Here is a 72,089-nt window from a genome sequence, read left to right on the forward strand (position 1 = left end):
GCCTCCCCCAGAGTCCTGGGTTACTCCCGCCTCCCCAGAGTACTGGATTACTCCCGCCTCCCCAGAGTACTGGGTTACTCCCGCCTCCCCCAGAGTCCTGGGTTACTCCCGCCTCCCCCATCACTACAGTTTAGAATAATTCAGAGTAGAATTCCGACAGATAGAACTAAAAGTATGTAGGAACTTCTTATACTGGTTTATTTTCCATAAGAAAGAAATACCCAGAGCTGTTGAGACCAGAGCACTGCTCAGCTCTGGCATAAAGGAATCAAACCTGGGGCCTTTAGGGTGTCAGACTTGAGCGTTGGAGGTCTGCAGCTGTGCATTTTCACGTCCCCACTCTAGGGACTTTATGTCGTGTAGAAGGAGAATGTGACTACCCGTGAAACCCTATAAAGTTCGTCAGACAGTGAGATACAACTTCACTCCTGTGAGAATACCAGACATCAGAAACGACAGCATCTACAAATGTTGGAGAGGTTGTGGGGACAACAGAACCCTCCTGCCCTGCTGCTGGGAATGGAAACTGGTCCCACCCCTGTGGAGAGCAGTCTGGAGAACTCTCAGAAGGCTAAAAGTGAACCTGTCCTTCTTCTTCTAGCATTTGCCCTTCTTCCATAGCCAGTCAACAGCGTCAACCTGCCCTATGACCCTGTAATTCCTCTCCTGGGGATAGATCCTAAGGAACTAAACACACCCATCCAAAAAGATCTGTGTATATCTATGTTCATAGCAGCACAATTTGTAATCGCCAAAACCTGGCAGCAACCCAGGTGTCCAAGAACAGATGAGTGGCTGAGTAAGTTGTGGTCTAGATACACAATGGAATACTACTCACCTATTAAAAATGATGACTTCACCTTCTTCACCCCATCTTGGATGAAGCTTGAAGGAATCATGCTAAGTGAGATAAGTCAGAAGTGAACGGATGAATATGGGACAGTCTCACTAATGGACCGAAGTGGAGAAATAAGAACAGAAAGGGAAGCACAAAGCAGAACTAGGACTGGGTTTGCTGCATTGCAGGGACAGCACATCTGGGGTGGGGGAGCAGGAAGGGGTATTCACAGGTCCACTGTAAAGAAGAAGGGTGGGGACATAGACCTCTGGCAGTGAGAGCAGTGTGAAACTATACCCCTATTAACTCATCATTTTTTAAATCACTATGTAATAAGTCGGGGAAATAAACTGAATATTTCAAGTTCTTAAAAAAAAAAAATCCAAATCAGTGAAATCCCAACAAAGAAGCAAACAAAATGCAAGGTATGTATTTCCAAGAAGTGCTTAATTCTTTCGCTACTCTTCAGTGTTTAATTATAAGGATAGGAGCTAATTTATTCCTAGGTTTCCAATTAGGTTGCTACGTACATCCATGTGTCTATTCCTCTCACGTCCTCTGCTTTTTATTTCCTCTTTTTATTATTTTAATTTCCTTTTTGAGGGACTTAGGGTTTACAGTCAGCATTAAAATACAGTAGTCTGTGCATGTGTCACATTTCTCAGTTTTCCACATAACAATTCAACCCCCGCTAGGTCCTCCTCTGCTGTCATGTCCCAGGACCTGAACCCTCTCCCCACCCACCTCAGAGCCTTTTACTTTGGTGCAATACACCAGTGTATTTTTCTATTGGACTTTTATGTCTATAAATCTGCAACATCACATTAAACTTGTTCTTTCTTACACAAATTGCAAATATTTCTCCTGTTATTTACTTTAAACTTGCTTTTTATTTTTATGTATCCAAATGTATTGGCTGGCTTTCTGTTTTTCACCTTCAATACTCCATATTTAGAATGAATTTTCCATGTTCAAAATTATAAAATTTCCCATCTTCTCTTTCACATTTTAAAAACTTTAAAATATTTTTTAATGAGAAAAATAGAGTTAAAGAGAGGGATGAGAGAGATACAGAGAGATAGATAAACACACCAGAGCACTGCCACTGCTCAGCTCTGGCATGTGGTCATGCTGGGGACTGAACCTGGGACCCCAGAGCCTGAGGCATGAGAATCTTTGGCATAACCATTATGCTGTCTTCCCAGTACTCTTTCATAATGTTTATGATTCTTGTTTTTCACTCGAGTACTAATGCAGTTGAAAGTTACATAAAATGTGAGGTAGAGATTCAGTATTCTGCCAAAACTATCCAGTTGTCTAATATTTATAAATAGTTGGTTGTCAGCAAAATTATGACACATTTTTGCACAGAAAAATGTTTCAAAACTTCTCAACAACTCAATGATTACTTTCCACTTTTACTGATCTACAATGTAGCCTCTACTATGTAATACTTTTTGTCTTTGACATCTGCAAACCTATTGAATTTCATTTTTTCTTCAATTTTGCAGCTACGATTAATAATGTGATTACTGTTTTACCATTGAAATGTTTCAAACTAGCACATTTTTCTAATAAGTTGTAACACTTGCCAGCTCACTATATTCATTTTTTCCCCAGAGATACTTCGACATTTTTTTCTTGCAGTTTCTTGAATTACTGGACCTTCTTCCTGCTAATTTTGTTCTATTGCCATTTTATTGTAATACTACATCAACTAATACATAGAAATTATATATCTGGGAACCGTCAGAAAGCACTCCAGACTGCTTTCCATAGGACTTGGACAATGGCCATTCCCATAGCAGTGCAGCAGGGTCCCCCACAACCTCTCCAGGATTTGATGTTGGCTGTCATTTCTGATGTATGACATTCTCACAGAGGTGAAGTGATAGCTCGTTGTTGTCGTCTGTATTTGCATTTCTCAGTGACTTGGAGCATTTTCTCATGTGTCTGGTGACCTTGTGGATCTCTGCTTTGATGAGTATTATTCTGCTCTTACCCTCTTCCTAATTCTCCACTTAAGGCTAGGTCATTTTTGTTGCTGTTGCTGCTGCTGGTGAGTGTGGTGAGAATTTACTCTATTTTAGTTATTAGCCTCTTGTCCGATGTAAGGCATGTGAAGACCTCCCATTTGGCAAGGAGTCTGTGTTTGAATGGTGGTTTCTTTTGCTGTACAGACACTTGTCATTTAGATAAAGCCCTATTGGTTTAAAAAAGAATTCTGCTAATATTTTCCCCTAATTGTTTGATAGTATCTGGCCTAACATCCAAGTCCTTGATCCATTTGGAGTTGACTTTTGTGTGTGGTGAAATATAGTGGTCTGAAACTGATTCATTCTTCTGCATGTTTCATTTCAGTCTTCCCAACACCATTTGTTGAAGAGACTCCCCTTTCTCTATTTAATAATTTGGGTCCCTTGTCAAAAATCTGATGACTGTAAGTGTCGGGGATATTTCTGGGCTCTCAGTTCTGTTCCACTGGTCAGTGTGTCTATTCTTGATCCACTATCAAGTGGTTTTTAATTACACTGGCCCCATAACACAGTTGTTCACCCCTCTACGTATATATGTATATATTTAAAGTGGACAAGGAGAAGTTTGTTAGAGTGAATATATGATTTGGATAAAATCATGGTGACAAACTTTCTGAAACATACCCTAATTAATTAATTGATTGATTGATTTTAAAAGTCAAGAAAGTAGCTAAAAAAATCATAGCCTGTTCAACAAAACTAAGCAAGAAATGACAGGTGCATGGGAATTAATCTGCAGACAACCTTTTTTTTTTCTTTTTTGTGAAACTTGGCAGATTTTGAGATGGCAGATGTGAGAAGATAGCAAGATAAAAAAAAAAAAAGGGACCATCTGTGTCCTAGGGTTGAAAATTAGAATTTTTTTTCAAGTGTTTTTAAAAGTAACCAAGACTGCACTCTCTTCAAATTGTAGGTGAGTACAAAAGCAAATGAACATAAAGTCCAGAAATATCAGAATATTGAGGCAGCCTAAGGAAATTTAATAAAGAATACTCAAAGCTAAGTGGTACTGAGAAAGAATCCCATTGGTATGGACCAGACTTAAAACTAATGTTCATACCTGATAGGCCTGATATCCTTACCCCAGTGCATGGTCACCTTTGCACATGAACACAGGTCCCTTTAAGGAGGAAAGCTGTGACTTAGAAGTATGGATACTGGATACTTCTGCCTCCTCAAAGGGAATCAACTTTCCCCCTTCAAGTTGCAAACTAACTTGAGTCTTGAATCTCGGATCTGGTTTAAGGGCTGCGGTGTCATTTGCACACCCAGCAGTCGCAGAGGACTGTGACCATAAACATTGCCCCAAACCAAACCATTGCCAGTTACTGTGGTTATGCATGCGGGTCACTAGCTTAGTGACACTAAGTGCTTCCTGCCCTTTCTGGAATCTTACAGTTTTCATTGAATTCAAGGAATCTTAAGTGAGGAACAAATTCCTCCTTATCATTTCCGGTGCACTGTGAATAGCTACACAAGATCTTCTTGAAGGATTTCAGAGCATTTCTCAAGAATCTGAAATGCCGTGTCGTCTGGACTTTGCAATGAGTCAGTAGGTCTTGTGCAAAAAAATATGCTCGGATCAGGGGCCAGGTGGGAGTCCCCAGGTAAGTGCGCATAGAAAAAAAAAAAAAAAAAAGAAAAGATACACTCTGGCATTTCAGTATTCCCCCAAGTTTGGTAACTCCCTGTATAGTAGACCAAGTAAGTCTGGGCATCTCCCTCATTCATTGTTGTTCTCTTGTCAGCCTAACTTTCAGTCCACAAAGGGAAAAAAAAATCTGTTAAAGAGCTATCTACCCATTCAGATCAAGAATTGAAGTCACGGTCTCTCCTTAGTGAGTTCATATGAATGGATGCAGTCCTTATCAAACACCCATTCTTGCCTGTTCTAAGGCCTCTCTCAATATATACTGACAGACTTGGCCTTCCTTCTTGGGTGTGCACTCTCTTCTCTGGGGTCACACTTGACACTTTAACCCTGGAACCTGCGGTGACTTGAGTGTGACTACAGGCCTAAATTATGCAGTGAGGAATAGGAAGCTGAAATACTGAAGAGCATTCCGGTCCTGCACACAGCTACCCCATATAAGAGCATCACACATGCTTCAGGCTAGAAAATCTGACTATGCAGGAGAGGGGAAAACAAGGTTCAGTGGGAAGTGGAACCTCAAGATGTCTTCCACTGGAACTTATGTTTTCATTCCCATTTTTAGGGTCTCTGCATATGGAAACCTATAATACTCTGGTTCCTTTTTTTTTTTTCCTCCCTGATAAGACCATAGAATAAGAGGGATACAGTTCCACACAATTCCCACCACCAGAGTTCCACATCCCATCCCCTCCATTGGAAGCTTTCTTATTCTTTTTCCCTCTGGGAGCATGCACCGAGGATCATTATGGGGAGCAGGAGGTGGGAGTTCTGGCTTCTGTCATTGCTTCTCTGCTGGACATGGGCGTTGGCAGGAGGATCCACATCCCCAGCTTGTCTCTCTCTTTCCCTAGTGGGGTAGGGCTCTGGGGAGGTGGGGCTCCAGGACATTGGGGAGGTCGTCTGCCCAGGGAAGTCAAGTTGGCATCATGGTAGCATATGCAACTTAGCCAGAAGCAGCATTAGACTGAGTCTGCTTTTGTAGAAGTAAACTTTGTCTGTAGGAGACATGAGTTTTGTTTGGGATAGATGAACTTTGAGATAGAAATTGAAGGCTCTGTACTGAGCATACCCTTCCTATTAGGCAGAGCACTCGGCTGCAGCCAGTCCGGACCTTTATTTTCACTAAAATATCACTGCAGTTTCTTAACACTCAAAGTCTTGAATCTTACAGGCACTTATCACATGCAATACAGGTGATAACTTAAGTCATGATTGCTGAAGTAACTGTAATTCATGGTTAACAAGAAACAATCATTTCAGTCTGTTGACAGAGCTGAAATACAGATGACCACAGCTGAGATTTTGTTACTACAAGGTTAGCAAAGAAATAGTGAACACTACAAGGCATTGATGATGGGGCCGGGTGGTGGCGCACCTGGTCGAGCGCACATGTTAACAGTGCTCAAAGACCCAGGTTCAAGCCCTTGGTTCCACCTGCAAGGGAAAAGCTTCACACGTGGTGAAGCAGGTCTGCAGATGTCTCTGTCTCTTTCCCTTTCTGCTACTCCCTCCCAATTTCTGGCTGCATCCAATAAATAGGTTTTTTTTTTTAATTCTAAATTTGAGAAAGTTATTTATTTTTGTCATTTCTAGAGTTTCACTTCTCCGGGTTAACCTTTCTAAAGAGACAGGGAGAGAGACAGGGAAAGACACCACAGCACGGAAGCTGCTTCTGCATGCAGGGTGTCTGGCCTTGTTCTTGGGCTGTGTATAACTATATAATGGCAGTAACCCTATATAAGTGAGTTACTTTGCCAATAGAAAAATGATATTTTGTCAAAAATAGGAAATCAAGATTTCATATGACACTGAGTTTGGCCTGAAAGAAAAAGAAGAGTACCATTCTGGAACTTGCTATACTAGGGATCAAACCTAAACCTCAGAGATGCAAGTTCGACATTTTTTTTTTAAATTTCATACAGAGAGTTTTACATGAGCAAGAACAAGTGAGAAAGGAGAGAAAGAATCCCACGGCGAGAAGGGCGGCACACCAGTCCCGTGCACGAATAAGCAAGGGCACAAATGGGGATTCGAGCCCCATCTGCAGGGAGGTGAAGCAGGTCTGCAGATAGATGTCTCTCTTTTCTCTCTCCCGTTTTCCTTACCCCCCTCTTCATTTCTCTTTGTCCTGGATGATCAAAGAAGAGATGAAAGGCCACCAGGTGTGGCGGATTCATCCTGTGGGCACTAAACTCCAAGAATAACCCTAATGCCAATAAAAAACAAAAAACAAAGAAAGCAGAACCCTACTCCTATGCTTGTGAGTCCTAAGCTTTACCAGGCTAGCTATTTCTAAGTAAAAGACTGGTTGTAAAAACTCAGTGTCCATCAGTAATAAACTAATGTTATGTTCATATAATGGGATACTATGACTGAAAGAGGCAAATGAGTTTATACAGTAGATTCATTTGCTTTGAGGGACCTCATAAAGGTACAAATGGGCAAAAGAAGCAAGACAAAAGTAATACACTTATAATTCCACTTGATGCTCAAAGTAAGATCCTAGGGAGTCGGTCAGTAGCACAGCAGATTAAGCGAATGTGGGGCAAAGCGCAGGGACCGGCGTAAGGATCCCAGTTCGAGCCCCCGGCTCCCCACCTGTAGGGGGAGTCGCTTCACAGGCGGTGAAGCAGGTCTGCAGGTGTCTGTCTTTCTCTCCCCCTCTCTGTCTTCCCCTCCTCTCTCCATTTCTCTGTCCAACAATGATGACATCAGTAACAACAACAACAGTAAAAAACGGGTAACAAAAGGGAAAGTAAATTTTTAAAAAATTAAAAAAAATACTAAAACCTCACTAATGCATCTCTCAGGTGCAGTTGGAAGCACACTCACTTAAGTGCACATAGTACAAGGACTCGGGTTTGAGCCCTTGCTCCCCACCTGCAGGGGGGACGCTTCATGAGCAGTGAAGCAGGTCTGTCTCTCTCCCTCTGTATCTTCCCCACCCCCATCTCAATTTCTCTCTGTCCTGTCCAATAATATGGAAAAAATGTGCTCTAGGAGCAGTGGATTCATAGTGCTGACACAGCCCCAGCGATAGCACTGGAGTTAAAAAGAAAAAGAAAAGAAAAATGTCCTTTTTAAAAAATCCTTTTTCTCTAGTTCAAGGGAGTAATTCTCAACCATAAGCAGCTACTTGAGGGACTTGAGTTTGAGGCTAACACTGACATTACTATATAATACATAAATGATCTGTAAAATCCTAAGATGAGAACTTTTCCCATTTGAAATGGCTTTGGTTAGATATGATCGCAAAAAAAAAAAAAAATTGACAGCAACAAATTTGAAACATCTGTGGTGAAGCACCTTACACCCAGAATAATTTAGTATAAAAAATTGTTGGGGGGGCGGGTGGGTGGCCCACCTGGTTGAGCGCGCATGTTACAGCCTCGGTTCCCACCTGCAGGGGGAAAGCTTCACAAGCGGTGAAGCAGGTCTGCAGGTGTCTCCCTCTCTGTCTCCCCTACCTTCTTGATTTCTGGCTGTCTCTATCCAATAAATAAAGATAATTTTAAAAAAGAAAGGAAAGTTTTTTAAAAAACTGTAGGCACCAAGGGTCATGGCTTTTAAATTGATTTTTATAAGCCATAACCAAGAGGTAAATATAGTCATTTTCAGAAATTAACATTAGAAAGTACTTTCAGGGGGAGTTGGGCAGTAGCGCACGAGGCAGGAAGCACAAAAACTGGAGTAAAGGTCCCGGTTTGAACCCCCGACCCCCCACCTGCAGGGGAGTCACTTCACAGGCAGTGAAGCAGGTCTGCAGGTGTCTGTCTTTCTCTCCCCCTCTCTGTCTTCCCCTCCTCTCTCCATTTCTCTCTGTCCTATCCGACATCAGTAACAAGAACAATAACTACAGCAATAAAAAAGCAAGGGCAACAAAAGGGAATAAATATTAAAAAAGTACTTTCAGATGTTGATACTAGAAAATATTTTGCCTCAGTTTCAAAGCCAACTTTGCACAGGTGAAAAAAAAACAGGAATGTATAAAGATAGAAAGGTAGAATTAGCATGATAGATATGATCACCTATTTATAAGTCTTCCAACAGATTTGGGCTTTAAATAGCATTACAGCTTAATCACACTATTTAATTCTTATTGGGATAACATGGGTTTACATCACTGTAAGTTTCAGAGAAAATTTTCTTTTTGTTATTAGTGATTTAATAGTGATTGACAAGATTGTGGGATAAGAGGGGTAAAATCTCATACAATTTAACTCCCAACACCAGAGTTCCATATCTCATCCCATCCATTTGAAACTTCCCTATGCTCTATCCCACTCAGAGCATGGAGCAAAAATTTTTTACAGGGAGCAGAAAGCGGGAGTTCTGGCTTCTGTCATTGCTTCTCCACTGGACATGGGTGTGGGCAGGTGGATCCACACCCCCAGCCTGTTTCTATCTTTCCTAGTGGGGCAGGGCTCTGGGGAGGGGGGGTTCCAGGATACATGGGTGAGGTCATCTGCCCAAGGAAGTCAGGTTGGCATCACGGTAGCATCTGCAACTAGGTGGCTGAAGCATTAAGATATAAAGCAAAATGGGAGTCGGGCAGTAGCACAGCAGGTTAAGCACAGGTAGCGCAAAGCACAAGGACCGGCATAAGGATCCTGGTTGGAGCCCCCCCCCCCCCCCCCCGTCTCCCCGCCTACAGGGAAGTCACTTCACAGGCGTTGAAGCAGGTCTGCAGGTGTCTATCTTTCTCTCCCCCCTCTCTGTCTTCTCTCTCCATTTCTCTCTGCCCTATCCAGCAACGATGATACCAATAACAACAATAAAAAAAGAGCAACAAAAGGGAATATATAAATTTTAAAATGATATAAAGCAAAACAAATTGTTTAATCATCAGGAACCTAAATGTAAGAATATAGCAGGTGAGATTTATTTAGGGTCTTCATGTTGGAAGAAGCTAGTCAGTCTATTTTAGGTATATTCCACAAGGCCCATGACTTTACTGATTTTTGCCTGAGCCTGAAAGCTACCATGCATGTAGGCTAGAAGTATTGTCTGGGGAGGTGGTGTCAGAGTTGAGAAGAGGACTAGAAAGTTGGGTCAGAGTGGAGAGTAGCCCCCAAATATTGGGAAAGTGTATGAATACCGTTAACTATAAACCCATCTATCTAATCACATATTAAATTAGATGAAAAGAGGAGCCTCCCAAGTATCTTTTCTCTTTCCTTTTTCCTTTCTTTTTCTTGTCCTTTTACTATGGAAATAATGCTTTAAAAACCAGTACAGGGCCAGGAGGTAGAGCACCTGGTTAAGCACACACATTACAGTGCACAAGGTTGCAGGTTCAAGCCCCTGGTCCCTCCCTGCAGGGGAAAAGCTTCATGTGTCTCCCTGTCTTTCTCTCTGTCTTCTCATCCTCTCAATTTCTCTCTGTCTCTACCCAAGAATCATGAAATAAATTAAAACACAATCGCCACATGAGTATAATTTCTTATCTCCCCCATGATAGGCACACCACTCCCACCACCACCAAGTCCTCTTCCACCGTCTTGCCCTTCAATGTGGACTTTGACAAAATTCAGCCAAGGACACACTTTACACTATTCGATTTGATCAGGGTTTCTTAGGAATATCAGTGCCAAATAATGGGCCAAATTCATGGAAATGATACTTATCAGCATCAGTTGATAAATTGATGTTTTATAGAGCAATTGATTCTGTTTCACCTTTCTGTTCATCAAAACAAGTTCCTCTAGGTGTGATTGACCTGGTTGTAGTGAGTTCTTCAATTAGAAAAGAAAAATAGTTGAGCCAGAGACTCCTGTAATTTGATCATTTGCTGGGCATTTTGTCCCATTTCTCTGACTTCGCAAGTGTCTGCTGCACATACTTCAAACCTCTGTTGAAAGGAATTGTAAGTGCTTGTGGTTGATAAAGGAACCACACTGAGACAACCTGTCATCTTCTGAGTCCCCAGTAGGTGGTGGCATAACACTGCATTTAGGGAAGCTTTTTAAAAAAAAATTTATTTATTTATAAAATGGAAACATTGACAAGACCATAGGATAAGAGGGGTACAGTTCCCATCATCAGAACTCCATATCCCACCCCCTCCCCTGATAGCTTTCCTATTCTTTCATTCCCATTATTTCATTTCATGTCCTATTTCGTTCCCATTCTTTCATTTAGGTTCATGATTAATCAACCAATTTTTTTTAATGAGGGAAAAGAACACATCAAATATATGTGTTTTCATTTCAAAAATGCCTTTATTTTTTTTCTTCTAAGGTGATTTCTAAATACCTTATCTTTTTTACTTCTTCAATGTTATTTTCTCTCTCTGAAAAAAAAAATGTACCAAGTGTCAATTTGTATTAGTTATTCTCTAGAGCCATATAGTATCACAGATCAGTTAAAACATTAAAGTGGACAAAACATTTTCCGAAAGAAACAGGAATTCCCCTGGTCTGTTGTTACTTATCCAGCTCAAGCCCGTGAAGAAAGAAATTGCTGTGATGGATCCAAACAGGAGGGTAGGCTGCCATTCTCTCTTTCGTTTGCATTCAGGACGTGTTCTCTTTTGAGACCTCTGTCTCATAAATGGTCAACCTTGGTGGGAAACCAGATGTCTGTTTAGGTCTATGCACTTGATTTTCCCACCTTACACATCAGTTATATTTACTGTTTGCTTTGGCAGTAACATCCGTGCATGAAGATAGCTGTAACTCAGGGAATAAAATCGTCTCTGTGTGAGGAGGACTGTCCGCATTTCCCTGCTGTGTTCCACGTTTTCAGTGTCTGTGAGCTAGAAGGGATGTAGCCTCAGAGTACAGAGTCCATAGTTGAGAGATGGTTTAACCACAGTGCGTACTCAGTGTTCTAGTTCTACAAGATTGCGTAGTAGATAACTTGATTATTTTTTAAAATATTTATTTATTCCTTTTGTTGCCCTTGTTGTCTTTTTATTGTTGTAGTTGTTATTGTTGTTGTTATTGTTGTCGTCATTGTTGGATAGGACAGAGAGAAATGGAGAGAGGAGGGAAAGACAGAGAAGGGGAGAGAAAGACAGACACCTGCAGACCTGCTTCACCGCCTGTGAAGCGACTCCCCTGCAGGTGGGGAGCCCGGGGACTCGAACCGGGATCCTTATGCTGGTCGTTGCGCTTTGTGCCACCTGCGCTTAACCCGCTGTGCTACCGCCCGACTTCTGATAACTTGGTAAGTGTATGTTAAGGAAATGTACTTCAATGTGAGCCAAAGATTAAATTTCTGAAACCTTACACTACAGAGATTAGACAGCTACAATTTTAGTAATTGAGTGCATGTGATTTATAGAAGTTAAGAAACTGAAGACTCGTACTCTCCATGGAGTCGCTTGTAATGGACTGATCTAAATTATTTTTTTAATTATAATTATTTTTCTGTCTTTCTCTTTTGTCTCTCTATTTCTTTTCTCCCTTTTCACCTTCTTTCTTCCTCTCTTATTCTTTTTTCTTTTTATTTTTTTGGCATCACCTGGACTTCACCACTCCAGGCTGACTTATTTCAGATACAGTGACTAAGAAGGAGACAAAAAAAAGAAAAGATATGGGTCCAGGTGGTGGTGCACCTGGTTGAGTGAACGTGTTACAATGTGCAAGGACCCAGGTTCAAATCCCTGTTCCCCACCTATAAGGGGAAGCCCTGCAAATGGTGAAGCAGGGCAGCAGGTGTCTCTCTCTGTCAGCCTACTCCCCTCTCGGTTCCTCTCTCTCTGTGTCAGCCTACTCCCCTCTCAGTTCCTCTCTATCTTGTAGACAAATAAATAAAATACTTAGCAAAGAAACCACTATGTTGGTTCCTCAAATGAAGTGGGGTCGGGTTTTGAATCTGACTTGCACACATGTTAAGCAGGAACACTACTCAGGCAGGTATTTTGTTCTCACTTTCTTTGTATCTATCTACTTATTTTGTGACCCCGGGGCCACTCACAGGCGTGATTGCACTGCTACTGAGCCAACTTTTCCCTTCTTTCTTATTTCAGATGAAGGAGGGGAGCGTTATCACAACAAAGCTTCACTCAGGGCCCCCGTGTGGTACTGGCACTCAAGTGTGGACTGCATGCAAGGTAGCACACACACCTGACTAGGTGAGCTGTCTCCCTTCCTCACCCACCTTTCAAAGTCTACTAAGGAAAGTGAAGCATTTTGGATGTTCTATTTTTTTAGAGGTAATTTTAACGGAATGGTTTTGAAAAATAATGTCATATCTTTCTCTGTGAAAGAAAAGATCAAACACCTAGTCCTTTCAGAGGTCAGAAAGTGTGGAAGTCTTAAAAGTAAGGATCCACTGATGTTCCGTGGGAAACGCGTCTCTTCACTTTATCAGTCACTCCAGTGGTTTAAGAGCCCTTTGCTAAAGACTATGTAGAGTTGGGCCAGGTGGTGGCACACCTGGCTGAGCGTACATGTTACAGTGCACAAGGACCTGGGTTCAAGTCCCTGGTCCCCACCTGCAGGGGGAAAGCTTCACGAGGGGTGAAGTAGAGCTGCAGGTGCCTCTCTCTCTCTCTCCCTCTCTATCGCCTCCTCCCCTCTCAATTCTCTCTGTTCTATCCAATAATAAATGAATAAAATAGTAACATTAAATAAAAGTATCTTTAAAAAAGGACTGTAGGGAGTCGGGCGGTAGTGCAGCAGGTTAAGTGCACATAGCGCCAAGTGCAAGGACCTGCGTAAGGACCTGGGTTCGAGCCCCTGGCTCCCTACCTGCAGGGGAGTCGCTTCACAGGCGGTGAAGCAGGTCTGCAGGTGTCTGTCTTTCTCTCCCCCTCTCTGTCTTCCCTTCCTCTCTCCATTTCTCTCTGCGTATCTAACAACAATGACATCAATAACAACAACAATAATAACTACAGCAATAAAAAACAACAAGGGCAACAAAGGGGAAAATAAATAAATAAATATTTTTAGAAAGACTGTAGAGTTTACTAGGTTTGACTGTTAGGTTGCAATGGATTCCAATGTATAGAAAGAATATTTCTCCCTGAGAGCTAAAGTCTATTCTCACAGCTGTAATGACTCAAGTTACGTCCCTTAAAGTTTCTGGATGTGAGTCTGGGTGATAGAGAGCACATGTTGCAATGTACAAGGATCTAGTCGCAAGCCCCTGGTCCCCCACCTGCAGGAAAGAAAGTTTCTGGAGCGGCAAAGCAGGTCTGGCAGTGTCTCTCTTGTTTTCTTCTTTTATTGGGAGGGTGGGGGGTAACGGGACAGGGTTTCTCATCGGCCGGTGGAAGTTCACTGTAGAACACTTTCACCCGTAACCTGGGTCCTTTCACACCATCACCCCAAGGTTCTCCCTCCACCTCCTCCTCCAGAATCTTTTTCTTTGATGCAATACATCATGGCCAATCCAAATTTCACTTAGTATTTCCCTTCCCTGTCCCTATTTCTTAAGTCTCACCTATAAGCGAGATCGTTTGTATTTGACACGTTCAGTTGCTACTCCTCGGCCACACTTCCCAGAAGTTCTACAATAATTTCTCTTTCTCTATTCCTGTCTCCCCTTTCTCAGTTTCTCTCTGTCTCTCTACAATAAATTTGTGAATGAGGACTCATGCTAGAATCCTGCCGGTCCCTGTTCAGGTTCCAGATGCCGGGCTAGCTTCGTGGGCAGGAGACATCCGATGAGGGACTCGTGGCTGAGCTGGGAAGCAGTGCCATGTTTATTGAGAAAAGAATCTGCATTTATAGTTTCCGGGAAGGAAGAGGTAGGGTGGAAAACAGGATGTGACTAGGAGAGGGGGCGGAGTGGAAAAAGAGCTCCAACCAGTGGGGATTAAACCAGTGTGGGTACAAAATAATGATGATATAAATAGACCACAGCGTTAAGCAATGTAAGCAAACCTAACGTAATGATCAAAACAGAAGGTCTTAGAAGCAGAATTAGAAGCAGACCAACAGAATCCCATGAAGACTGGAGCCCAGGTGAATAAACCCAGAAACAGTGGGGTCACCAGGTCTTTCAAAACCAGCTTAGAGGTGGGGACGCTGAGAGTGCTTTAGGCATATTCGTGATGCCTGAAAATTGGGAGAGAGATTAGAGTTCAGGACTCACACATGAGGAGAACCTTGAGAAACAGCCTGTGCTGGCATAGTGACAGACTATTCTCTGAGAACATATTGAACAGAATTAGCTAGACCTTGTGGTGAGTCACTTCATAGATGGATGAGTTAGCTGAGCCAGAATTGTTGGTTCCTCTGAGTTACTTCCCAGAAACATAGTAAGTCTTTTATGGGTAAAAAATCCTGTATTCAAATTCTTATGTGGTTTTTCATATTATGTACATAGTATGCTTTGCAAACAATCAAGAAAAGCAAATCAAACAACAAAATATTAACTCAGAGAAGGCTCTGGGGGCCAGGAAAGTGGCCCAGCAGTATAGTACATGACTTGTATGAGACCGTCCTCATCCCCAGAACTGCATATGACAAAGGGGTGCTCTGATCTCTCTCTCTTTCTTTCTCTCTCTCTCAAGTATGCGGTTTAATTTTAAAAGAAGTAGACATGACTTTGAGTCAAACAGCAAAGTTACTAGAAAATGGTATGTGAGAGACCCAGATCATAAAATGATTAGAAACACATTTTAAAACGGGTGTGATAAGTTCAAAGAATTAAGTGGCAAGATAGAAAAGCCCAATGTGGTAACTTAAGGTGTAAAGGAGAAGGAAGAGGCAAATTAAATACGTTGTCATTTGAGAAAGTATTTCTGGAATGGTGCAGCAAAGGCTTTTGAATATTATATTCCTGCATTAAAAACAAGAACATTAAAAAAAAAAAAAAAAAAGATCAAGGGGACTGGGCAATAGCGCAGTGGGTTAAGTCACATGGTGTGAAGCACAAGGACCAGAGTAAGGATCCCAGTTCGAGCCCCCGGCTCCCCACCTGCAGGGGGCGTCGCTTCACAAGGTGGTGAAGCAGGTCTGCAGGTCTCTGTCTCTCCCCTTCTTTCCCTCCCCCTCCTCTCTCAATTCCTCTCTGTCCTATCCAACAACAATGGCAGCAATAACAAGAATAATAGTAACAACAATAAGCAAAAGAAATTAGGGGCTGTGTACATAGTTAGCATGTGGCTGATGTCATGACATAAAGTCCTGCGGCGCCGTGGGTGTGGGGCAGTACATCAGCGAGCCTGTGGCCGAAGTTCAGCCTTTCTTGCCCGTTTTGCCTTGTGCCTCTTCTTTGCTCCTTCCAGACGGCCCTCAGCCCTGTTGAGCACTGCTTACAGACTGTGACCCACACCACATGACTGGCTAGTCTTTGCCTCTCTGCTTATTTTGCTACCATTTTTTTAAAATGTAACTAATAAACTTGCCATTGTATAAACCCCAAACAAAAGCACCCAGTTGTTTTTTCTTTTTCAAAATATTTGATTTTAATGAAAGAGATAAAGAGATAAACACCACAGCACTCCTCAGCTCTGCCTTATGGTGGTATTGGGGATTGAACCTGGGACTTTGGAACCTCATGAACGAGGGTCTTTTGCTGAACCACTGTGGTGTCTCCCCAGCCCAGTTTTTACTTTTTCAGTAAGTGGATACATATTTCTCCTCAACACTTTAAGAGAAAATTCTTAAACTTTCTTTTGACTTCCCCTGTTCCTACTGAAAATTCTAATCTAGCACCAATCTGTTATACTTTTGCTGGTGATCTATTTTCTGACTTTTTTTTTTGCCTCCAGCGTTATCACTGGGGCTTGGTGCCTGCACTACGAATCCATTGCTCCTGGAAGCCACTTTTTCTCCCCATTTTGTTGCCCTTGTTATTGTTATTGTTGCCACTGATGTCATTGTTGTTGGATAGGACAGAGAGAAATTGGGAGAGAAAGATAGACACCTGCAGACCTGCTTCACTGCTTGTGCAGTGACCTGCCCGCCCCTTGCAGGTGGGGAGCTGGGGGCTCGAACTGGGATCCTTGGGCAGGCCTTTGAACTTCGTGCCATGTGTGTTTAACCCCCCCTTTTTTTTGTAAAACAAAGAAAAAAGAAAACAGTCCAAATCTGTGTCATTACTGAGGCTTCATGACTCTGGGCTTGTTTTTTAAGATACATGTAGTGGGACAGAAACAGAGAGAGGGCAAGACGTCACAGCACTGAATCAAGCAACACAGTAGTGGTCTGGCTGGAGGCTGGGTTTATTACCTGGCAAAGTAAGTTCACTATCCAAGTGAGCTATTTGGCCAGTCCTATTCTGATGTTCTTAAGATCTTTATTTGTTTGGCATTTGCATTTCATACTACATTGTCATCAGATCTGTATTTCTTTCTATTTTCTTGTTTGGAGCATATTGGAAGATATTTTTCCTCTACACAGCTAAGGACTCATTTCTACTTGTTTGTTCCTCAGTGACTCCCTCTCCATTGTTTTAATCCAGTCAACAAAAGGGAAAGGAGAGCAGTTCAGGGGCAAACTAGCTTCTTCATATTTTTGGCCCAAAACAACATCCACCAGCCACTTCCAGACACTCACTGTCCACTGAGCAAACAATAGACACATGGTTACATGCACTTGCTAGCCAGGCAGCTGCATTAGAGCTCACCCTTTTCCGTGTGAGTACAGAACACATCTATCTTCTCTCTGGCGTAAAAGAGTCCAAAGCCATTTAGATCTTTCATCTTCATAAAAGTTAAAAGCTCTTTGGATGATGCTTACTGCAATAATTCAAATCATGGCTAGCCAAAGCAATCAGGTCCAAATCTCTAGACATTGCTTATAGAGAAAAAGAACCTTTGTAGATGTTCTTAAAAGTAAAGATCTTGCAATTGGAGCTTGAGTTTTAGATGCAATCATAAGCATCTTTATAAGAAAAAGGGGGGAAAAAGTTGAGGCAGGCAGAATAGGAGAAGACAGAATATCAAAGGGCCAAGTAAAGATGAATGAAATCATATCGGAGTGACAAGATTCCATGCAGGAACGCCAGCAACCACCATCAGCTAGAAGAGCCACGAGACAGATTCTACTCACAATCTCCAGAGTGAGTGCAGACTTGACCACTTCTTGACTTCAGCCCAGGGAACCTAGTGCTAGTCATTTCTGACGTCTGGAAATGTTGAGAGCATAGGAGTTGGGGCGGGGCTAGGTGGGTCAGTGGGTTGAGTGGATGTCTTTCAAGTCTGAGACTCTGAATTCAGTCCTGGGCACCAGTGAGAATGAAATAGAACTCCGTGGATGGTTAGAGCAGTGTCTTCATGTTTCTCCCTCACCCCCTGAAAAGTAGTTTCCCATGCATACAGGCTGGTCTGGATTTGTTCTCTCTCACCACATGGGAAAAAAAAAAACGTGAGAAAATAAATGTATGTTGTTTGACGCTAGATGCTGCTTGTGAACTTTTGAGAATCATAGTTGAGTGATTCTAAAGAGTGAAAGGTGTTACCCAGACACCAAGCCTCCCTTTTTCTTTGTGGAGAAGGAGGAGGAGGAGGAGAATATTTTAACAGTGGATGTCACTTTTCCATCACTGCTATTTTTGGTATCGAAAATATGAGATGGGATAACACTGTGAGGAAAGCTTTTAGGAAATATGAACAATAGGTCTGTATCTTCAATACTCTTCAGAGCTGCCATGTCCCTCTTTGAAGATACAAATATTAGCTACAGATTCTATTCTTATCAGACTTTTAACCATCACAGTCAATTATTGCCTAAGTGTTTCCCATCTATCACTTGCCTGTTATCTCTGGAGCTTAAGGAATGAGGGACTGGACCTCCGTGGCCTCTTTAGTGAAAAGCAGTTTGTGACCTGCCACTCCTCTTTCGTCTCTCCTCAACTAGCATCCTTTTTCCCACCGAGTGAATCAACTCTTCCAAGTAATGTCATTTGGGTGAGACTGAACATCACAATGCCTGCTCTTTTAAACAAGAAGTGTGCATGTGTCCCAAGCTAAAGAAATTGATATTAACTTATCAGGACTTGGGACTTTTCAGTAGAGAGACTTAAAAAGTGTATTTGGAACTAATGAATAGTTGCAGTTACCTTTGACGGGATGACTGAGTATACATGTTGCGTGGAATTCCAGAGCAATTCCTCTTCCAAGCCTTCTGTGAGCTACAGCCTCCAGACTTCCTACCAAGAACATGAAAACAAATGTCTTCCTCAAATTTGACATCAGTCTCTGTTGCTTGCTGCTACATACATTTACATCTACAGAAGGTTATAAGACTGAATTCTGATATCTTGAGGTTATTTTTCCTTCAGTGAAAGGAAGAAAAGACATATAAGAAAAGTAAGATTAATCTTACATCCTTATCTGACTAAAAGCCACCGTGTTTCTTAGTATCTCTAAGTATTTTCTCAGTTGCTTTGATCGTGTACTTTAAAATTAGATTGGTTATAGAGTAGTGTTCTTTATTCTGGCAAGCACAGAGGTGTTTTAAGTTATATAATCCAATATGTTTTCAAATTGATTTCTTTTTGAAAGGGCACAATGGATCTTATCTCACTTGACATTTTTTTCTTTTGTCAATATTGTTATTGTTACCATTGTTGTTGTTGTTGGATAGGATAGAGAGAAATGGAGAGAGGAGGGGAAGACAGAAAGATAAGACACCTGTAGACCTGCTTCACCACTTGTGAAGTGACCCTCCCCACCCCCCCGCAGGTGGGGAGTCTGGGGCTCAAACCGGGGATCTTTACGCCAGTCTTTGTGCTTCACACCATGTACACTTAACTGCCTGACCCCCCGCCCAATATGGAACGCTCCATGACTTTGCATGCCATCCGTGCACAGGGGCCATGCTAATCTTCTCTGTATCATTCCAGTTTTAGTATATGTGCTGACCAAGGGGGCACTCACTTGACGTTTTTAATGATCAATACCCCAATAGCTATTTCAGCAACATTTTTACTAAAAGAAATTTCCTTTGAGACAAGGATAAAATAATGCAAATTAATTTGATGATATTTATTTTTGATAGCTAGTATTTTCTTACGTTGGCAATAATTGGATACACTGAGGTAATGTCACCTTAAAAATGGAATAATATTTTGTTAAGGTTGTATTTTGGGTTATTTACATTATTATACCATGATTTCTTGGAAATTAAATGTGTACTTTCCAATAACTATTAAAATATCTGAAGGTATATATCATCAGAGTTCAGTCAGGAGACATAAATAAAATAATTTTTAAAAATTTTTATTAGTGATTTAATAATGATTAACAGGGCACAATTCTACATAGTTCCTATCACTAGAGTTTCATGCCCCATCCCCTCCGCTGGAAGCTTCCCTATTCTTTATCTCTCTGAAAGTATGGACCAAAATTCTTCATGGGGAGCAGAAGGTGGGAGTTCTGGCTTCTGTCATTGCTTCTCCACTGGACATGGGCGTTGGCAGGTGGATCCACACCCCCAGCCTGTGTCTGTCTGTCCCTAGTGGGCGGTGAGGTTCCAGGACACATTGATGAGACTTAACATCCTGTTCCCAGACAATCCTTCTAGTCCACTTGCATGCTGACTGTCAGGCCCAGGCAAAAATTACTCAAGTTCTGAGCCACATGGAACATACCTAAAAAAGACTTCCCAGCTTCCTTCCACACAAAGACCTCCCGTTTCATTTGCCCTATTCCCACTTTGGGATGCCTGTTTATTGAAAAATTTGTTTTATCTCTTAGTGCCTTTCAGCCACCAAGTTGAAGATGCTACCATGATGCCATCCTGACCTCCCTGGACAGATGAAATTATATCATTTTCATAAAGAAACTTTGGTATAGAAATCATATCTATAGCCTATCCAAATTGTCTGCCCACAACAACATCATGAAAGCAACGCTACATAGTGCAAGAACAGGCCCAGGAAGCAGCCGCTGTCTCTGCGTACAGACAGCATCACACAAGCGAAGAAACAAAACTACAAGATGCATCCTTCTCTTCCTGTGGAGAGGATCAGACTATCGCCATCAACACATTGAATACTGGAGACATTATCTGAGGTATTTTATTTTATTTGCCTCCAGGGTTGTCACTGGGGCTCAGTGCCTGCACTACGAATCCACTGCTCCTGGAGGCCATTTTTCCCATTTTGTTGCCCTTGTTGTAGTTGTTATTGTTGTTATAGCTGTTGTTGCTGCTGCATAGGACAGAGAGAAATGGAGAGAGGAGGGGAAGACAGAGAGGGGGAGAGAAAGACAGACACCTGCAGACCTGCTTCACCGCTTGTGAAGTGACTGCCCTGCAGGTGGGGAGCCGGGGCCTCAAACCGGGATCCTTAGGCCGGTCCTTGCGCTTCATGCCACATGTGCTTAACCCGCTGCGCTACCGCCCGACTCCCTATCTGACGTATTTTGGCCAGCAAAAATTATCAGGATGTTGCTACTTTTGAGGTGTGTGGAAAACTTCCCAAATGGAAGTGGTTATTGTTTGCTTTAATTGAAGAGTAGCATAGCTTATGCCACTAGGGAACTGTTGCTTCTTGACATTTGCTGGGACTCTGGCTAAGGGTATGATTTTGCAGAACTCACTGATGAAGGAGAGGTACCCCAGGGTAATCCCTGAACCATAGGGAGCCCCCATCACCTGAGATAGCAAGGAAAATCACACTGGAACTTCGCCCTTTCCCTGTAGAATTCTCTGGAGCCATCTGCTGACAACTTTCTGTCAGCTGACCAATGGGAAATATTTATTGGGAACTGATTCTCGGATCATACTCAGAACAATGCAGGGTGGATTTGGAGATGAGAGGTAATAAATTGTTAACTGGCACAAAGTTAGTTGAGACTTCTTCTTTCTGCTTTAGTGAAAGCAAAGGATTTTCCCAAAACCTGGAATACACTAATTTATTTGAAAAGAAAAATTCAAGTTGAACTTTACAGAAGACTTCATGTAGATGTTTAAGCAGAAAAGCGGGTGGTGGGGGAAGTTACTGGTTAGTTTGGAGGGTGTTCCTTTACAATATTATTATATATTAGTATGCCTGTGCAGTGGAATTATGAATGTTCTCGGTGAAAGCCTGTGAAAATGCTCTGTTGGAAAATAATTTTCTTACAAAAGAAATAGCCTGCCCACAGTCCATTTCCCTAGGGGAAAACTGTGGTTTCTTAAAAAATTGAGTTCAGATTGTATTTGCATGGTGAGTGCCAAGCGGATTTTTGTGTACTGCTGAATCATCTAAATAAGACATGGACTTGTATTTAATCCAACATGACTGGATGGGAATAATCAGGCCATCGGCTAAGGTCGCATGTACAACACGTTGTAAACTACAAATTAGTATGTAAAAGCTGTTCCAGAAGGCTTTCTGGTTCGACTTTGTTTTTCCTAATGCCATTTCTTTCTCATACACTTTTCCCAAATCCACTTGCAAAAATGGATCTTAAAAGCAATTGAAATTATATGGCACAGAGCAAAGGCAGGTCAGTTACCATTCACTCTTTTTTTAAAAAATATTTATTTTATTTATTTATTCCCTTTTGTTGCCCTTGTTGTTTTTATTGTTGTAGTTATTATTGTTGTTGTCGTTGTTGGATAGGACAGAGAGAAATGGAGAGAGGAGGGGAAGACAGAGGGGGAGAGAAAGACAGACACCTGCAGACCTGCTTCACCGCCTGTGAAGCGACTCCCCTGCAGGTGGGGAGCCGGGTTGGAACCGGGATCCTTATGCCGGTCCCTGTGCTTGGCGCCACCTGCGCTTAACCCGCTGCACTACAGCCCGACTCCCTACCATTCACTCTTTATCTGCAGTGAGGGAAGATCACTCGAAAATAGAAGATTCTGCATTTTCTCTAGAGGAAAATGAATTCCTTCCCAAGGGAGTTAGAACACTAGTAGCATGTCAGACATCTACCATCGCACTCTCTCCATATGTATATATGAGAAGTCTTTGTGTTTCATAGCATCCTTTTAAATTCTCAGTTTTTATTGTCTGTTGGCTGTAGAACTGATCGAAGAGCTAAACTGGAGCAAGGGTTTGCCATTTTGCAAGTAAATTTGGCCAAATACAAATGTATGCAGTATGTTTCATGCAACTAGACATTTTTTTCTCCAAGCCGTATTATTGGGGGAAATAATGTTTCACAAGAAATTTGTTGACATGTGGGTACAGTTACTTATCTTCTCCTTGTAGGTATCAGCAAACCACTCCCACCAAACAACTTAAGCCCTTTGCAATCAACTTGCCCTGGGTCCCCAATGCTCTCTCTACCCCTCCGTTCCCTGTCTCTATTGCCCCAGAAATCTTTGCTATGTTGTAATACAACATACCAAGTTTCCGCTCTGTTTTTTCTCTATTTCCCCCTTGTTTATTATGTTCTACTTACAAGTGAGATCATCAAGTATTGGTCCTCCTTCAGACTGATCTCACTTAACATGATTCCTTCAAATTCCCTCCAAAATGAGGCAAAGGTGGTGACTTCATGATTTAAAAAAATTTTTTTTATTTAAGAAAGGATTAATTAACAAAACCATAGGTAGGAGGGGTATAACTCCACACAGTTCCCACCACCCAATCTCCATATCCCACCCCCTCCCCTGATAGCTTTCCCATTCTCTATCCCTCTGGGAGCATGGACCCAGGGTCATTGTGGGTTGCAGAAGGTAGAAGGTCTGGCTTCTGTAATTGCTTCCCCGCTGAACATGGGCGTTGACTGGTCGGTCCATACTCCCAGTCTGCCTCTCTCTTTCCCTAGTGGGGTGGGTCTCTGGGGAAGCGGAGCTCCAGGACACATTGGTGGGGTCTTCAATCCAGGGAAGCCTGGCCGGCATCCTGATGGCATCTGGAACCTGGTGATTGAAAAGAGAGTTAACATATGAAGCCAAACAAATTGTTGAGCAATCATGGATCCCAAGCTTGGAATAGTGGAGAGGAAGTGTTGGGGAGGTACTCACTGCAAACTCTAGTGTACTTCTGCTTTCAGGTATATATTTTGCAGTAGTTTATGGATACGTGTGAACATAAGCTCTCTCTCACAGAAACTGGTGTATATCTAGGTTTTGGGACTTTGTTAGAAAGTGAACCACCTGAGATGAAATTAGAGTATACTATGAAAGGAAAGGTCTCACCCGAGTAATGAAGCTGAAGGGTTGTCATTCCACACGTGAAGTCTCTGGACACAGTCTGAGGTGAAGCATGTTGAGGTGGCAATCGTTGCGTTGGTTAGGTTGTGATCGGTGGATGCAATATTATTTGGTATGGATTGGGAGAGGCGTACGGGAAAGTGGGCCCTATCCAAGGGTTCTAGGACTGGGGGGGAGTAGGGGCTCTATAGTGGAGATGTGAGATTCCTGCTGTCTTAGGGTTCAAAAAGACAATCGATAGTTAATGTTATCATCACATTATTTGGTAATGGGGTTAACTTTGAAAAGTCCTTTTGTTATGGTTTGCTGTACAGTATCCAGTATCTTGTATATAGCTGTGCTATTGGTTGCTTCTAATCTACTTGGTCTAGGCTTTTGAGAGAGTCCGCATATCAAATACACAGCCTATATATTAAAAAGATTCAGTTTGTGTTTTGAAAAACTTTGAGACATACAATTGATTTTCCCCTTCATATTAATTAAATAGTGATTTATATGTCTACATTTTGCTAGGAGTGTACATAAACACCATTCCCACCACCAAAAGACTGTGACCCATCCCTCCCACCCACTCCCACTCCCCACTGGCCCAGGAAGCTGCATGTAAACCCCTCACCACAGGGCTTTTACTTTGGTGCCCTACTTACAATTTGGTCAGGTCCTGCTTTTAGTTTCCCTTTCAGATCTTCTTACTCAACTTCTGTTGATGAGTGGGATCATCCCATACTCATCTTTATCTTTCTGACTTAGTTCACTTAACATAATTCCTTCTAGCTCTGTCCAAGATGGGTCAGAGAAGGTGGGTTCATTGTTCTTGATAGCTGCATAGTATTCCATTGTGTATATATACCACAGCTTTCTCAGCCATTCATCTGTTGTTGGGCACCTGGGTTGCTTCCAGGTTTTAGCTATTATGAATTGTGCTGCTATGAACATAGGAGTACACACCTCTTTTTGGTTGGGTGTTAAGGAGTCCTTGGGGTATAACCCCAGGAGAGGAATTACTGGATCATATGGAAGGTCCATATCTAGCCTTCTGAGAGTTTTCCAGACTGCTTTCCACAGAGGCTGTGCCAATTTACATTCCCACCAGCAATGTAAAAGGGTTCCTCTGTCCCCACATCCTCTCCAGCATTTGTTGCTGCTGTGACTTCATGATTTTTAACAGCTGATTAGTACTCCATGGTGTAAACAGAACATACCTTTCTTAGACAATCATTTGTTGTTGGGTACCTGGATCTTTCCACTTTGAGACTATTGCTCATTGTGTTGCTGTGAACACAGGTAAGTATAGATATTTTTGAATAGGTGTTCTGTGTCCTTTGGATAAATTCCCAAGAGAGAAATTGCTAGAGTATAGCATAGGTCCATTTCTAGTGTTTTGAGGAAATTCCGGATTATTTTAATAGAGACTGAACCACTTCACATGACCTCTAGAAGTATAAAAGCATTCCGTTCCTTATTTCCTACATATTTCCCACTACTTTTTTTTTTTTGTTCTGTTCTTTCTGATGTGTGACATTCTCACAAGTGGAGCGTGGCTTTCATTGCTGCCTTCATCGGCATTTCTCTAGTAACCAGTGACTTGGAGCCTTTGCTCATGTCTGGTGAGCGTCTAGATTTATTCATTGGTAAAGACTCGTATGTTCTCTCCCCACTATTGCATGGGTTTGATTGTTGTTAAAGACTTTTTGAGTTTTCCACATATCTGAGTTGTTAGTCTTTTGATGGACGGCATGTAAAGATCACCCCACCCCCATTTATCTTCTTATTTTACAGATGTGCCCTTTTGCTCCATAAAAGCTTCTTGATCCTAAGGTGAGAAAAAATAGCATTGTGTTCCCTGACTTTCAACTATATTACAAGGTTATCATAATGAAAACTGCATGGTACTGGATCAAAAATAGACAGATTTGTGGGACAGAACGGAGAACTTAAATGTAAGCTCTCATATTTATAGATAGTTCATTCATGACAAGAGTGCTTGGAACACTAAGTGGAGAAAGGAGAGTCTTTTCAACAAATTGTGCTCGAAAAAAGTGTCGATCGTGAAAGAAAGTTGAATTTTGACAGGGATTTTCTGTATTGAAATAGTCAAATGGTATTTAGTTTTCCTCTTGCTGAGATAGGACATGGTATGGTGTTCATGACTAGTGTGTGTTGAACAAGCCTGGCAAGTCTGAAAGAAACCCCACTTGTTTAGGCTGAATATTTTTTGTGATTTTTTTTATATTTATTTTCCCTTTTGTTGCCCTTATTGTTTTTCATTGTTGTTGTAGTTATTATTGTTGTTACTGATGTCATCATTGTTAGATAGGAGAGACAGAAATGGAAAGAGGAGGGGAAGATAGAGAGGGGGAGAGAAAGACAGACACCTGCAGATCTGCTTCAGCGCCTGTGAAGCAACTCCCCTGCAGGTGGGGAGCCGGGGGCTCGAACCTGGATCCTTCTGCCAGTCCTTGCGCTTTGCGCCAAGTGCACTTAACCCGCTGCTCTACTGCCTGACTCCCCAGTACTGAGAACTCTTTAGGTTAAGTGATTCAAGGCAAATAGGAAATGTATTTTTATTGAACTTGAAGTTAGTCATGTGTGGCAACTTGACCAGATAACTAAGTGCTCAGATTTTGAGCTAGACATTATTTCTGGCTGTGTTTGTGAGATAGATTTGGGGGTGATATTCTCATTTGAATCTGTGACTTCATTAAAGCACATTTTCCTCTGGAAGAAAAAGGGAGATGAATGGAATATTTGTCCCTTCTGTTTAATTGTTTGGACTGATCGAAAGTAATTTTTTGAAGCATATTTTGCATTTCTAGCAAGACCAAAGTTTGTATACCCACATTTCTAGGGCCTGATTTGCCTTGGTTTGAAAGGTTATATTCACAGAATTGATTTGTCACTGATCGTAGTGGCAGATTTAAAAAGAAATCCCGCATCTAGAAAGACTAGAGTACGGGACTCGCAAACATGAGGCCTTGAGTTTGACCCCCATCACTGCATATGTTAGAGAAGTTTTCTGGTCTTGCTCTCCTGTGTTCATAAAAATAAATATTAAGGATCTTGGTGGTGGCGCATATATTACAATGCACAAGGACCCGGTTTGAGCCCCCAGTCCCCACCTGCAGAGGGAAAGCTTTGTGAGTGGTGAAGCAGGGCTGCAGGGGTCTCTTTATCTCTCACTCTGTCACCCTTTCCCTCATGATTTCTGGCTGTCTCTATTCAATAAATACATAAAGATAATACTTTTAAAAAATAATAACAATATAAATATTAAGAGTCTTAATTTTTGTCCTGTACCCAGATTCCATCGTGTGCAGGAATCATCACTGATCCACCCAGTCACTTGTGGGGACTTGGGGATCGTTTTAAACTGTTATTTTTCTATAAAACTGTTATAAGCTTTCCTATATATATCTTTATGGCTTCTTTTTTAACTTTTTTTTATTAACTATTGAGTAACATAGTACATTATTGTTTATAAGAAATTGCCTGTTTTCCATCATCACAACAGTTTATATTCTTGGCAGCAAGGTACGACACTTTTATTGTTCTGTCTGCTCATTGTCACATGTACCGTCTGCCTTTCCTCTCTCATTTACATAATACATTAGTTAGTGGTGTAGGTCACACTTCTGCCTCTTGTTGTAAATAAAAGGGAACAGGGTTAAACAATACAAGGTTTATTAGGGTGACACAGGTAAAAGGCAAAATAAGCACTTATCATCAAAGGTTAAGAGTACACTAGGTCCATAAGGTCTGAGTATAGTTATCAAAGGTTTAGTCCCATAAAATAAACAATTATCAGCTCTGGTAAAGGTTGCTCATGGCTGTAGAGGGGACTTAAAGTTTACCGGCTAGCAGAGTCACACGTGTTGAGTTCTCAGGAGAAGCAGACATGGCGGATGGATGCCTGGGGCACCTCCTGAGATGCATCTGACCAGAAGAAGCCGCAGCCAAAGAGAGCTGAGGTGCTCCAAGTCCCCTACTTTTATTAGTCCCTTCTCTGAAGCATCTCCTCAAGGTGACCTCATTTGTATGCTAATAGTCCCAAACTCCTGCTGGGGTCACCACAGCCTCTATTTATGAAGTGTTAATTCAAATTCTTGCCTTTAAACAACTGTTTATGGCCGAGCGTTGGAGCACCAGCTTAAGTGCACATAATGCCAAGCACAAGGACATGCCCACACAAGGATCTCGGCGCAAGGATCCCGGTTCAAGCCCCCAGCTCCCTACCTGCAAGTGTGTGTGTGGGGGGTCGTTTTGCAAGCGGTGAAGCAGGTCTGCAGGAGTCTGTCTTTCTCTCCCCCCCCATTTTCCCCTCCTCTCTAGATTTCTCTCTGCCCTATCCAACAACAGCAGCAACAGCAGCAACTACAACAATGAAAGAAACAAAAAAAGGCCTCCAGGAGCAGTGGATTTGTGTTGCAGGCACCAAGTCCAGCGATAACCCTGGAGGCAAAAAAAAAAAAAGTATAAATAGGACAAACCGTGCTCAAGGACTTCTGACTATAGAGTAAGAGCCATTTCAGATTGTGCTTCTGATAAACTAGGGGAAAAAAAAAAGAAGAAGATGAAGAAGAAGAAGAAGAAGAAGAAGAAGAAGAAGAAGAAGAAGAAGAAGAAGAAGAAGAAGAAGAAGAAGAAGAAAAACCACCTGAAAATTCAACAAAATACAACCATGATCTCTCCAGAAACTCACAAAACCACAGGTGACTACGGACAAGTGTAGTCAGTGGGTGGGAAAGGAGTGCGGGAGAAATTCTCCTAACTCAAAAGATACGCTCGGCTCAGAATTAGAAGCAGCCAAGCACATCACCCGGAGAAGAAGACCGAGAAGTGCACTCTGGTTCCTCACTGGGGCTCGTCTCTGCAAGACCGCTGGCTGTCAGCCCAATGCTTGGCAGAATCTAGATGTAGATGCTGGAAAACAGAAGAGAAAATGTGACCCCCCCCCCACCCATTTGTCACTTTCTGCTGTGTGACCAAAACATTTTCCTTTCTGACTCACTGTTTTTCTCTCTCTGCTTATTTCTTATCTCTCTCTTTTCTTTTTTTCCTTTTAAATATTTTATTTATTTATTAATAAGAAAGATAGGAGGAGAGAGAAAGAACCAGACATCACTCTGGCACATGTGCTGCCAGGGATTGAACCCAGGACCTCCTGCTTGAGAGTCCAAAGCTCTATCACTACACCAACTCCCAGATCACTCTCTCTCTTTTCTTTTCTCTCTTTTTTTTTTATCATATCTCTTCTCAATCACAAGTAAGTGAAAAATCTACATATAATTAAAAAGCCCAAAAAGCCTGTAGGGGAAGATAGGTCACAGCCAAATTCCCCAGGACCACAAGGGAGTACCAGCTGCCTGCTTCTCTCCAGGGACTGAGGTGAAAGTGGTATGGGGGGACTTTTAAAATTTACAGCTGGGAACTCTGTAATACTCATTTAGACACAAGGATCAATCCAGGTAAGTGTGATCAGTGATGCCAGGCTAGCACTAGCGTTACAGGCGGGAGAGATGATCCAGGAACCAAGCTCATGGCGGTAGCAATACAAATCTTTATTCATGCAGGAGCGCCAGAGTCAGGCATGAGTGCAGCGGGTTAAGCCACATGGAGCCAGCCACAATGGCCGGTGTCTGCGTCCCATCAGGGTCTACAGCCTGACCTCCTCTAGGTCGGCATATGGAAGAGAGAGAAACCAGAAACAGAAGTGGCTTTTATAGCATAAAACCGGAAGTGGCAAGTCGGAAATGGAAATGGCTAGGAAAGGGGGTGGAGAAAGGAAAAAGGCATGCTGGGAAGGTAGAACTTCCTTAGCAACTGTTGTGATGGTTTTAACTGGTGTGATTAGTGTTACCCTGCAGGCAGGGTGGGTCTCGAAGAAAGAAGATAGATCAATGGGATGGGTGGGGATATTTCAGGCAAAACAATGATTATGTAAATAGGCCATATTATCAGCAATGGAGCAGGGGGGGCTGGCTTAATGCCTGACAAGTGAACTGAAAATAGGTGATGGGAGGATCCTTTATGACTCAAGGAACTGGACTCATCATGTGAGGGCGCCATCTTGCTGTCCTCTATTTCTGTCCTCAGTCTGAACACAAGAGACCCTACCTCTCATTCTCCAAATGCAGTGGTGCCACTCACTCCTAAGACACACCAGAGGTGACTGCCTTCATGGTTCCAGGAACCAAAAACCAGAGCCTACCTCACACAGAATCTGGACAGCATCCCCCAGGACATGAATTTCAAAAATCACCAAATACAATGGTCAAACCAATAAGATCAGGTACTAGACAGGGCTGCCCACTGTCATCATTGCTACTTAATAATACTGTTGGAAGTTCTTGCCATAGCCATCAGGCAAAAGCAAGGAATTAAAGGGATACAGACAGGAAGAGAAGGGGTCAGATGGTCACTATTTGCACATAACATGATAGTATACATAGGAAAACCTAAAGAATCCAGCTAGAAGCTTTTGAAAATTATCAGGCAATATAGTAAGGTGTCAGGCTACAAAATTAACATACAAAAGTCTGTGGCATTCCTTTATGCAAATACCAAATCAGAAGAAGAAGGAATTCAGAAATCAGTCCCATTTACTATTGCAGCAAAAACAATAAAATATCTAGGAATAAACCTAAAAAAAAGTATACTTGTATACTGAAAAATATATCAATAAGTGGAAATATATTCCATGTTTATGGATTGGAAGAACTAACATCTAAATGAATATTTTACCCAGAACCTTATACAAATTTAAAGCAATCCCCATCCAGGTCCCACCCCAATTTTTTTCTTTGTGGGGGGGAAATAAACCAAAATCTACAAATGTTTATTTGAAACCAGAAAACACCTAGAATCCCCAAAATAATCCTGAGGAAAAAAAAGGAACAGAACTGAGTCATCACACTTCCAGAACTCAAACTATATTATAAAGCTATTGTAACAAAAACTTCCTGGTACTGAAATAAAAAACAGACACACTGACCAGTGGAATAGAATTGAGAGCCCAGAAATAAGCCCCCACACCTTTGGTAACCTAATTTTTGACAAGGGGACCCAGACTATTAAATGGAGAAAGGAGAGTCTCTTCAACACATGGTGCTGGGAAAATTGGGTTGAATTATGCAGAAGAATGAAACTGAACCACTACATTTTACTACACACAAAAGTAAATTCTAAATGGATGAAGGACTTGGATGTTATACCATAAACTATTAAATATTTAAAGGGAAATATTGGCAGAATTCTTTTCCATCTAAGTTTTATCATCTTCAATGATACAAATCCAATTACAAATTTTTAAGTTTTTTATTAGGAGTATTAGTTGTTTATAGTCAACAGTAAATATAATTGTTGGTGCATGTGTAAAATGTTTCAGTTCTATGCGAAACACTCTAACACCCTGCCTAGGTCCTCCTCCACCATCATGCCCCAGGACCTGAAGCTCCCCTCAGTCCCCAGAGTCCTTTGCTTTGGTGCAACACACCAAATTCAGTCCAAGTTTTGCTGTGTGTTTTCCCTTCTGTTCCTATTTCTCAACTTCAATATGGTTGGGATCATCCCATATTCATCCTTTGTCTTTCTGGCTTATCTCACTTAACATGATGTCTTCCAGTTTCGTCTAAGATGGCACAAAGGAGACAGCTTTATTGTTTTTAACAGCTGAATCATATTCCATTTTGTATATATACCAGTTTTGGTTGTTTTTTTTTTTTAGCCACTCATCTTTCATTGGAAATCTGAGTTGCTTTCAACAGTTCCATTTTCAAGAATGTCTGCATCCCTCCATCGAATCTGAATGATAAGACTGATGGAATTAAAAAAAAACAAACTTGGGGAGTCAGGTGGTAGTGCAACGGGTTAAGCGCATGTGGCACAAAGTGCAAGGACCCACCTGCAGGGGAGTCGCTTCCCAGACGGTGAAGCAGGTCTGCAGGTGTCTGTCTTTCTCTCCCCCTCTCTGCCTTCCCCTCCTCTCTCCATTTCTTTCTGTCCTATCCAACAGTGATGACATCAACAACAATAATTTCTCTCTGTCCTGTCCAACAAGGATGACAACAACAACAGCAATAATAACTACGACAATAAAAGACAACAAGAGTAACAAAAAGGAAAATATATAAATATTTAAAAAATGGCAGAGGGAGTCGGGCTGTAGCGCAGCGGGTTAAGCGCAGGTGGCGCAAAGCGCAAGGACCGGCATAAGGATCCCGGTTTGAACCCCGGCTCCCTACCTGCAGGGAAGTCGCTTCACAGGCGGTGAAGCAGGTCTGCAGGTGTCTGTCTTTCTCTCCCCCTCTCTGTCTTCCCCTCCTCTCTCCGTTTCTCTCTGTCCTATCCAACAACAATGACATCAATAATAACTACAACAATAAAACAACAAGGGCAACAAAAGGGAATAAATAAATAAAATAAAAAATATTTTTAAAAAATGGCAGAATATAGTATTTATGGTCTGAAGCCTTTGTCATTTAGCACTCTTAACTATCTTGCCATTCTTTCTGGCTTTTAGCATTTCTGTTGGTAAATCTGCATACAGCCTTATGGATTTACCTCTACATGCTGCTGTGTTTTTCTTGTGATGGTTCAGTAGTTACTATCTTTGATTTTTTTCCAGTTCAATCCCAAATTGTCTTGGTGTATACATAGCTGGATAGAGTCTCTCTGCTATTTTCTGAGCTTCTTGTATCTTATATCCTATCAATTATTCATTCAGAAATGTTCTCTGCTATTATTTCTACCATTTCTTCTCCTGGCAGGCAAAGGATTTGAGTGTTGTTCCTCTGTAAATCATTACACATGACTCTGATGTTGTGTTCACTGTCTCTTCACCCTTTTTCTAAATCTTGTATTTACTTCATTTTCAGAATTGCTGATTATATCTTTTGCTCAGCTATCAAAGTTATTTTTTTTCCAGTTGTTGTAGCTATTCATTATATTGTTTTGGTTTACTGTTGGGACTTTTAGCTTGGCTATTGTTTCGTTCCGTTATTGTGACAGTCATTCAGTGTAACAAGGCTATTCATTCATCTTTTTTATTTTATTTTATTTTATTTTATTTATCAATGAGAGGGATAGGAAGAGAGAGGGAAAGAACCAGACATCCCTCTGGTACATGTGCTGCTGGAGATTGAACTCAGGACCTCATGCTTGAGAGTCCAGTGCTTTATCCACAGCACCACATCCTGTTCTTTTTTCAGTGTTGTTGTACTCCTCTTGCAGCTGTGGTTTTCTTCCATGATGTCTCTCATTTCAATGGCAAACATGTGGATGAGTATTTTAAGGTCCACCTCAAAAATTTTGATTGACTGTGGTTTACTAGTTTTGTTATTATTCCTTCTGGGATTGTGTCCTGATTTCCTACTCCCCTCAGGTTTTTCCACTTTACTTTTTTATTAGAGATTTAATATTGATTTACAAGGTTGTAAGATAATGGAGGGAGAATTACACACAGTTCCCACCACCAGAGTTCTGGGTCCCACCCTTTCCATTGGAAACTTCCCTTGTCCTGATTGTTGTTGCTGTTATAGTGACTTTCTGTGCTTCCTCATGTGTCTCATGTGAGTGAATGCTAGGATGCACAGAGGCCCCAGTGATGCACTGCTGGTCAGGGACGGCTGGTGTTGGACACACAGAGAACTTCTGGGTCTGGGGCACCTACAAAGGCCTTCCTGGTGTGACTGGGAGATTTGGAGAGACTTAGGGAGACTGTGAAGGGACTCTGAGCCTATTGCTTCTGGCCAAAGGGGCCCCAGGGTGAACAGTTGCCCTAAGGGACTAAGTGGAATTCATTAAGATGTGCTGGATTTGGGTCAAATCTCAAAGGGCTGGCCAAGACAGACAGAGCAGACAGGCTGGTAGGAATCATGTTCCTTACGGGCTCTGGTTCCAGGGAGGAATCTGGCTAGAACTTCAGTTGACTTAATTTTGCAGAAAGTCTAAAGAGATGCTTATGTTTTCACAGTCCTGTGTCCTTAATGCAGGTGTCCCAAGCCCTGTGTAAGATGACTGTGGACCTGTTTGTCAAAAGTTCTAGTCTCTTTCGTGGAGTTTAATGTCCTCCTGTGTCTCTGTCTTTGGGCTTTCTGTGCTCCACAGATTGTTTCCAGATTTGTCAGGTAGGATCTTTCCCTCTGTGATCCATTTTAAGCTTCCTGGAGTGTGAGATAAGCACTGAGGAAGTTTTCCCTAAGCAAAAGCCCAGTTATTTCATTATTGTTTGTGAAGGAGGCTATCTTTTCCAAATAAATTATCGTGGTGTTGTCAATCAACTGTTCTACAGTATCAACATGGCTCCATTTGTAGACTTTCTTTTTATTTGTAGACCTTTTTTTTATCGGTATTAACCTTATCAATCTGTTCTCACTCTCAGTGCAACTTTCTAGTAAGTCCTTCATTCAAGTAGTTTTAAAATAGGTCAAATTATTTTTATTTTTGAAATTACCTGGCTTAGACTATATTCCTTATATCTAATAGAGTTGTGGGAAGCAGTTCACTTTCTGTCTCCCATAGCAATTTGTCTTGGATTTTACTTGGGATTATGTTGGCTCAATACATCAATTTGGAAAGATTTGACTTTAACTAAAGTTTGCTCTTCTTTCTTATAAATATATCTCCCCATTTGTTTAAAACATTGAAATTATCTGCCTTCATTATAGCTAGGATAATACAAATTGCTTTGTTAAAAAAATGAAACAAGATGTTGATTTTATAGTACATTATTAATATTCAGAAGAAATAACAAAAAAATTGAGACGGATCAGAAAGGGCATCTGTGTTTTATTTCTCCCAGGCATCAGCTACTATTGTTAACGCCCACTAACCTTAAAATTTGTATATTGGAAATGCCATTTTTTCTTTATAAAGTAGAAATATTGATAAGACCATAGGATAAGAGGGGTGCAGTTTCACACTATTCCCACCACCTGAACTCCATATCCCATCCCCTCCCCTGATAGCTTTCCCATTCTCTATCCCTCTGGGAGCATGGACCCAGGGTCATTGTGGGATGCAGAAGGTGGAAGGTCTGGCTTCTGGAATTGCTTCCCTGCTGAACATGGGCGTTGTCAGGTGGATCCATACTCCCAGTCTGCCTCTCTCTTTCCCTAGTGGGGCAGGGTTCTGGGGAGGTGGGGTTCCAGGACACATTAGTGAGATCATCTGCCCAAGGAAGTCCAGTTGGCATCATGGTAGCATCTAACCTGGTACCTGAAAAAGAGTTAAGACAGAAAGCAGAGCAAACCATTGAATACTCAGGCACCTAAAGGCAAGATTATCGCAGATGAGATTTGGGGGTCTCCATTTTGGAATAAGATAGTAGGTCTCTTTTAGGCACGTATACTGAACTGTGGATAGCATATGCTGGTCATTAAGAATCTTTGAGTTTTGATATTTGAAAAAAAGTATGAAGGAAAGTTAATTGGCCTTTAGGGGTGAAAACTAGTTTGTATAGGGAGTTTGGCGGTAGCGCAGCGGGTTAAGCGCACTGCACGTGGTGCAAAGTGGAAGGACCAGCGTAAGGATCCCAGTTTGAGCCCCCGGCTCCCCACCTACAGGGGAGTCGCTTCACAGGCAGTGAAGCAGGTCTGCAGGTGTCTGTCTTTCTCTCCCCCTCTTTGTCTTCCCCTTCTCTCTCCATTTCTCTCTGTCCTATCCAACACCCACCACAGCAATAATAACTACAACAGCAACAACAACAAAAAAAAACCAAGAGCAACAAAAGGGAATCAATAAAATAAAATATTTAAAAAACTGGTTTGTATAGATTCAGGCTGAAAGTAGTTGCTATATTTTCTTTAGTGAATTCTTTACATGTTTCTTTCTCTTACCTAAGAGTTTTCAACATACAACTACAAATTTTCAATGTCAGAAACATGGTAATGTATGTTTTCATTGTCTCTGACACTTCAGTCATATCTGGCTGAACATCTTATTTATTTTTTTTTAAATCAGTTGACAGAATTCAGTCCCCCGGGTTCTGATTCACTCCATGGTAGTGCAGTTGTCATGTTTATAGAGCTTATTTGATATCTAAGAACTGGTGTTTCTTAAAAGTCTCTTTGAGAGACAGCAAGATAGGTCACTTAGGAGGATGGCTCCTTTGTCGTGTATGTACCTGACCCAGGGATGAGCCTGACCAACACTAGCGGAAGCTTTGGTGTGTTTGGTGCCTTTGACCTCACTCCCTTCCTATCCCTCACCCTTTCCCCTCTGCCACCCCCCACCCAGAGTCTTTCAACTTCTGAGAAAGTGCTTGGAAAGGTGAAACCATTTAGGAAGTGAGGGTGGGGTGGGTGGGGGAAGAGCCAAGTGTCTCTTTCTGTTTTGTTGAAATTTCCTACTGAGTAAAAGAGAAACCTCCTTTGACTAAAGCAAATTAGTTTTAAATTTAACATGTTATTCTGTGCCTATTCAAACCTAGAAAAATAAATTACGAGGTCAGACCTTTTTCTCCTATTTATTTGATAACTGTAATGACATATGAAATTAATCTAGTTCTTTATTTGTTTTTTAAAGTGTCTTTTAACATACTCCTTAACAAGAGGCTAGAATATTCATTTTTTTATTTGTGATTATGACCATTTTTGTGATAAAAAAAATAAAAGGATTAACTTAGCCATGGTCATCTTATCCTTCTAAGTGGAATGCAGGGTTCAGGTCGTCTGGTTCTCAACTTGCTTCTTTCCATAAAACTTGACTGTTAAGGCTCGTCTCCATCCAATTTTATTGAATGTTTTCTTGTTCACGTCCACAAGGAAGCAGGAGGAACCGAGTTCTCTGTGTTTTTGCAGCTGAGAGTGAAGTGAAGGGGTCAGCAGGGTCAGGCCGAGGGCAGAACGCTTAGTACTTTGTTCAGCAGGCTGGTCAGCCCTTCCTGCCTGGCTGTTATGTTTTGTTTTGTTTTTTATTTATAAAAAGGAAACACTGACAAAACCACAGGATAAGAGGGGCACAACTCCACAGAGTTCCCACCACCAGAACTACTCTGTATCCCGTCCCCTCCCCTGACAGCTTTCCTATTCTTTATCCCTCTGGCTTATAACAGGCTTATGATAGTAACTCCTTCCATTCCTTGTGTTCAAATGCTTCTGGTGCAACTAAATGAAAATTTAAAAAAGAGATCACCAATTTCACTTAAGCATTGGCAAAGTGAATAGAATAGTGCACATTAAGGGTCTCTGACAGAACAGATCACGAGTCAGTAACCACAGAGATAACACTAGACGGTGACTCATTTCCCATCACCTGAATTACTGATGAGTAGAATTTATTCAGAAATACAGCATGAAAGTGTTTTTAAATTGTCTACAATTAGGGGCCAGGCAGTGGCACACCTGGTAAAGTGCACATAGCACTAAGCACAAGCACCCATAAGGATCCATGTTCGAGCCCCCGCATGCCACAAGCAGTGAGGCAGGGCTGCAGATGTCTTTCTCTCTCCATCTCTATCTCCTCATCTCTCAATCTCTCTCTGTCCTATCCAATAAAATTAAAAAATAATAATAAGTGGCCTCCAGGAGCAGACGATTCATTTTGCTGCCACTGAGCCCCCGCGATCACTCTGGAGGTAAAACAAACAAACAAACAAACAAAAACAAAAAACTGCAACCATTTACTTCTGACACTGACACGTAAATCGATGCTCTAACAGGTGGAGCTTCTGGCCATGTCCTATAGAAGTGAGTAGTTTTTTTTTTTTTTTAAGATTTATTTATTTACTCCCTTTTGTTGCCTTTTTTTTTTAATGTTGCAGTTATTGTTGTTGTTATTGATGTCATCGTTGACGGATAGGACAGAGAGAATGGAGAGAGGAGGAGAAGACAGTGAGGGGGAGAGAAAGACAGACACCTGCAGACCTGCTTCACCGCCTGTGAAGCGACTCCCCTGCAGGCGGGGAGCCGGGGGCTCGAACCGGGATCCTTATTCTGGTCCCTGCGCTTTGCGCCAAGTGCGCTTAACCCACTGTGCTACTGCCAGACTCCCGTTGTTGTTGTTGTATTTGTTTGTTTTTTAAATAATAAAATTAGAAGATGGTGACAGAACTGACATAGTTTGAAGAAATGTTATGAACACAAGCAAAGTAATGTGTGTCATCCCAAAATTAAAGCTCAAGCAGAATATAAGCGAGCAACAAAAGTTACAGTGTCATCTCAAACAGGGGTTGGGCCGTGGCGCACCTGGTTAAGCGTGCATAGTATTAAGCAAGGACTGACACAAGGACCTGGGTTCCAACCCCCGGTTCCCCAACTGCAACGAGAAAGCTTCACAAGCAATGAGACAGGTCTGTAGGTTTCTCCCTTTCTCTCTCTCTGCCTCTGTATCTTCCCTCCCCTCTCAATTTCTCTGTCCTATCAAGTAAAATGGAAAAGAAAAAAATAATAATAATGACAAAAAAAGTCTACCAGGAGCAGTGCATTCCCAGTGCCAAGCACTGAACCCCAAAGATAAGCCTAGTGGGAAAGGGAAAAAAAAACTATCTCAAATAAATTAAACATTTTGCATAACCTTGCTTATTAGATTCTGTATTTTTTCCACAAATATGCTATTGAAATATATTTGCCTAGTGGGGTCTATGCTGGTAGACGGCACGTCATCAGGGCTGAGCCTGGTGCACCTGGTTGAGCATCAGCATCAGGCTCTCAAGGACCCTGCAGACACCAGGTCCCCACGTGTAGGGGCAAAGCAGGGCTGCAGGTCTCTTACTCTCTCTCTCCCTCTCTAATCCTCCTTGCTGCTCACTTTCCCCCTTTTCTATCATTGTAAAATAAAAGAAAGAAAAAAAAGAAACAAGATAGCTGTCAACAATAACCTTGGTGGCAACAAAGGTAAATATATATATTGCTATCACATTTAATAAAATTATGTTTTATAAACAGACTAGAAAACTCTCAATAGCTAGATGCTCATATCCGATTCAGATCAAGTTCTTTAACCTCTACTTATATATGTTGTTTAAGAAAATTTTAGAGAAATAACCGTTTTTGCAAAGAACATCCTCTTCAGAAATAGCAGGGCATGTTACAATTTGATTTGCTTCACATGTAATATGATTCATCTTTTTTCTTTATTGGGGGGACTATCGGTTTACAGTCAACAGTAAAATGCAGCAGCTGGTCCATGGGTCACATTTCTCAGTTTTCCCCAGAACATTCTAACCCCCCCCACCAGGTTCTCCTCCACCATCATGTTCCAGGACCTGAACACTCCCTCCACCCCAGAGTCCTTGACTTTGCTGTAACACACCAAACACATGTAACATTTTCTTTACTGAACTGTCAAAATAAATACGCTGTTAAAATCAGAATTTTGTGTAATTCCCTGTGCAATATAAAATATCTTGTCCAGATTATTCAAACAATACTGAGGCTGGGGTGACATAAGCATGAGTAAATCTCCTAATTAGCAAGGAGCCTGTTTGAGTTTCTCTCCTCAAGTTAAACTTCATGTGCACTTCCTTTAGATGATAACACCTGTTTTCATATGATTCCTAAGATGTTTGCTAGCTATATATTTAGTTTCCTAAAAAGTTGAATATGGGCCCCAGAAGAGATCAAATCGATGGGGTTTATAGTCAACAATATTTATACACCTTTCTCATATTTGGGAGCTACTCTCTTCCCTGATCCAGCTTTCTGGTCCTTTTTCCAGACATGACATCATCTCCTCAGACAATAACTTGGATCCACCTGCATATCAGATGTCAGGCTCAAGAAAAAAAAAAAAAAAGAACTAGTATAATCACGGGCCCTTTGGAATATAACTAAAACATGCCTACTAGCTACCTACAAAATGGAGACTCCCAAATCTTTATCTTCACTATTCCAGCCTTTAGGTTCATGATTAGTCAACAATTTGTTGGGCTTTGTATGTTAACTCTCTTTTTAGCCACCAGGTTCCAGATGCCAGCATGATGCCAACCGGACTTCCTGGACAGACGACCCCACCAATGTGTCCTGGAGCTCTGCTTCCCCAGAGTCCTGACCCACTAGGGAAAGAGAGAGACAGGCTGGGAGTATGGATAGACCAGTCAACACCCATGTTCAGCGGGGAAGCAATTCCAGAAGCCAGACCTTCCACCTTCTGCATCCCACAATGGACCTGGGTCCATGCTCCCAGAGGGATAAAGAATAGGAAAGTTATCAGGGGAGGGGATGGGATACGGAGTTCTGGTGGTGGGAATTGTGTGGAGTTGTACCCCTCCTATCCTATGGTTTTTGGCAGTGCTTCCTTTTATAAATAAAAATAATAATATAAAAAATGTTGTCAAACTACTTGAAAGGGGGATGTATCATTTTATATTCCACCAACAATGTCTGGATTTTTTTCCCCCTGTGCTTGTTTTACATCTATGCGTTCTTCAGGAAATAACTGTCTATGCCCTTTGTTTATTTTATAACTCGACTGATTTACTTGTGATGATTTTGAGAGTTGCTTATATATTCGAGATAGGTCTTACCAACATTCTCATAGTTTGTCTTTTTATCCTCGTAAGAAGGCTTTTAAAAACATGTATTCAAGGGGTAGGTGGTGGCATGCTTGGTAGAGTACACATGTCATAATGTACAAGGGCTTGGCTTCAAGGTCCTGGTCCCCATCTGCAGAGGGAAGGAGTCAAAGCTTCACGAGCAGTAAAGCTGTGCTGCGGGCATCTCTCTGTCTCTCTTCCTTTCTCTATCTCACTTTACTCTTGATTTCTCTTTACTTCTATCCAGTAAATAAATAACTAATTTAAACACAATAAAACATTACCATGTGAGTGAGCACGTGTGGCGTTATCTTTATGGACCATGCTTTTTGATAGCAAGCTTAAAGACCCATTATCTAGCCTTTGGTCCTAAACATGGATACTATGTTTTATATTTTCTTTCTTTTTTTTTTTTTTTTCATTTTTAGGGGGTAGGAGAGATAGAGAGAGACAGAGAGACACCTGCAGACCTGCTTTGACACTTGTGAAGCAACCCCCCTCCCCTGCAGGCGGGGAGCGGGGGGCCTTGAACGAGGAGCCTCCTGCAGGTCCTTGTGCTTAGTTCTATGTGCGTTTAAAAAAGGTTCTAACTTAACTCCCTCTTTCTCCCTTCCTTCCTTTCTTTCTCTAACTTGGAGATTTCCAGATATTCTAGAACCATCTGCTAGAGAAAGACTTCTCTTTCTCTTGAATATTCTCGGTGCCTTGTTGAAAATCAATGTACCATAAATGCCAGGGTGATTTTTGGTGTTTTTTTTTTTTTGGGGGGGGGGAACTCTTGATTTTATTCCTTTGTTCTACAATAAGTACCACACAGTCCATTGTATATTCTGGATTTTTTTTTTTCATTTCTACCTGAATTTTATAATCAACTTGTCTAATTGTAAAAAATAAGTAAATAATTAAATAAAAATAAGGAAAAACTCAGCTGGGATGCTGACGGGAATTATATTGAGGGTGTAAATCAATCTTCAGAATATTGCCATCTTAACAGTCTTTAACCTTCATCGATTGATTTTTTTAACCAATCTATCTTGGTAATCCAATCGGGAAGTTGGGTCTCTTCAATAAATGGCGTAGGAACTAAATGCGATTGTGACATCTGTAAAATAAAACCTAGCAGAAAATCTTCATGAACTTAGGTTCAGCAAAGATTTCCTATATATATCTCCAAAAAAAGCACAGTTACAAGTAAAGATGATTTGACAACTTAAACTGGAACAAAATTAAGTGACCTTTAAATGACATAATCAAGAAATTGAAATGACTAGCACACTGAGCGTGTTTTCATAGATACTGTCTCCTTGTGTCCTTTTTCTAGTTGATGTTTCTCTTTTTTTAAATTTAGTATCCCTGAATCAAAGAAGACCTGATTCCTTTTTATTTCTTGTAGTTTGACTCTCCCATGGCTCTGTATTCTTATCCCTGACACACTTCAGTTGCTCTTCCAACTGTATTTTCTTGACTGACTCATTTTTGCCTTTGGTGCCCTTAATAAGATCAGCTCAGCAGTGACTCAGGAATTGGCAGCACAGCTGCATTTCAGTTCTCTACAGTACTGTTGTAATAATGCTATTTCCCCACAATTTTCTAATGATTGGCATGGTCTGAATGTGCAGTGAGATTGGTATGATCCAATAAAATTAGACAGGCCAGTTTTTACAGGTATTTGTCAGGCGTTGGTGTCTGATGACTGTCTTACTCCACGTACTTGTCACTACAGTCACCAACTGTCAGCACAAATGGCATATACCGCCTGGGAACATATTTTGCCTGCAGGCTTTGTTTAAAAAAGAAAAAAAAGGCTCAATAAACTTGCATTCAGTTCAGCTGAGAATAGTGATTTTCCCATCCACTAAGTGTTCCTTCTGCTGAGCATTGGCGAGCCCATGACCTTTCCCTCTCTAGTTATAGTTACCTCTTTTTTATTATGAAGACTACAAATAATATTGATCTCCTTGCCAACACTTTTATATATGCAACTCCAGAGTTTTTACTTATTTTCCCATAGTCTGCCCTGTGGTGGACAACCTAACTATAGTGATGTTGAAGAACACTGAATATTGGCACAGAGGAAGTGACTTTAATATGATTTAAAAAATTCTTTTCTTTTATTTATTTATTTTCCCTTTTGTTGCCCTTGTTTTTTTTTTTTATTGTTGTTGCAGTTATTATTGTTGTTATTGATGTTGTCGTTGTTGGATAGGACAGAGAGAAATGGAGAGAGGAGGGGAAATAGAGAGGGGGAGAGAAAGACAGACACCTGCAGACCTGCTTCACCGCCTGTGAAGCGACTCCCCTGCAGGTGGGGAGCCGGGGGCTCGAACCGGGATCCTTACGCCGGTTCTTGCGCTTTGTGCCACCTGTGCTTAACCCGCTGCGCTACAGCCCGACTCCCTAAAATTCTTTTTAATGAGCGATGCAAAATAAAATGTGTCTGCTTCAGAGTGCTTTTACATTCTTATACATTTAAGATGTGAAATGGTTTTTTAATTCTTAATTGATCTTCATTGTATTTTTTTTTTTACCTCCAGGGTTATTGCTGGGGCTCGGGGCTGCAGTTGTCTCTCTCTCTTCTCTTCTCTCTTTCTCTCTCTCTCTCTCTCTCTCTCTCTCCCTCTCTCTCCTTCTATATCTGCCCCAATCTCCTGTCAATTTCTGTCTCTATCCAATAAATGAAAGTAAATAAATAAGAAATAAACAAACAGGTGCCGGGCAGTAGCGCGGTGGGTTAAACGCAGGTGGTGCAAAGCACAAGAACTGGTGGAAGGATCCCAGTTCAAGCCCTTGGCTCCCCACCTGCAGGGGAGTCGCTTCACAGGCGGTGAAGCAGGTCTGCAGGTGTCTGTCTTTCTCTCCCCCTCTCTGTCTTCCCCTCCTCTCTCCATTTCTCTCTGTCCTATCCAACCACGAACGTCATCAATAACTACAACAACAATAAAACAACAAGGGCAACAAAAGGGAATAAATAAATAAATATTTTTTAAAAGTTAAAAAAGGAATAAAAAACCAAGAACAATACTTGATAAATATTTAATTTGGCCAGGGGTATTAAGAAGACATGTAGGCAACCGAGGGGAGGGTGTGTGTGTGCCTTCCGGCCGGGATTCTAGAGCTTGTACCACGGGAAGGTCACAGCCCTGTGTGGAAGCCCTGGAACTATGCCATGGTGTCTGTCTGTCTGTCTGTCTCTCTCTCTCTCTCCGAAATAAAGAAAACACAGAAAAAGTCATCCTGGAAATAGCGAAATTGCATCTGTGTGACAGGAGCAGACTTGGCAACTCTCAATTAAGAATATTATGCTGGGAATTATCATTTTCCTTCCCCGTTCTCCCACCCCCTCACCCAGGGCACAATTATCCTAGGAGATTATTTCTGTTTGCAGCACTGCCACCCAAGTACCATCTTACTGTTATTTCTCTCTTAAATCCAACATTGACATTATGAAAACCGCAGTGTTTGCTCAGCGAAGAGAAATTAGGAAGTATAACGGAACTCATCGAGACACGGCATTTATTTCGTGTATTTGTTGCATGTAAAATCATTGACTGTTTTATTTCATTAATTTTTTTTTTACTTTTTTCCCCTTTATTGGGGGATTAATGGTTTACAGTCAATAGTGAAATATAGTAGTTTGTACATGAGTAACATTTGCCAGTTTTCCACATAACAGGTCAGCCCCCACTAGGTCCTCCTCTGTTGTCCTGTACCAGGACCTGAGCCCTCCCCTGGCCCCAGAGTCTTTTACTTTGGTGCAAGACACCGAACCCAGTCCAGGTTCTACTTTGTGTGTTTTTTTTAACTTCTTTTTTTTTATTATTATTATTAGTGACCTAATAATGATTGACAAGATTATGGGATAAGAGAGATACAATTCCATGCAATTCCCACCACCCAAGTGCCATATCCCATCCCCTCCATTGGAAGCTTCCCTATTCTTTATCCTTCTGGGAATATGGATCCAAATTCTTTATGGGGAGCAGAAGATGGACGATCTGCCTTCTGTCATTGCTTCTCCACTGGACACGGGTGTTGGCAGGTGGATCCACACCCCCAGCCTGTTTCTCTCTTTCCCTACTGGGGTAGGGCTCTGGGGAGGGGAGGTTCCAGGACACATTGGTGAGGTCCCCATTGTAATATTTTAAACCCATGTTAATGGTAACTCATTAAAATACATTTCTTCCTTGTTGTAGATGGCCCTATGGCATTATGCCTGCTTACTACAAATGCTCTGAGAATTTCTCTAGGCCTCTTTGAACTTTTAAAAATATAATTCTTAGACGTTTTTGAATAAACTGTTATTTCCTTTACTTCTCATGCCTAAAAATACTGGCTATCAGACTATCCTTCTGTATCTATCTTGCCTCCAGCTCAAATGCAAAACTGGTCATGTTTGCTTGTTGTGTTTTTAAGTATGAAGATATGTGATTAGATCCATTTTAGAATTTGAGGGATAAAAACATGTCTGAAATAACTGCTATTCGCGTTCCAGCAACGGACATAGCTTAAAACATGCAAACCCACAATGAGGTGATTTGAGGACTGATTTTTTTTTTTTCCAATTGCTGTTCTTGGGGCTGAGTCAGAACTTGCCGGCCTTTGAATGAGCCCTATTGGATATATTCACTCTGGCACTGCTGTCCAGACTAAGTCTACCACTCAGGGTAAGAAGCTCACTACATTCATTCTTAATGGCTGACAGTTTTATTTGTGGTCCCTATTTAAAATGGAGAAATGAAGCCCAACCCTTAAAGAATTGGCTTTGACAAAAATGTTTTGGACAAGATACAGAAGGTTAAAGAAGGAGAGGCTGAAAATTTTCCTTAATAAACCTCTCCTGTCTAAAGTTGGCAAGCTGTAACTTTTGAAATAGCAGGCAAGTTCAAGCGTGTTATACGCCACCAGTGTGAGCTGGAATTTTTTTTCCCCCGGTAAGCACATTAGCTCCTTGTCACCGACAGTGTCAGTACCAGAGAGCTACATATCCCAGATGAGCTTCCTTCAACTTTTAAAGTTTTATAAATTTAAATTTGTGTTTTTTTTCTTATGTACGGAGAGTCTTACCTGCTTTTGTAGGTGTTCAATAACTGTTAGCAAAAGATTTTTTTTTTTAATTTCTATGGACAACTTAGAATGGTGAGCCAGCAATTAGAATATATTAGAGGGTAACCTCACAATAACTGCCTTCTACCAACAAGAAAAATCTTTATTTTTATTTTTGCATGGATCAATGTCAGGTCAAAGTAGTTTTTAAGGAAAATAGCTATGTATTGAAGGGCTTATCAGAACAAAGATAGGCGATTAGTAGGAATATCATTGGAAGAGTAATAAGCATTGCATTCTATGTAGGGTTATTTCATGTTATTATTGAAACATTATTTGGGGAAAAGGAGTTTTTGAGTAAATATCACAAATTGTTCTTTCTCAGAAAGTTTAAAAGATATTAATTTTGGGTAGCATTGTACATTTGAAAGATTGTCACTCGTTTCACCAAAATCTATTTTCAGAACAATCCTGGAAGAACATAGAACATACTACATACTAGATGAGTAGGAAGTTTTAGGCCCACTGATTTTTGCAAAGTGACCTATGGGCAAATAAGTTAGTCCTTTGTTTCTCTTCTTCTCTTTCTTTCTTTCTTTCTTTTTTCTTTCTTCCTAAGAACATCACCTGGACTTTGTCAAACTCTTCCTTACAAATAAGTATGAAGACATGCTATCTTAATATTCATTCAGTGCTCTATTTTATATTCATACGGGTCTATCTGTAATGAACCAGATACAGTTCTAGTTTCTGGAGATAACACAAAGAACATAAGAGTCTTATGTACACGATATTTATTTTATTTTATTTTTTTAACCAGAGCACTGCTCAGCTCTGGCATGTGGTGGTGCGGGGGATTGAACCTGGGACTTTGGAACCTCAGGCATGACAGTCTGTTTGCATAACCATTATGCTGTCTTCCCTCCGCAGTACATGATATTTTATTAGAGGAAGTGAGATAAGACCCAATGAGTATAGTAAATAAATTGTGTATTAATTGTCGAGTCACACACAAGAGAAACTGATCTGGGATAAGTTTGATTTATAGAATGAGATGATGATAGTTGCTAGGGTACCCAGGACAAGGGTTTTGAAAAGTGCAGAAAGTGGGAAAGGCTTGAAGAAGGTGACTGAGAAAATATCCATCTGAGTATCTGGGAGAAGGCTGTGTCAGAGAGAGGAAAAACCACTCAAGTTATCAAGCTTCATGTTTAAAATCTGTGCAAGGAAACAGAGTGCTTGAGAGCAGCTGGCCTCATGTGTGGATGGAGCATAGGTGGCAGTGGAGAATTCTGGGCAGGGAGAAGGTGACCAGACACTCACACCATAGTAAGGTATTTGGAATAGATCATGTGACTTTTAGCCCATCTTGCAAATGGCATGTGGATGTATCCACAGGCAGTGAGTCTGTATACACGAGAGACACAGAAAATGCTCCAGAAAATCTGATGAAACAAGATATGCTTGGTTCCTAAAAGTATAGTTCACATATGATTGAAATCAATCTGTAGTCTTTCACTTCCTTCCTTCCTTTACTAAGTGTAGCCGCCTCCACATCCTGAAAGACACAATGCCAACTCTTTTGATTGCAGAGTAATATTCCTTTGAATAGATGTCCCACAATTTTTAGAATGAGATGATGAATAGTTGCTGTGATCAGTAGGGTACCCATGACAAGGGTTTTGAAAAGTGCAGAAAGTGGGAAAGGCTTGAAGATGGTGACCGAGAGAATACCCATCTGGGAGAAGGCTGGATACAGTGATCTGCCAGCAAGTGTTTAGGTTGTTTCCATGTTTTTATTTTTCCGTACTAAAAGTAACCAAGCATGGTCATAATGTACTGGAGTAATTATAGGAAATATGAAGTCTATCTGTAAATAGATTCCTATTGCTGGTATAACTTAATTACCGCTAAGTCAGTGGCTTAAAACAAGTTCTGATCTATAGTCATCTGTTCACAATAACTTGTTGTTGTTGTTGTTTTTACCTCATGTTTAACAATGATGAAATCAGAGTATCAGTGGCCCTGGGCTACTACCTTGAACTTCTGATGAAAACCATGCTTCTGATGACTCAGAAACTGCTCACATGGTAGGGCACATACCTTAGGATCACATTAACTCCACCCAGAAAAGCCAGGATAAATGATTTACTTGCAAGTCAGCTAATTGGCAGCCTTAGTTATATCTGCTAATAGCACTGATATCTGTGTCTGACTGAACAGAGGGAAGGCATTTGTAGAATCATGCCAACCTTCTTCTTCCAGCGTTTGCCCTTCTTCCGTAGCCAGTCCGCAGCGTCGGGTTGAGCCTGATGTCAAGTTTCGAGACCTCCTTTGAATCTGGAGAGGTGGCAGTCGTTGACTATGTGGGTCATAGTCTGTCTGGAGCCGCAGGGGCAGTTCGGGTCGTCTCTGGCTCCCCAGCGATGGGACATAGCGGCGCACCGGCCATGGCCAGTTCGATAGCGATTGAGGAGGGCCCGATCATAACGTGCTAGGTCAAAGCCGGGTTGACGCTTGCAGGGGTCTGTGATGAGGTGTTTGTTCTTGACCTCAGCTGACTGCCAGCTCTGTTTCCAAGAGTCTGGAACAGAGAAGTTCAGTGTAGGCGTAGGGGACCAGATTGGGTGACGAGACATCAAGCGTTGGACAGGGTGGGCGAAGATATCCGCGTATATTGGCAGGTCCGGTCGAGCGTAGACGTGGGAAATGAACTTAGATGATGCCGCATCCCGACGAATATCTGGCGGGGCGATGTTGCTGAGAACTGGCAGCCATGGAACCGGGGTGGAACGGATGGTTCCAGAAATGATCCTCATGGAGGAATATAATTTGGAATCGACCAAGTGGACATGGGGGCTACGGAACCATCCTGGGGCACAGTATTCTGCAGTGGAATAGCATAATGCCAGAGAGGATGATCGTAGTGTGGAAGCGCTTGCACCCCATGAGGAGCTGGCCAGTCTTGCAATGATGTGATTCCTCGTGCCCACCTTTGCTGCAGTTTTTATGAAATGTTCAAAGAAGTGGCTCACTACATTCCTGTCCCACATCTTGGAATCCGAATCTATGCCCAAAATTTGGCGTCGTGCGAAGATAATAGCAGTTTTGAAACCAAAGAAAGACCCAACACTGGCCGCCAGCTATAGACCAATTTCTCTCCTCTCCGTGTGTTACAAACTCCTTGAGAGGCTGCTTCTGTCAAGAATTTCTCCTCTTACAGAGAAATTCCTGTCACCCGCCCAAGCTGCTTTCCGCCCAGGAAGATCTACCTGCGAACAAGCACTGGCCCTCTCAACTTACATTGAAAATGGATTCCAGAAGAATTTAAGGACGGGTACTGTCTTTGTTGATCTCATAGCAGCCTATGATATGGTCTGGCACCGTGGTCTCCTAGTCAAGATCTCAAGATGCCTGCCTTCATGGGTGGCAACACTATATCGTTTCTTCTCCAAAACAGAAGATTCCGGGTGCATCTGGGTGACAAGTCTAGCAGATGGAGACTTGTCTCAAGTGGGCTCCCCCAGGGCTCTGTTCTGGCTCCTACGCTATTTAATATTTACATCAATGACCTCCCAGAAACTTCTTCAAGGAAGTTCATCTACGCCTATGACATCTGCCGTGCAACTCAGGCATCCAAGTTCGACATCCTCGAGGAAACACTCATGAAAGACATGTCTCTGATATCTGATTACTGTAAAAAATGGCGACTAATCCCTAGCACTGCAAAAACGGTATCATCTGTTTTCCATCTACACCATGCCTCGGCCTTGCGTGAGCTTAATGTGCAGCTTGGCGATACGAGAATCCGGCATGAAGCCCAGCCAGTCTATCTTGGCGTTACTCTCGATGCCAACCATTGTGTCACATATTAGCTTAAGTTTATGCCCCAATACTGATGCTATTCCAGATTATGAAAGATCAGAAAACGTATCCTGTGTACAGGTCTAGACATCAGCACAGACTCTTTCCTCTGGGGAAGAAGATAGAGGACTGATTTAAATACCAGTGTTAATGACAAAGGGAATATGAACTGGGAGAGCTATGATTTTGAGAAATATTACCATCTAATTTGCAGTGCAGAAAATAAAGGCCATCTTCCAGTTGAATAGTAATAAACAATCAGGAAACAGAATACTGAGAGCCAAGAGGGCAGATGGCTATCATTTACAGAACAGACCTGTTTGTAGATATAGTTAGTACCTCTTGCTGCTTAGTAATCAGAATGAGTCTGGTCCTTAGACGGTGGGAATGGACAGGGATGAGTATGGGGTCCTATGCTGGCAGTGGGTCAGAAATAAATTACAGGCATAGGAATGGGGTGCACAGACAGGGAAATCAAAGTTGTCATAATTATAATTCTGGGCCAAGGAGTCAGCTGTGTGCCACTCTTGGTGGTACCAATTTTTAGTTCTTATTTGAAGTTGTTTTTCCAAAAAGCCCAACTGTTCCTCAATGTACTATCTGTACACTAATGTCTAGTCTAAATCCTGTTGCCTCCATGGACTATCACACTTCCCCTTATGTAAACTCAGTGACATATCTGACTTAATAGATATTAAGTTTAATAGCTGACTGTTTTAGAAAAGTCAACTTTTGTGGTACTGACATCAAAACATTATTTTATGATTTTTGGTTTACTTTAACCACATATTAGCAAGAGTTTGAGACAAACCAACATTTACAAAGGTAGAATAAATAGCTTCTTCTTTGCCTTTGACTGTAAGTACTTTAAAACATTTGTTTGTGATCAGAAAAAATGATTTTTTTTTTCCTCTTGATACCCTAGAAGGATTCTTGAATCTGGAAAGAAAATCTTGATTGATCCCTTGAGGAAGATATATTCTATAAGACCAGAGAAACAAGATGAAGATATCCAGAATGTCTGTTTTTAGTGTTTCTTTCTGGGGCATATTTCCTGGACTCTGTGTACTTGTTTCATGGCCAAGGGTTTCCATGCCAGATGTCCACTTGCTAGTAGATGTGTGTGTGTGTGTGTGTGTGTGTGTGTGTGTGTGTGTGTGTGTGTGTGTGTGTGTGTGTTTAGGGGGGAAGATGGTTAGAGGAAAAAGTGGTAAATACTAAGTAGTGTTGCTCTGTTTTTAGTCAACTCGCACCTCAATAATGAGCAAGTTTCTGCTTCACATTTCTCGTCCAGCTAGCTGGCCTGGCCAAAACTTAATCTAGCAAATGACTGAGTCTACTGCTTCCAGCTTCCTGTCCTGGGCCTCCACTCCTGAGTTTATTATGTTTCAAGTCTGGGTCTACTCCAGCTGGCTTAATACCCTGAGTATTGCTTTAATTGTGTTATGGACAGGCCTTAATGTGAGCTAAGTTTCAGAAACATTAGAAATCTTCTCTTCTTTATCTATCCACTTGATGGTTTCTGGAAGTCACTCAAGGACATGTATCTGAATTGATGTTTTTGTGCCGTAAAGAAAAAAGGAAATGTCGTGATTCATGTCCATATCATTGTACAAACATACAATGCTGTGCATTTTGAAGTAGACTGCTATTTTTTTTTTCTAAGATAGACAAATCCCTATAACAAGGATTGCAATTCATTCTAAAAAATCACTGAAATAGAAAGAAGGAAAGCAAGAGTTAAAAAGCAGAGACTAAATAAGAAAATACATGGGAAAGTAAAATGGGGTACTGTCAAAGAGGAAGATATTAGTGAAACACTTCAGAGATATATTCAGAGACTCAACCCCCTGGGTAAGAGCAACTAAAACAATCAAAGATATATTCAGAGACTCAACCATCTGGGTAAGAACAACTAAAACAATCAAAGATATATTCAGAGACTCAACCCCCTGGGTAAGAGCAACTAAAACAAGATTAAATAAATGGGCTTACCTCAAACTCAAAAAACTTCTACACACCAACAGAAAATTCCACAAAGATAAACAGGCAACTCAGGAACTCGGAGAAGATATTTGCACATCATACACCTAACAAGCATCAAACATTTTAATTTTTTTTTAGTATTTTAATAGTGATCAACAATATTGTAGGATAAGAGAAGTTCAATTCCACACAATTCCTACCACCAGAGTTCTGTATCCCGTCTTTTGCATTAGACATTTCCTTATTCTTTATCCCTCTAGCAGTTTAGATCTAAGATCTTTATGGGGTGCAGAAGGTGAGAGGTCTGGCTTCTGTAATTGTTTTTCCACTGATCAGGGACTTTGGAAGGTGGATCCATACTCCCAGCCTGTTTCTATCTTTCCCTAGTGGGATAGGGCTCTGGGGAAATGAGGTTCTAGGACACATTGGTGAGGTCAACTGCCCGGGGAAGTCAGGATGGCGCCATGGTAGCGCCTGCAACTTGATAGCTGAAAAGCAGTAAGATATAAAGCAGGACAAAATGTTTAATAATCAGAAACCTAAAGGTAAGGATAGAGCAAGTGGAACTAAGAGTCTTCTTATGGAAAAAAGCTACAAAGTCTATTTCAGGTATATTCTAAGGGGTCCTTAAATTCAGTAGTTTTTGCCTGAGTCCAATAGCGAACATGCAGGTGAGTTAAAAGTATTGTCTGGGAAGATGGTGTCAGAGTTCAGAATAGGACTAGACATCAGGACCAGGGTGGAGAGAAGCTCTATAACTTTGTTAGGACCTGCCCTACCTGAAATGGAACAATTTTAAAGAGTTTAGTTCACCAAAAAGAAAAGGGACAGCCCAATAAAAACATGGCAAAAAGATATGGACAGTTTTCTAAAGAAGAGATACACATGGCCCACAGATGAGGAAGTGTTCCATTCCACTCATCATTAGAAATGCAAATTAAAACCATGGTAAGAGTCTGTCTCACCCTGTCTGTGACCTACAGCAACACAACAGAAATGCTAAGTATGGGAGAGGATTTAGAGAAAGAGGAACTCCGTAACATTGATGCAAACACTATGAGGAACCATTAAAAATGGAAATATCTTATAATCTAGTCATACACTCTTAGGTATTTATCCAAAAGATAAAAACAACACCACCACCAATTTGAAGGGACATATACACCCCCATGGTCATAGCTGCAGGACTCACAACGACCAAAATATGGAAACAACCTAAACACTTGCTGGCAGATCACTGGATATAAAAATTATGGGACATCTATTCAAAGGAATATTACTCTGCAATCAAAACAGTTGGTATTGTGTCTTTCAGGATGTGGAGGCGGCTACACTTAGTGAATAGAAGGAAGGAAGTGAAAGACTAACTACAGATTGATTTCATTCATATGCGAACTATAGAAAATGGAAACACATTTGCACACAATTGAACTTGAAATAATAATACTCTCCTCCCCCCGACCCCCATCAAAAAAGCAACCAACCATCTGTAAGACCTTAGGAGAAGTTTGGTGTCTATCTTTGGTGGGGTGGGGGGAACTGAACTTTGTCTAGGGGAACAATATGGAACTATAATCCTATATTGTATTATCTTCTAAATCTCTATTAAATCACTCATTTTTTAAGGAGTAAAGGGGGTATTGTATCATCATATGTTACTGTTATTTTTCATGAATTCTCATCTGACTGGCAGGATTGTGGGGCTGTCTCACTGCATAATGTCTGGATTAGTAACCCAATGAGATAGCAGTTGGAATTATAGAGGCTCAAGTTACAAGTCAATTTTCCCATATCTGACAATAGATTGTAAGTTTATTCTCCAAATTGAATTTTAATTGCCTTCTATGGCTAAAAGGCTTTGTATTGATGACTCAATATAAGCCTTCTCAAATTCTGGATAAATTAAACAATACTTTTTATGAAGAATATACTAGTGACATAGTTTTCATAGTCAGAGGACAGAGTAGGATAATGAATTTGATATGAGAATGAAGTGGCGTGTGTCTAGAACATGAAGAATAGCTTTCTGGGAAACCTTCGGATCAGGCCACTGTGTTCTGGTTTGGAAGTCTAGAGGCTTTCTGCTAACAGACAAGTAAACACTTAAATTCAAAGGAGCCTAACACATAGACTCATGTTTCTTTTTGAATAATAAATGTCATACACAAAGAAATTAGACACAATATATGGAGGCTATAATGATCTATACCTGTGGACAAATCATGTCTGGATGTTTGTTCTCTGAGAATAAAGTCCAAATAAGTCATTTACCTTGGACAAAATTGCAAATATTTCCCTTTCCCTACAGAGTGGGCTTTGATAGAACTTTTCTTTTTTATCTACAAGATAGAATTCTGCTGGAGTGCAAGGTAGTTCCTGATCAGACTCACTAACTTTTCCTCCACACTTAACAAACTAAACTCTCCTGGCTTATTCTTTTGATGATGATTTTCAAAGTATATTAAATAGGATTTCATCTCAACAGATGTGTTCCTAGAACTTATTCTTACTTATAATATTGCTGTTTGGGAAATTCCCTAGTCACCTATTAAAAAATTACTGCTAACAGCCACATTAATATAATTTGGGGTCAAATTTAGTTAGTGTACAGTGTTAAACTGGATTTGTTTTGAGTGGTGAGATAGTCCCTTTAGGTGGATCTTCAACAACTCTATGCTTACGGCTAAAAGTAAACCAAAGTTTCTTAACTAAAGACTTAACATAGCTTCTCTTTGACCAGACAGTTCATTTTTAGGAAAGTAGAGACATTAGGAGACTATGATTCCCACTTTAAATACTGCTCCCAGCAAGAATAATGCACAGAGAAGACCATTTTTTCCCCAAAGAATTTTACTGTATTAAAAATATTCTCTAGGTAGAAATGATTTTTAAAAAATTTAAATTATATTCATTTATTGAATACAGACAGCCAGAAATTGAAAGGGGAGGGTGATAGAGAGGGAGAGAGACAGAGAGACACCTGCAACCCTGCTTCACCACTCACAGCTTTCCCTCTGCAGGTGGGGGGCCAGGGGCTCGAACCAGGGTCTTTACACATTGTAACATATGCGCTCAACCAGGTGCGCCTGGCCATCCAGCCCCAGCATACATGATTTTTACAACTTACTCAATTATTCTTAGTAGCACTACATGCTTAGAACATTATTTTTTATTAGTTATATAATTCCTTTATTTTTTAAAAAGTATTTATTAGATAGAGACAGAGAGAAATTGAGAAGGGGCAGGTAGCAGCGAGAGAGAGAGACACTTCCAGCCCTGTTTCACCACTTGTGAAGCTTTTCTCCCTGCAGGTGGGGACCTGGGCTTGAACCCAGAGCCTTGACTACTGTAACATGTTTGCTCAACCAAGTGTTCCACTGCCTGGCCCCCAGTTATAGAATTCCCAATGAAATAATCACGATATATGTATGAAGCATGGAATATAGTGCCTTGCCATGTAGTAACTAAAGGCATTGAAAACAAGACAGAAACTTTTTTTTTTTAATAAGTCGATAAGCATTTCTTTAATCTTTCTATTCTAATCTTGTTTCTTGGATTTCATTTGGCTAGAAAACGTTTACTACATTCTTTTTTTAAAAAAAGATTTCTATCACAGCTGGGGAGACAACACCATGGTGGTTGTATGCGGGCCGCGGAGAAGAGAGAGAGGAGGGGTCCGGAGCGAAGAGGAAACACAAATGTTTGTTTGCGCTGGCACCTCAGAGTTGGGTGCTAGAGAGGCAGGTTGGGCCACGTGGAGGTAGCGAAAATGGCCACCTCCTGCAGTAACCTTTCCTGCGTCTGAACACCGGAGTGAAGTGCTGGCAAGAGAACGAGGTGCGCAAGAAGAAGGGCTTTTATAGGAGCAGCTCTCGCAAGAATTGGAAGGGGGAGGAGTAACCATAGCACTCCAGGCTAGGATGATAACTCTCGTGAGAATGGGAAGGGGGAGGAGTAACCAGAGCACTCCAAATATCGTGGGGAAATAGACAATGCCCTGAGGGCACAACATGGCTGAACAGGCACTCCAAGAATGTCCCAACTCTCGCGGGAACTAGCAGTAGCCTGAGGGGACAACATGGCAGATGTGACTGCATTGGCACAATTTCCCAGCATCTCCCCCTTTCCTTTTATCTAATGCCCAGGGCAACAGTGTGTAGTCTGTGAACTACTCAGAGTCAGTCTATGAAAAACCAGCAATGTGAAGGGAAAGAAGCTGCTGTAAAATTGTCTAAAGTGTCCAAAGGGTATACCAGCAAGTCCGATAAAAGTCTCAGTCCAAAGTAGGTGACTAGGGGGAGAAATGGCAGGGGATGAAATGCTGCATGAGGAAGGTCAGCCTCTGGAATTCTGCTTTTCTGTAGAGAGTGAGCTGGAACCGCCAAAATGTGACAGGCAAAGCAGAAGCAGGAAAGGCAGACAGACAGTAAAAAAGTTCAGTCCTTGAAGTCTATGAATCAAGTTCTTCAGATCGCGTCAGGTGACATCTAGGGTTTCGGGGGGGTGTGCCACTGTAGTCGTGCCATCTAGTGGGTGATGTCAGGGTGTGCAGGGGTCCAGATGTTTTTTTCCGGGATGCCTGTGGAAGAAACACAAACAATCTGCTTCTTGTGGTTAGCAGGGCATCTGATTTGAATGCTTTATAGAAAAAGAGGTTTGGTGCCTTAGCCAACTGAGTATATGGTCATGCAAATGACTTTATGCCCAAGGCTTTTCCTCTTCATGTGAAAAGTAACGTGTGGGGGCCAGGTGGTGGCACACCTGGTTGAGCACATATGTCACAATGTGCAAATGTTCAAGCTCCTTGTCCTCACCTTCAAAGGAAAAGCTTCATGAGTGATGAAGCAGAGCTGCAGGTTTCTCTCTCTCTCTCTTTCTCTCTCTTTCTCTCTCTGCCTTGATTTCTGACTGCCTCTGTCCAATAAATAAAGATAATAAAAATATTATAAAAAATGTAACAATGACAATTATATTGGAACCAGTCTTAGAGATGTACCTTGTCCCTGAGATAAAGTTTAATATTTCATGTAGATTATTTGAAGAAAAATATTTTTCCATAGTGTGAAATATGCTTGCCTTTAGATACTTTAGACTACACAAGCTGTGCATTGAGGTTTAGGAAAGTTTATGTAGCCAACAATAAGCAATGAGACCAAGGCTTGTTCGTCTTCAGTGTCTATCAGCAGACACGTGATGGAGCAGAATGGCCTTTGGAAGTGGGTAACAGAGTCTATAAAATGTCCAATTGTCCTGGAACTACTATTCCCCAGAACCCTGACCCACTAGAGAAAGAGAGAGGCAGGCTGGGAGTATGGATAGACCTGTCAACGCCCATGTTCAGTGGGGAAGCAATTACAGAAGCCAGACCTTCCACCTTCTGCATCCCACAATGACCCTGGGTCCATGCTCCCAGAGGGCTAGAGAATAGGAAAGCTATCAGGGGAGGGGATGGGATATGGAGTTCTGATGGTGGGAATTGTGTGGAGTTGTACCCCTCTTCTCCTATAGTTTTGTCAGTGTTTCCTTTTTATAAATAATATTAAAAAATAAAATTATCACCAGCAAAAAAAAAGTCTAAGTTACACAAGAACGGTGACTTAGTCATTATGTATTTACTGAACGTTCTAGGACACTATGTGGTGGATGGCAAGGAGATATCAGGATCAGACCGTTTCTGTTACTCTCTTTCCCACTCTTGGACTTTGAGGAAGAGCTAAATTTGCTCTCTTGTGGTAAGGCATGCACTACTAGTCAGCTCTCTTGTGGTAAGGCATGCACTACTAGTCAGCTCTCTTGTGGTAAGGTGTGCACTACTAGTCAACTCTCTCGTGGTAAGGCGTGCACTACCTGTCAACTGCCTCCCAGCCCTATAGTTAGTAGAGCTTTTAAAGTAAATTTATTAGTGAACCATGTACAAGTCGGTTGTTATGACATGAATACAATTTCTTCCTCCTCGGTAGTAGATGTCAGCACATCGCTGTCACATGTCTTTCTCCACCATGGTTCACTGAGTTCTCAATGTCCTCTTAATCCTGTGCCCAAACTCTAATCCCTTGGTTTAACTGCAACAGAACACACCTACTCCACGTTTCATCTTGTTTCCCTTCCTTTTCCTTCCCATTTAAGTTCCAGCTATACGTGGGGTCATCCAATATTCATCCTTCTCCTTTGGGATGGCTAATATCACTCAATTCCTTCAGGGTCCATCTGAGATGTGACAAAGCAATTTGATCATTTCTTACAGCTAAATAAGGACTCCATTGTGCATATGTACTCCAGCTTTCTTAAGCAACCACTTATGGCTGGGCATTTGGGTTATTTCCAAGTTTGGACTATTACAAATAGGGTTGCCGTGAAGACAGGTTTGTGTAGACCTCTTTCAATAGGTGCTTTTACTTTCTTTGGATAAACCCCTAGGAGACGAATTGCAGCGTCACAGGGTAGGTGCATTGGTGATGTTGTGAGGAAACTCCAGGCTGTTTTCCACAGAGGCTGAACAAGTTTATACTCCCATTAACAGTAGAGAGAAGTTCCCTCCATCTGCGTCACCACCCAGTCCTCCAACATCCTCACCAGTGCTTTGTTTTTTCCGTGTTTTATAATGTAGGACGAGTGTTGGATTTCTTTGCATTTCTCTGATAATCAGTGACTTTTTATCATTTTTCCATGTCTGTTTGCCATCTACATAGTCTCTCTCTCGCTCTCTCCCTGTGTGTGTGTGTGTGTGTGTGTGTGTGTCCTGTTCATGTCTTCTATCCATTTTTTGCTTACAGAACTTTGATAAAGAAAATAGTGTACTGGGGCCAGCCAGTGGTACACCTGGTTAAATGCTGGCTCCCATTAAAATACACAAGGATGCAAGTTCGAGCCCCTGGTTCCCACCGGCAGGGAGAAAGTTTCACAAGTGGTGAAGCAGGGCTGCAGGTGTCTCTCTGTCTCTCCCTCTCCACCTCCCTCTCCCTTCTCAGTTTCTCACTGTCTCTGTCCAATATTAAATGAATTAAAATAGAAAAAAAAAGAGAATATAGTGTACTCAGATCTAGGCTGTGATAATGGTTAGAAGGGAAAGTTTATGGAAATTTTTCAAGCATGTAAGTGTTTGGTTTTATATGTGAGACGCTAAGAGGTGCAGTTGTAGGATGATGCACCTCTGATGAAATGTGAGATAGAAATCAAATAATTGGGGACCGGGTGGTAGCATAGCAGATTGAATGCATATGGCATGAAGCTCAGGGACCTGCACAAGGACCCTGGTTCTGGTTCGAGTCCCCAGTTCCCCACCTGCAGGGGGGTTGCTTCATAAGTGGTGAAACAGGTCTGCAGCTGTCTTTCTCTCCCCCTCCATCTTTCTCTCCCCTTCCTCTCTCAATTTCTCTTTATCCTACCCAACAACAATAGTAGCAAAGGCAACAACAACAATGAAAAAAAAAAAAAGATATCTAGCTGCTAGGAACAGTGGATTCGTAATGCAGGCACCAAACCCCAGCAATAACCCTGGAGGCAGAAAGGAAGGGGGGGAGGGAGAGAGAGAGAGAGAGAAAGGAAGAAATCAGATGATTGTTAGGGATTAGGATAAAAATGTGTAGACTTAGATGAAAGAAGTTTGTGTTCTATTGTGCGATGGAAACATCAGTAATACACATTGTATTTGCAATAGCACTACTACATTATATCAAATTTTGATGTTAAATATTTTGCATGACACCTTTCATATTCTTTTAAAAACATTTTAAATATTTATTTATTATTGAATAGAGGCAGAGAGAAATTGAGAGGGAAAGGAAAAATAGAGAGAGAAAGAGATAGAGAGACACCTGCAGCCCTGCCTCACCACTTGTGAAGCTTTCCCCCTGCAGGTGGGGACCTGGGGCTTGAACCTGGGTCCTTGAACCTGGTCCTGGTGCACTGAAATGTGTGTCCTTAACTAGGTGTGCCACCACCTGGCTCCTGACACCTTTTATATTCTTAAGTAAATTATGACATGTATGCAAATTTGACATACATGCAACATCAGATATAGGTGATTTTCTTAGCATAGTATTTAAATATATTTGGGACAAATGATTTAAAATTAAACTTTTTTAATTGTTAAAGACTTTAGATCAAGTGCAGCACAGATTTATTTTTATTCAATTTGTGATTTATATATTCACTTTTTGATTTACATTAGTCAAATCTACTTCATTTTTTGCATAAATAAAATTAACAATTTTAATAAATACATTTTAAAGCTCTAAGAATTTTATTACTTTGTACCTGAACTTATAAAAAGTAACATTTTGAAATCATAGATGAATAATCTTTTATCCCCAGTTGCTTTAAATCTCTCTGTGTGTTTAGCGGTGAAAACAATTTAATGTTTGAGTAATGTTACATTGGTCAATTAGTATGTATTTATTTATTTATTTTATTTATTTTACCAGAGTCCTACTCAGCTCTGCCTTATTGCCGTGTGTGGGGATTGAATCTGGGTCTCCAGAGCCTCAAGCATGAAAATCTTCTGCATAATCATTATGCTGTCTCCCTCTACGACTCACTTCATGTTATTATTGGCTATTGACCTTCTTTTAGAAATAAAGTGTGGGTTATTCAGGGCCAGGAGATTGTTGACACTATAGAGCACACACTTCACTATGCATGAAGACATGGGTTCAAGCCCACTTCCGCTACGTGGTAGCACCATGCAAAGTGGGAACCACGCCGATGATACCATACCGAGATATCTCTCACCTCTCGGCCTCTTCCACCTCTTTTTCCTGCCATTCTCTATCTGGAAAAACAAGAAGAAAAGGGAGGAAGAGGAGGAGGAAGAGAAGAAGGAGAATGAGAAGAAGAGAAAGAAGGAGAAGAAGAAAAAGGGGAAGGAGAAGAAGAAAAGAGAAGGAGGAGGAGGAGAAGGAGAAGGAGAAGGAGGAGGAGGAGGAGGAGGAGGAGGAGGAGGAGGAGAAGAAGAATGTACCAGGAGTAATGAAATCTTGCAGGCATGAATCCCTGGTGAAGTCCTCCAGGTAGGTAAGTAGGTAGGTAGGTAGGTAGGTAGGTAGATAAATAGGTAGCTGGGTGGATGGATGATAGATAGGTGGATATTATTTAGCTGAATCTATTTTATTATCTATGCATACAATGAACTCTTTATTGTATAAATTCATTTGAACTTAGTCAAACTTCTTGTTTATATCTCATCAGGGAAAAGCAGGTGTCTAACTGTGGTCTGTGAGGAATACAGATAGTTAACTGAAGCAAAGTTTGCAGTAACCTTTACTTAAGGTTGTTTTTTCCTAGAATCAGAAAAGTGTGGTATTTACTGTTTTAGTCAATGTCCTCTGACATTTTATCAGCATTCAAGCATGTTGTTATTTCAACAGGAGTAATTTACTTCAATCACCTAATCAATTTCACTACCTTCAAATTAAAGGAGGTGTGAATCCTCATCCTGTCAGATTGTAGGAAGTTCTGTTAAACTTCTTTATTTTTTTGTGCCCAGGAATTACTGGATTATAACACTTCAGAAACCCATAGTTTGGGGTTCCATGTAAATAAGTAAAGTTTAACTATTCAGAAAAGAACCTGAAAGGCAGTATCTTCCAAAAAAAGCAAAGTTAGTGCCTTTGAAACAAGTTTTATCACATGATAGTTTCAATTAAAAAAAGACAGAAATCATATGACTCATATATAATACTTTGAAATAAAGATGTTTGGAGGACTTCATCTTTGTATTCATATTTAGAATAGTATCGTGAATATGATCATTCATTATATATTTTAACCTGTAAAGTCTTCTATTCTGTGGGCTTTTTCTTTGGTGTAAATAGAGTGAAATCACACTATTATAATGTACATCTTAGAGGACACAGTTTAAGAACAGCATCTCTGGATGCTAAATTGTAACTTGAAGAGTTTTATTTAATTAATTCCCAGTTACGGTCATACCCCTCCATCCTTCCATTCAACCCACAGTTCCTACACATGCTCTCAGTTGAGTCTTGATTCACTCAACAAAGAGAGGACTTGTGAATATGGATGCCAGTCCCTAATATAAGAATAATTTCAAAGGTTCTGCCTTCTGGACAACTCTTCCCAATCCAGGGGAATCTACAAGTCTCCATTCCAGGGAGAGAGAATGCAGGTTAGTCAACATGCACTAACTAGTATTTGCAGGTTCCGTACAGCCATCTTGTAGGCATGCTCTTCTCACCTTCAAGGTCTTTCTCTGGCTTGGGATTAACCTGAGGCCAGAGTCACTCCACTCATGTAACATTATTTGACAAGAAATATCAGTAATCATCTCCTTTAGATGTGCAACCCCTTAGATTCTAATCATCTTCTCACCGCTGCTGTACTTAACCATGTGGTTCCTTTACAATAACATCTTACTCATTCTCTGATAGTTGACATCAATTCATGCAAACACAAATATTAATAACATACAAAATCATTATAATTAAGAATCGTCACTATAAAAGCTAGCATACCCACCTATGTAAACATAATGATTACAAGTAACATGTTTCAATATTAATAACAGTGAAACCATTTGTTTGTTTGTTTTGCCTCCAGGGCTGTTGCTGGGGCTTGGTGCTGGCACTACAAATCCACTGCTCCTGGTGGCTAGTTTGTTCCATTCTATTTAATAGCACAGAGAGAAACTGAGAGAGGAGGCAGGGATAGAGAGGTAGAGAGAAAGAGAGACACCCACAGACTTGTTTCGCTTCTTGTGAAGCATCTTCCCTGAAGATGGGGGATGGGGAGGGTTGGGCGGGGTTTGAACCTGGGTCCTTGCACAGATCCTTGCACTTAGTACTATGCCCCCCTAACCAGGTGCATCACCACCCAGTCCTCAATTTTTTTTTCTGTTTAATTTTATCCCATATACTGACTCTTAGAAGGAGATACCACCTCTGGAATAGAAAAAAAAAAATAACGTTTTATTTGTAGTTGTCAGGGCTGACTTTCCAGGTAGAGAGAGACAGAGACACAAAGAGAAAGTGATATCACAGCACCACACCTGGGCTCTGTGCCTGACAAAGCAGCTACCTTCCAAGGTGAACTATTCTATTGGTCCTATAATGGGAAAAATTAGGACAGTATTTAAATTTTAAAATGATAGTTTCTGAGATTTGAGTCTATGGAAGAAAGGAACTGTCATGAAATCACTTAGTTATTTTGCTGGAAACAAACTATCAAGTCCTTTGTTACAAATAAAGAACCTTAGGTGACTGACTCCTTGTTTATTAACGTAATTACTTATACAGAATGACACTGCAAAGGGAAGTACAGGTGGAATGCCGAAAACTCTTGCCAAGAGGTGAGGTTCCACAAATAATCAAACACAAATAATTTTATTAAGATGACAGGGGTAGTTTATGATTCTCATAGTGTTATTTTAAATAGATGCCCCTGATCACTAGGAATGAACAGAACCTCTCAGTGAAACAGAAAATATGTCTATAGACTAAATTTGATGTAAGGGAAAAAAAGGAACACATAATTTAATAAAAATTATTTATTTTTCAGGGGGGATGAGAGAGAGAGGGACACTAGAGAAACTGTCTAGCATATTCGGTTCTGGGTATTGAGGCAGGTGCCTCACACATACAAGTCTTTTGTCCACTACTGAACTACCTCCCTGCTGGAGCTTATGCGGGGTGACCCTCAGCAAGGAAGGTAAACTACCAGTTCTCCCTCGCTAGTTTAAGGGACTCAACGATATAGGCAAGAGACACTGGGGAGAATTGGAACACTCTCATTTATAGGACGGTGGGCTTGGGTTTAAATAGGGATTCAGACAAAGAACATTTTTCAAATATGTCAGAAATGACAGGTTTCTTAAAGGTCAGCTTGCCCCTATGGTAGGGGGCTGGTATGACAAGAATTGATGTGATACATAAAGGTCAAGACAATTATTCTCCATGATGCAAGCAACTTAATTATCCAAAGGTGTTTGAGAGAAACATAGGGGTTAAACCAGTAGGGTGAGACAGAGATAAGATAAACAAGGCTTGATAGATATCAAAGGCCATAAGGAAATAGAGTTTGGAGTTTCTCTTGTCTGGGGTTTGAGGTGTATGATGGAGTGTGTTCTAAAAGTGAGGTGATTGTGTGAACTCTGGGTGACTGTGTGAACTTTGAATGAACTTAAAGTAGGCAGCCATGTGTCCTGCAGTTAGTGGGGAGAAGCAGTGAGATCTCTGTGGGCTTGAGAGTCTGATAAGGGAGAACTGATTCTGAGAGACGGTTTTCCTCTTTGCTCATCTCTGTGAGAGAGGCTAACAAGGGGGTGTCTTTCCCAGACCTCCATCCAGGGATGGGGGGAGTTTTCCCTAAGCTCTACCAAGCTTACACATAGTCCCACACTTCTCCAGCCACAAAGTGTAACAATCTAGAAATATAGAATTAGGACACCTGACTTTAGAACTTGCACCCAACTTTCTTTGTGCAATGGCAATTTAAGAGAAAGAGTATATAGAGCTTTGGAGAACATAAGGGAATCTGGGGGTATTATTGTGTTATTGGCCCCCAATTTTTTTGCAAACCTAAAATTGCTCTACCAAATAAAGTCTAATTTTAAAATACTTTGGTAGTTTCTAGGGCTTTAGAGGAATGAGTAGGCACAGCAGAGAGGATTTTTAGGGCAGTGAAACTATTCTGTATGATTCTATAATAATGGCCAGTGTGTGTGACTATTTCCTAGAACCTATGGAATATACAACAACAAAAGTGAACCATAAAGTCAAGTATGGACTTGTTTGCTTGTTTGTTTGTTTGTTTTGTGAAAAATGCCAGGACTCATGCATGCATTATTCACAGGTCCTAGGCTAATTATTCACTTAGAGAGATGGAGATAAAGGGAGTGGGAGAGAGCTTCCTCCAGTGCCATAACACCTTGCATGTGGTGCCAGGGTTTGAACTGGGGCCACTTGCATGTCAAGACATGTATTCAACCCACTGAAATATCTCTGGCCTTCGACTGTGAACTTTGGGTGACAGTATCTGTCATTATAAGTTCATGAATCTTAATTCAAAAGTGACTTTGGTGCAGGATTTTGACAGTAGAGTAGATTATACGTGGATCAGGGAACATTTGAAAACTTTTTCCTTCTGTGACTCAGTTTTGCAATAGAGTACTCTGAAATAATTTTAAAGATTTATTTATATTGCCAAAGTAACAACACAGCTCTAGCACATGTGGTACTAGGTACTGAACCCAGGCCGTCCTGTACGTGATCCCTTTGCCTTACTGCTGAGTCCGGTGCTCATCTGCAAAATCTACTTTTCAAAATCTTTATTTATTTTGGATACAGACAGAGAAATTGAGAGGGAAGAAGTAGATAGATAGATAGATAGATAGATAGATAGATAGATAGATAGATAGATAAATGGGTGGATAGATAGATGGATGGATAGATGAATGGATAGATAGATAGATAGATAGATAGATGAATGGATGGATAGATAGATAGATGGATGGATGGATGGATGGATGGATGGATAGATAGATAGATAGATAGATAGATAGATAGATAGATAGATAGATAGGCAGGCAGACAGACTGACAGACAGATAGATAGATGGATAGGGGGTCTGGGCGGTGCCTCACTAACTTAAGCGCATATAGCCTGAAGTACAAGGACCTGCACAAGGATCTGGCTTTGAGCCTCTGGCTCTGCAGAGGGAAGCCTTCACAAGTGATTAAATAGGTCTGCAGGTGTTTGTCTTTCTCTTTCCTTTTCTATCTCCCCCTCCTCTTTCAATCCTATCTAATAACGGGAAGAAAAAGAAAGAAATAGCCACTAGAGCGGTAGATGCATAGTGCAGGCCCCAACAATAACCCTGGAAGAAAATAAATAAATAAATAAATAAATAAATAAATAGACCGACAGTACTGTTTCGACACTCATGAAGCTTTCCCTCTGAAGATGGCAAGAAGTGACTTCAACTGGTGTCCTTATGCATTCAAACATGTGAGCTACACTAGTTGCACATGAAGTCTACCTTTTAAAGAGGAAAAAGAATCTATGCGAATCAATGTTTTTTCCCCCTTTGTTTTTGTTAAAAGAAGGGAGAGAGGATTTGTACCTGTCTACATGCAGTGTAGAGGACTCTGTAGCCTCTCACCCTCCCCTCTATTCACTGAGGTTTCAGCATTCTAAGGCATGGACCTACTGAAACTGGTCAATTATATTTTTGCTCTGTCTGTAGGTCTATTTGACACACACCTTTGAAGTTCTCCATGTTATACCTTGGGCATGCCCAAGGGACAAGTGGGATTTTGATAAAAATTACTCACAAAGTAGTCTCCATTAGTCTAATGTATATTATGGTCACTGAATGCTTGCCTTGAATACAGAAACAATTCTGTGAGTCATCTTAAGCTAAACAGCACAATGACAGATCCAAGGAAAATGTTGATCCTGGTCTCAGCAGTAGACAACTGGCTTGATAAAGTGATTCTTGACAAACTTGAAAGACTGTTACATTTTCTGCTTTTCTCTCTCCCTCCCTTTATTTCTTCCCATTTTTTAAAAAAAATTTTTTTCAAAATTAAAACATTCTGAATTAGAGATCTGTAGAAACATGCTGCAGAGTTACGAATATGATTCATCTGTAGAACTTTGTTTCCCCTGATCTAGATAATAGATGAGTTAGGGAAGCAAAGGAAAAAAAAACTCAGAGAGTAGGACTCCCTGTTGCTTAATCAGCCCACCCCTTTAGTTGCTTACATTTTAGGGAGGCTTTCTGGGTTTGGAGATATAACTGGATCTTGCTATAATTCTGTTTCTATTCTTTTACCAAGTATTTTGTCTATGAGAGGATATCCTTATGTTTCTTGAAGCAAGCATTCAGTGATTTCAACATTCATCCGAATTCTGGAAACTTATTTGGTGAACAATTTCAGCAAATAGGCATGGTAATAGGAACGATATTTGGATTTTCTGAAATTTAAATTCTAAAATAAAGTAATCCTGTTTAAGCAAATGATAAGGTAAGATGTATGCTATTTTTTTCTCCACTGTTGTTTTGATCAAATCTCAGGGAGTAGCTCGACCTATTGAAATTCATCAGATTTATCACTTATTTGAAAAATGACCTTTTCTAACCCCCCAGCACACTTAATCCATTATATAAATATACAACATTTCGGGAGGAGAAGATTTCTATTTTTTAATATTACTCTTCTTGCAATAAATGCTATTCTCGAGAGGATTTTTTTTTTCATGGATTAGATGTTCTTTGTCAATTCTCTCAACATGACCTCATATAAAAATCAATGCATCTTTAGCTAAGTTCATTTCTGTGATTAGATTTCGCTGAAGCTTCATGCTGACATGTTTTAAAATATAAGCACCACCTTACAACAGGGCATGACTCCCCCCCCCCCCCCCCGGTAATGCATTCCATTTTATTATGGCACAAAAACCATTAGAGTAACCATCAAGCCTGTCACAGGTTTCAAAAGCAGTCACTTCTCTCCGGCTGACTGTCAGTAATGTGCTTCAGTGTGCATTAGAATGTTAGTCTTAATTAAGTTAAAAGATGCATCTCCATCCCTGCTCCTCTACCCTCTGCACCCCTTGATAGAGCTTAGGATTTCTGATGTAGCAGGGATTAAAGGAAGCCCTGACTGTGATGTTGGAAGGCAGCAGGGCAAACAGTTTTTCTGAGAACCCAAGCCAAAAAAAAAAAAAAAATAGAAAGGAAAGGAAAGGAAAGAGGACACATAGTGTTTCTTACATGATAAATGAGTAGGGCAATTTATTTCATGAAGGAACTTAATCAAATTAAAGAAAGGCACTGGTAGTCTGAGTCAGCTCTGATGGAGGTGATTAATCATGCCATAACTTGACTTTTCTAGTCATAATGATCAGAGCATTCCAGCTCAAGGAAAGAATTTAGATGCTCTTTGAAGGGGTTGTACAAAATTTTGCCTTGACCTCTAAGTTTTCTAGAATCTAGTGCCCACAGAACACCTAGGGAGCGTGTCACTTCTATCGATGGCATTCTGTCAGCAATACATTTTTGTGGTTTTCACATGCATTGGAAACTGGATGGTGACTTTCTAGTGATCACCCCTCCTTTTTTTTTTAAAAGCTATTTCAAGATATACCTTTTACATTCCAGACTTCATTTCTGTCATCACTTGGGTTTCACCTCTCTAGGCTTTTTTCAGATAGAAAGAAAGAGAAACAGAGACAAAGAGATAAAGAAAGGAAAAGACACCACAAAACTGAAATGTGTTCCATGCTCTGGGGGCTGGGCTTAAATCTGAGTGGTTCCTATGTCAAAGCAGACCACTATTCAAGTGAGCTGTTTCACCAGCTTTATTCCAGAATTCCTATGTGTTCAACTCGCTTTATTTTTCCACTTTAGCATATCCGGAAGGGATAAACTTTTGGTACAAAACCTTTATTATGTATATTCAGGTGTTAGCAGCAAGTTCTTTGTGCCTGGCCAAAATGGCAACCAGAGTGTGTTATGGCCTGACAGGAGAGGAGCAGAAGCAGTCAGAACAGAAAAGGGAAACAATGGGGGTCAGGTGGTGGCGCAGCGGGTTAAGCGTACGTGGCGCAAAGCTCAAGGACAGGTGTAAGGATCCCTGTTCGAGCCTCCCTCTCCCCACCTGCAGGGGAGTCGCTTCACAGGTGGTGAAGCAGGTCTGCAGGTGTCTGTCTTTCTCTCCCCCTCTCTGTCTTCCCTTCCTCTCCCATTTCTCTCTGTCCTATCCAATAATGAATGACATCAACAACAATAATAATAACCACAACAAGGCTACAACAAGGGCAACAAAAGGGGAGGGAAAATGGCCTCTAGGAGCAGTGGGTGCATGGTGCAGGTACTGAGACCCAGCAATAATCCTGGAGGCAAAAAAGAAAGAAAGAAAGAAAGAAAGAAAGAAAGAAAGAAAGAAAGAAAAGAGAAAAAATATTCTTAGCTTTACAGTCAATTTAAATATTGAGGCAAGAATTTCCAAGACATTAGACACCAAACCACACATTTCAACAGGCTGTTTCATCTTGTCTCCTTCTTTGCTGATTCTGTCTCCGAGTTCCACCTCCATGTGGATTGATCCTGTATTCATCCCTCTCTTCCTGACTCATCTCACCCAACCCTTTTTTTTTTTCCTGCTTCCAGTGAAGGTGAGACTAAGATTAAGACTCACGAGTTTCTGTTCTGCTGTCTAGGTCTTTGATATACTGGGTCGGTTCACCAGCGCTGGTCACACCGCTCTTGTCTTGTCTGCCTTCTCTTTTCCTATCTGTCTGTTCCTTCTGTTGCTGTTGGTTGAGTTCCCATTGATATTCTACGTCCAGTGACCTCCTTGGAGTTGGAGTTCCTTTACTGGGGGCAAGACAGGGTTGTAGGCTGCACCAAGGCAAAGGGCTCTGTGGAAGGAAGAGAAAAGGTAGTCTGGGGGGAGATGGGGTTTGAAGTGGTAGTAAAGGCAACAGTATGTGGCAGACACCTGGCACTGAAACCTGAGAAGCTGTACACCTGGAGAAATAAAGGTGTTGTGACTCATTACCTCCCCAATAAAATAAAAAAAAATAAATAAAGGGAGCACAAAAGAGGAAAAATAAATAAATAAAACTAGCCTGGGGCTCAGGACTCGGTTTAGTGATGATAGAATGTTGAGACCCTCTGATGGTCGGTCCCTGGACCTCCATTATGTAAAGACGACGTGAAAAAAATGTTCTTAGTTTGTCCACCAATTTGGATAACCTGAGCACTCCAGCTCTTTGATTGTCACTGACAATGATCTTGTGCAACTCTTAATAATATAGTGTTCTTATTATCTCTATGTGTTCTATTAAATTTTTATAATATCAACTTGAGTCTTTAAAACATTTGGGTTTACCAAATGTTCTTCAGTGTTCCATTGCTGTGTGCTCTGAGCAAGTCGTAGACATTTGATATCATGGAAAGGGAGATAATTGTAAAAATTATCATAAAAACTCATCACTTGTGGAAAAATTGATGCATTAATTTTTTTTCAACTTCTAAGACTGTTGTTTTAGAAAGGAAGAAAATATTTATGGTTGTCATTGAAGGAGAGTAAATCTTATAAGAAAGTGCAGTGAAAGTGGATAAAAACTTTCTCTCTTTTACAAAGTACCTTTATTTATTTATTATTGGATAAAGACAGATAAACTGTACAAAGTACAAGGACCAGTACAAGGATCCAGGTTTGAGTCCCCGGTTCCCTGCCTGCAGGAGGGTGACTTCACAAGCAGTGAAGCAAGTCTGCAGATAGCTTTCTTTTACCCTCTCTGTTTTCCCCATCTCTCTTGATTTCTCTCGATCCCGTAAAAAAATGGAAAAAATGGCCACAGGAACATTGCATTCATAGTGCAGGCACCAAGCCCCAACAATCACACTGGAGGCAAAAAAAAAAAAAAAAAAAAGACGGAGAAAAATTGAGAGGAGGGGAAGACAGAGGAGAGAGACAGAGAGACACCTGCAGCCCTGCTTCACCACTTGTAAAGCTTCCCCCCTGCAGGTGGGGACCAGGGGCTTGAACCTGGGTCCTTGTGCACTTTAATGTGTGTGCTTAAACAAGTAACCCACCACATGGCCCCTTGAAATTTCTTTCTATAAGAAGTTATGGAGACTCCAGGGACAATTTGCTGTTTTTTTCCTCAGCTTTGTATCCCAATGCAAATTTTTCAAGATAGTGCAATTTGTCTTGATCTTCATGAACAAATAAATGGTAAATAGAAAAGAATCTAGATCATATATTAAAGATAATATTAAAAAAGCATTGCTAAGTGGAACTCCCATCTTCTGCACCCCAAAAAGAATTTTGGTTCGTACTCCCAGAGGGGGAGAAATGATAAGGGAAGATGACCAGAGGGCTCTGAACTCTTAACTCAAAAGTTAGAGGTGTGACTTGGAAAGGAAAAGAAGAGAGGACTATGGAAAACTATGGGTGTATTTATACAATATAGACAGGTACAGAGAGGGGGAGAAATGACCACCCCAGCAGGTGGGGAGCCGGGGGCTCGAACCGGAATCCTTACTCAGGTCCTTGTGCTTCACGCCATGTGCGCTTAACCCGCTGCGCCACAGCCCCACCCAAGGATAAAGTTTTGAAGACTGCAGTCCAGTCCATTATGGGATCTAGAAACTGCAATCCTTCAGTTGCTGTTTATTTGATGGAATCTTCTGCTCAACGGGGAAATAGGAGTAGGCCGCAGGCATTCAGTTCCGATCTATCATTTACTGTGGTATGACCTTAACACTCTCAATATTTTTGGTTATCCATTATATTAAGGGTCAAACAAGGTGACAGGTACCATTTCATTAGTACGTTCTGTATTGCTTTATTCCTTGTACTGTAGAAGATTTTTATGTTTTGCTTTTTTAAGACAAAAATTATTTATTTCTTATGCAGTTCAGTTCAGGATTTATGTAGAAATAAAGACATAGCCTAAGTCAGTGCTGGAGAGTTAGTCCAGTTCTCTCCGTGTTCTTTTGGACTATTTAGAGATACATTTTAAGAGATTTACAGGGGAAGATAAATAAGAAATTTGATGCTCTCCAGGTGTACATCTTGCAGTGTCAAAGAATTAACATTTGAATCTATTTTCCATGAGACTTTTTTATGATTCTTTTTTTTTATGTAGAAAATATTCTTGGGTCATTATAAAAAGTAGCCACTATTCAGTAAAATGTTTATTTCCCTATAATAAATTATTAGGAATAGATTTCTAAATAACAATAAATGACTACTTAAAAACCTCAATATGTATTTCAGAAATTATACTCAGTCTTATAATAATTATGGAATATTACTTTTCTACTTAAAGTAGTTGCTAATCTGTTTGATTCCAAACATTGCCTTTTTGTTAGTATATTTTCGCTATTCACAGCCTTACTTCTTTTTTTTATTTTATTTATTTATTCCCTTTTGTTGTCCTTGTTGTTTTATTGTTGTAGTTATTATTGTTGTAGTCGTCGTTGTTGGATAGGACAGAGAGAAATGGAGAGAGGAGGGGAAGACAGAGAGGAGGAGAGAAAGACAGACACCTGCAGACCTGCTTCACCGCCTGTAAAGCGACTCCCCTGCAGGTGGGGAGCCGGGTTGGAACCGGGATCCTTATGCCGGTCCTTGTGCTTTGCGCCACCTGCGCTTAATCCGCTGCGCTACAGCCCGACTCCCCGACAGCCTTACTTCTTTTGAGTATAAACTTTTTTTTCTATTAACATTAGTCCATGGATAAATATTTCATTCACTTTTCCTTTTTTTTTTTTTTTTTTACATGCATAACATTCCCCAGATTCCCATTTAACAATACAGGTCCATGAAAAATGAATGAAATAGTGGGGGTTGTATTGTATTTCATTCACTTTTCTACTGAAAGCTTTGAACGTTTTGCCAGGTACCCCCTTAAGTTGTAAGGCATGTTGTTTGCCAGGATTTTTGACTGTTCCTGGAATGTTATTAGATTCATCCCTTATCGAGAATCAAGAATAGCGTCCTTGCTGATCCATGTTCTTTGTTCAACTCCTGGACAAAAATCTCACCTCTTCAATAACAGTTTTTAAATTCTCTTTTGTAATTGGTTGGGGGAAGGCAATTCAGAGCATTTATCTCTACTGATGCAAGCTAGCAGTGTGTGGCCTTTTCTTGAACCCATCAGAACTGTGACTTTTTTTTTTTTTAACTCTCAGCTGTGTGGCACCATTGACCTTGTGGCTCCTTGTAACTGAAGAGCCATTCATCACTCTCAGACTTAGCGATATTGCTGCGGAAAAGAGACCAAATGCAACCATTGCTTCTTTTAGTGACTCCTTCCAGCTTCCTTCCTTACCGGATAACTGATAGGGAGAGATTAGTGACAGAGCTGTAATGCTACTGAGGGATTGTGATGTGACTGTATCATAAACCATGAAGTGAGACTCCAGGGGCTTGAGGTCACAAATACTGAGATTCAGTGTCAGCAGTCATAGTCAATCTCTGTCAACATGTGTTTTGTGATGGTCTGTCGTCTGCCTGAAAAATATTAGCTACCTGTAGAAAATACCCCCCCCAGCATTGACATTATCATATAGCTACTGTAGTGCTTAAGAGAAATACTGATCTCGAGTTTGACAGACATATACACACATTTTAGAGATTAAGGAAACTTCTTTGATTCAACTTGTGCCTATAGTGGCATTTTTTTTTTTTAAAGGTAACATCACAGGGGAAATGATTTTT

General features: G+C 41.0%; 1 long non-coding RNA gene and 1 other non-coding gene across 2 annotated transcripts; one reads left to right on the forward strand and one right to left on the reverse strand.

Annotated features, from left to right (window-relative positions):
• The first annotated feature begins 12,509 nt into the window (after window positions 1-12,509).
• On the forward strand, window positions 12,510-39,549 carry LOC132532687 (uncharacterized). Its single transcript, XR_009544593.1, has 3 exons — window positions 12,510-12,689; window positions 20,140-20,447; window positions 39,418-39,549. It is a non-coding gene; the product is annotated as an uncharacterized LOC132532687 (long non-coding RNA).
• On the reverse strand, window positions 19,200-19,306 carry LOC132532891 (U6 spliceosomal RNA). The gene has a single exon (XR_009544813.1). It is a non-coding gene; the product is annotated as a U6 spliceosomal RNA (small nuclear RNA).
• Window positions 39,550-72,089: the final 32,540 nt, after the last annotated feature.

Source organism: Erinaceus europaeus, chromosome 14 (assembly GCF_950295315.1).
Source record: "Erinaceus europaeus chromosome 14, mEriEur2.1, whole genome shotgun sequence".
Classification (NCBI taxonomy): domain Eukaryota; kingdom Metazoa; phylum Chordata; class Mammalia; order Eulipotyphla; family Erinaceidae; genus Erinaceus; species Erinaceus europaeus.